We start from the raw sequence: 72,089 nt of genomic DNA, 5'->3' as shown, positions 1-72,089 counted from the left end.
ATACTGCTATACACTGCACATATACATAGCAGTAAGTACAGTCTGTATATACTGCTATACACTGCCCATATACATAGCAGTAAGTACAGTCTGTATATACTGCTATACACTGGTCATATACAAAGCACTAAGCACAGTCTGTATATACTGCTATACACTTCCCATATACATAGCGCTAAGTACAATCTGTATATACTGCTATACACTGCCCATATACATAGCGCTAAGTACAATCTGTATATACTGCTATACACTGCCCATATACGTAGCACTATGTACAGTCTGTATATACTGCTATACACTGCCCATATAAATGGCAGTAACCTCAGTCTGTATATACTGTTATACACTTCCCATATACATAGCGCTAAGTACAGTCTGTATATACTGCTATACACTGCCCATATACATAGCAGTAAGTACAGTCTGTATATACTGCTATACACTGCCCATATACATAGCAGTTAGTACAGTCTGTATATACTGCTACATACAGCAATGTGCACACAGTGAATATATCAGCAGCCATTGCCCACTCTCCTATAAGCGCCGCCATTTTCCAGTCCCTCACGTGACCACATGCAGATGCTCCGCCCACGCGTTCTACCTTGTGGCGTCAGACAGTGCAGCCGTTGGTAGAGGAGGAGCAACAGCCAGGAGGGAGCACACGGACCAGATCCTAAAGAGGAGGAGCTACAGCCAGAAGGGGAGCGGCCAATAGCCTAAAGAGGAGGAGTTACAGCCAGATGGAACCACCTCCGCCCATAGGTAGGGAGATGGTCTTTTAGGCAGAGGCGCCATCTAGTGGTCGCTGTGTAGTAAGCATGGGATGAGCTCCCGGGGTCTTGTATCAGGTACATTACATGCTGTGACATCCTGAGGGAGATTTATCTGCCTCCTCCCTGCTCTAATATCTGCCAGAATCACATTTAGTTCCTATTACAGTCATACTAGGAGTATCCTATAGGGGGCGATGTATATAATGTAGGTGTAGGTGGGAGGAGCTGGAATCTGTAGGCTGCTCAGTGTCTGGTTTTCCAATCTGCTCTGAAGCCCCTTATATAGCCCATTGCAACCAATCACAGAGCAGCTTTCATGTATGTGAATGAGGCATATGTAATGAAAGCTGTGCTGTGATTGGCTGCTATGTCCAGCAGTTATTGGATATCTGTATATTCCCCCGGCAGTGGCCGCCATTGCTGACAGATCTCTTGTGGAGCCGCGTTATACGCTGTTTCTTCATTACGTTCTGGATGACGTCCATCCCCCTTAGGTGCCATGTAATAAAATATAGTATTTTCCTCTTCTCCTTCACAGTTCATGTAAATGTAAGACAGGGAAAGACGGAAATCCCTGGAGGCAGCAGCGGTGTCGCTACATGGGGACCTAATATATCATATAACACAAGCCCCGGGGTGATTACACATAATCTGTAATGTGACTATTACATCTCCCATCACCCGCTCTTATCTCTTATCTACAGGCTGATTGTATCCAGTTATTATTTGTGTTTATGTATAAATATTCTGTATAATAAGTATCCACAAGGGGGCGCACCCTGCGTATACAATAGTAACCCAAGAGCCCCGCCATGGGTGTGTGTGTATATGATGGAAGCCCCCATTAGTAATGAGCCCCCCATGTACCAGTCAGGACCGCGCTCCTCTGAAATAAGACAAGATTTAATATAATTTGTCCCCCTGGACAGTCATAGCAATGGCTAGTTGTTAGAGGCATTCATTTACCAGACTGGCTGTTCAGCAGCTACATGAATTACAGGAACAAAGCTTACTATATAGATACAACACCGGAACCAAGCTTACTACATAGATCAGTGATGGGCAACCTTTTGAGCTTGGTGTGTCAAAATTCGCCAAAAAACCGAGCATAACTCAGGTGGTGTGTCACCTTGACAAAAAAAGCATTTTGGGATATTTACAGTTTACATAACCAATATGTATAATTATTTAACTTCTAGGGTATTATTTAACCCTAGGATTGTCTGATTGACCCTACCATGTACTGCCATACTACAGTATGGCAGTATATGGGGATTTTCCCAATCATCTATTACTATGTGCAAATCGCACAATGTAATAGATCGGTTACAATCAGACACGTGTGGAAATGCTTAGTAACCTGTGAACTTTCTGTCATGAAAGTTCACAGGTTATAGCGAGGGCGCAGGCGCCGCTGTCTGCATCTCCCTCATGAGGAGCAAAATAATCGCAATGTCTGGCTATTTGCAAGGCGTTGCGATTATTTCAGGGCTTGTGCATCACAAAACTGACACACAAGACCTGATGACTGTCTTCTATCATACAGTGCACTGACCTTACTTACTGTATGATGAGAGGTGTTGTCCTCCCTTGGCCCTGCTGTGGAGATGGTCAGTGTAGAGGTGGCAGCTGCTGGGACATCACACAAGGCAGCAGCGATGTGGCCTCTGACTGTGCTGCCATCCTCCCCCACCACAACTATCAGGAGCTGCAGAGGAGCCTCCTGGGTGTATGGCCAGGTCACCTCTCCTGCTGTGTCCCGTGCTGATACCTGTGCTGACTGGAGACACTAGGCACAGCTCACACATGGGGAGGGGCCGGCCCGGGGGAGGAGGAGAAGGGGGGGGGGGAGTGCTGGAAGCTCAGTGCAATCTCTCAGCCTCCCGGCTACTGCACCTGGTCATATAGGATGAAACTTAACTCTCAGGCAGCCGCGTGTCAGTGAAAATGGCTACGAGTGTCAGCACTGACACGCGTGTCATAGGTTAGCCATCACTGACATAGATAAAACACGAGAACCAAAATAGCTATATAGATATGTTAAACAAGAGAAGTCCAAGGCAGCACAACCAAATGGCCTGGGTGCAAAAATCTGGATGTCCGTGGCAAGGACCAAATGGTATATACAACGAAGGCAGCAGCACTCCAGTTGGTAGATTAAATCAGGGTGATCTTTATTTCAGATGCAACGTTTCGGTGTATGCTTGAAAAAGGTGGATACACCGAAACGTCGCATCTGAAATAAAGATCACCCTGATTTAATCTACCAACTGGAGTGCTGCTGCCTTCCTTGTTTATATAGATATGTTGCTAGAACAAAGGTTACTACATAGATACAACACCGGAACCAAGCAGCCTGAACAGACGGCTTTATATTGCAGCAGATCTATCACATTTCTCTGGTGTGTTGTTTATGTGTTATTGCAATATGGAGTTTTATATTTAGGTCCTTGCATAATAATTATTATTATGTTACTGTGTCTTTACTATACGCACTTCATATTAATGTTTTCATATTGCACTTTATTTGCATTTATTGTGCACACAATATTTATCTATTTTGTAACTACAGATTTCCTGTTATTTATGGTCTATATGGTCCCACGCATTTATCTTATGAATTGTCCCCTGTATGTTCCCCCTGTTTTTGTAATATGTTTTATTGACTCTTTGCTTTAATAGTTTTGAACTTGATGAAGTAATAAAATTTATGATTATACTATGGTGTGTGACATGGAATTTTATATGTTAATATGTTATATAAGAGTATATAATGGGGTATGAGAGTATATAAAGGTATGATATAAGAACATTCTTTAGTGATGTGTATTTTGTATGTCCCTCAGTTGCTTTATTGGTTACAGAAGTGTCTGATGCTGGATGATAAATGTGAAGTAGTAAACCCCTGTCTCCATATAACTGCCATATAAGATGTGATTTCGTAAAATTTCTGACACTGCCCCCTATTGCAACTTCCCCTAATTCACCGGTTGGGCAAGGAGGGGTTGGTGCCGTGGGCCAGCGCGGGTTGTTTCTGCCGGTCTTAGACTATGGTGCAATTTTATACCAGGTGTTCGCTGCGCTCCTGCCATCTGGGACTTATCAGGAGCCTCCAGCATGTGCCCGGGGGTGCGAGCAGCATCATACGCTGGTGCAATTAGAGCCAGAGTATGATAGATGTAGAGTGACAGCACATGGGAGATCTGTCAAACTGTGAGCACATGGGTAAAATCAGAATTTACTATAAATCTGGTGACCTCTTTAATTAGAGAATTTCTCCTTTTCTTCTTCTCCCTGTATGCCATGTCAGCTTCTTTCCGCCACGACTCATCTCTGCAGATTTAGCAGCACAGAAATTTTAGAAACCTAATAAAACAAACGTGATAATGTTCTGCTCACAGGGGAATATGACAGAAGCTAATAGGGTCCATTCTCCGCCTCACAGTATCCAAGTCAAAGTGCCCACAACAGTGGCCAGGACAAAGTGCCTCCACAATAGCCAAGTTCCAGGGACTTCCACAATGGCCATTAGTCCCAGTGCCCCACAGTACTACTAGTCTCTGGGCTCCCACAGTAGCCAAGTTACGGTGTCCCCCACAGTAGCCAAGTAACATTATCCCCCATGGTGGCTACGTCACAGTGCCCCCAACTGTGGCCAAGAAGAAATGTCCCCAACAGTGGGCAAGATAAAATGCCCCGTAGTAGCCCAAGTCCTAGGGCCCTCTGCAATAGCTATTACTCCCTTTGACCCCAAAGTACTACTTGTCCCACGGTTCTCCAAAGTAGCCAATTCACAGTGCCCCCAAAAGTAGCCAAGATACAGTGCATCCCCCCCCCCATGGTAATCAAGCTGCAGTGTCCCTCACAGTAGACAAGTCCCCATTTTTACCAACAGTGGCCAAAACAGAGCAACCCCACTGTAGAAGTCGCTGCACCTCTAAAGGTAGACAAGTCCCAGGACCTCCCCACAATAGTCTCATTGCCCCCACAGTACCATTAGTCCCACAACCTCCACAGTAGTCATCAGTCCCAACCCCCAATAGTATCGGCGCCCCCATAGGAAACAAGACATTTTTAACTCTTTCCCTTCTATTTCTTGCTTCTTCTCTCCGGACATTAATTTTGGCCTTAAAATTAAATATTCACAATGAATTAATTGACCAAAAGCTCCACAAGAGTTGATACCAAATTTCTCCTAAATATGCCGTACCTCATATGTGGTGGTAAGCTGTTGTATGGGCACACGACCGACATAGAATGGAGGGAAAGCCATTCAGAGAAGATCTGCATTGTCACATTTTACAGACTATAGAAAGTTTCTTTTGCATTATGGACATATGGGGGCTTATTTTTTCCGGATTGAGATCTACTTTTTAGGTACATTAGTTAGGGGGAGTCAATAGCTTAATGATTTTATCAACTCTTTCTATCTTGGGGATAAGAAAAGCATTAATTCTGGTTTTGGGTTTTTAGCTTCTTTTTTGTTGGCCTTTCACTCCTCCATTACGGTGATACCATTTATATAGGTTTAAATGTTTGACTTGTACAGTACAGGCGGTCCCCTACTTAAGAACACCTGACTTACATACGACCCCTAGTTACGAACGGACCTCTGAATTTTAGTAATTTGCTGTACTTTAGTCCCGGGCTCCACTAAACCGCTATAACAGTTATAAAAGGTGCCTGTAATTAAGATTTATTGTTAATCCTGGTTCTTATGACAACCCAACATTTTTAAAATCCAATTGTCACATAGACCAAAAAATGTTTGACTGGGGTTACAATGATAAACTATGCAGTTCCGACTTACATACAAACTCAACGTATATAGAATTTATTTGGTGAGAAATTTACTGTTTTTTTCCCCATGTTCTAAGAGGCAAAACATTTTTATTTTGTTTTATAGGGATGTTTTAGTTAAGCAAAAAAAAAAACAAAAACATTAGATCTGCTTTGAGGACCCGAAAGGACTCAGGCCCAACAGATAACAAGGACCTTGGGGCTTTCTAAACCCGTAGGATCGCGGGAAGACTGTAAGGACACATCTGAAGTTCATTACATGTCAGATTGATGGGTCTCCTGGACCATCAAATGGTTTTAAGGTAGGCACATTCATTCTTTACTTTTTGTTATTTTTGCGCCTCTGCCATTTCCCTTGCATGTTCCCTGCAGTCCAAAAATGGAAGACACATCCAATGTCTCCATTACTTGGTCACAGTGAGTACTCTGATGCAAGGGGAACAGGGCATTGTTTTAGTTTTGTCTTCCGATTTTCCAGTTTTTGGACCATCATGCCGACTCTGGAGGTAAAGGGGCCAGCTGTAAGGGGATGGAGGAGGCTGGAGGTTTTTAACATCATGTGTGCAAGGCATGAAGCCTACACACATAATGTTAATTTTATAGTCTGTGCAGATTGATGGTCCCAAAACTCGACAACTTTGGGGCGTCTTATGCCATGTTAGGGTATTTGCTTTGTATTGCGGTTGTTCCCATATCTCTTGCTCGCTCTGCGGACAGAGAATGGGGTTTTTTTTTAGGCAAAAAGAAAAAACATTAGGATCTGCACTGAGGACGCAAAAAGACTTACCTTTCATGGATAGGAAGGACCTTGGCACTTTGCGAATCTCTTGGATCGCGGGAAGACTGTAAGGACACATCTGAAGTTCATTACATGTCAGATTGATGGGTCTCCTGGACCATCAAATGGTTTTAAGGTAAGCACATGATTTCTTTACTTTTCGTTATTTTTGCGCCTCTGCTATTTCCCTTTCATGTTCCCTGCAGTCCAACAATGGAAGACACATCCAATGTCTCCATTACTTGGTCACAGAGAGTACTCTGATGCAAGGGGAACAGGGCATTGTTTTAGGTTTTTCTTCCGATTTTCCAGCTTTTGGACCATCATGCCGACTCTGGAGGTAAAGGGGCCAGCTGTAAGGGGATGGAGGAGGCTGGAGGTTTTTAACATCATGTGTGCAAGGCATGAAGCCTACACACATAATGTTAAATTCAGAGTCTGTGCAGATTGATGGTCCCAAAACTGGACAACTTTGGGGCGTCTTATGTCATGTTAGGGTATTTGCTTTGTATTGCGGTTGTTCCCCAGTCTCTGGCTCGCACTGCCGACAGAGAATGGGGGGTTTTTTTTAGGCAAAAAGAAAAAACATTAGGATCTGCACTGAGGACGCAAAAGGACTTCCCTTTAATGGATAGGAAGGACCTTGGCACTTTGCGAATCTTTTGGATCGCGGGAAGACTGTAAGGACACATCAGAAGTTCAGTGCATGTCAGATCAATGGGTCTCCTGGTTCATCAAATGGTTTTAAGGTAGGCACATTAATTCTTTACTTTTCGTTATTTTTGCGCCTCTGCCATTTCACTTGCATGTTCCCTGGAGTCCAAAAATGGAAGACACATCCTATGTCTCCATTACTTGGTCACAGAGAGTACTCTGATGCAAGGGGAACAGGGCATTGTTTTAGTTTTGTCTTCCGATTTTCCAGTTTTTGGACCATCAAGCCGACTCTGGAGGTAAAGGGGCCAGCTGTAAGGGGATGGAGGAGGCTGGAGGTTTTTAACATCATGTGTGCAAGGCATGAAGTCTACACACATAATGTTAATTTTATAGTCTGTGCAGATTGATGGTTCCAAAACTGGACAACTTTGGGGCGTCTTATGTCATGTTAGGGTATTTGCTTTGTATTGCGGTTGTTCCCCAGTCTCTTGCTCGCTCTGCTGACAGAGAATGGGGGGTTTTTTTTAGGCAAAAAGAAAAAAACATTAGGATCTGCACTGAGGACCCAAAAGGACTTCCCTTTAATGGATAGGAAGGACCTTGGCACTTTGCGAATCTTTTGGATCGCGGGAAGACTGTAAGGACACATCAGAAGTTCATTGCATGTCAGATTGATGGGTCTCCTGGACCATCAAATGGTTTTAAGGTAGGCACATTCATTCTTTACTTTTCGTTATTTTTGCGCCTCTGCCATTTCCCTTGCATGTTCCCTGCAGTCCAAAAATGGAAGGCACATCCTATGTCTCCATTACTTGGTCACAGAGAGTACTCTGATGCAAGGGGAACAGGGCATTGTTTTAGTTTTTTCTTCCAATTTTCCAGTTTTTGGACCATCATGCCGACTCTGGAGGTAAAGGGGCCAGCTGTAAGGGGATGGAGGAGGCTGGAGGTTTTTAACATCATGTGTGCAAGGCATGAAGCCTACACACATAATGTTAAATTTAGAGTCTGTGCAAATTGATGGTCCCAAAACTGGACAACTTTGGGGCGTCTTATGTCATGTTAGGGTATTTGCTTTGTATTGCGGTTGTTCCCCAGTCTCTGGCTCGCACTGCCGACAGAGAATGGGGGGTTTTTTTTAGGCAAAAAGAAAAAACAATAGGATCTGCACTGAGGACGCAAAAGGACTTCCCTTTAATGGATAGGAAGGACCTTGGCACTTTGCGAATCTTTTGGATCGCGGGAAGACTGTAAGGACACATCAGAAGTTCAGTGCATGTCAGATCGATGGGTCTCCTGGTTCATCAAATGGTTTTAAGGTAGGCACATTATTTCTTTACTTTTCGATATTTTTGCGCCTCTGCCATTTCCCTTGCATGTTCCCTGCAGTCCAAAAATGGAAGACACATCCAATGTCTCCATTACTTGGTCACAGAGAGTACTCTGATGCAAGGGGAACAGGGCATTGTTTTAGTTTTTTCTTCCGATTTCCAGTTTTTGGACCATCAAGCCGACTCTGGAGGTAAAGGGGCCAGCTGTAAGGGGATGGAGGAGGCTGGAGGTTTTTAACATCATGTGTGCAAGGCATGAAGCCTACACACATAATGTTAAATTCAGAGTCTGTGCAAATTGATGGTCCCAAAACTGGACAACTTTGGGGCGTCTTATGTCATGTTAGGGTATTTGGTTTGTATTGCGGTTGTTCCCCAGTCTCTTGCTCGCTCTGCCGACAGAGAATAGGGGTTTTTTTTTTAAGGCAAAAAGAAAAAACATTAGGATCTGCACTGAGGACGCAAAAGGACTTACCTTTAATGGATAGGATGGACCTTGGCACTTTGCGAATCTTTTGGATCGCGGGAAGACTGTAAGGACACATCAGAAGTTCAGTGCATGTCAGATCAATGGGTCTCCTGGTTCATCAAATGGTTTTAAGGTAGGCACATTAATTCTTTACTTTTCGTTATTTTTGCGCCTCTGCCATTTCACTTGCATGTTCCCTGGAGTCCAAAAATGGAAGACACATCCTATGTCTCCATTACTTGGTCCCAGAGAGCACTCTGATGCAAGGGGAACAGGGCATTGTTTTAGTTTTGTCTTCCGATTTTCCAGTTTTTGGACCATCAAGCCGACTCTGGAGGTAAAGGGGCCAGCTGTAAGGGGATGGAGGAGGCTGGAGGTTTTTAACATCATGTGTGCAAGGCATGAAGTCTACACACATAATGTTAATTTTATAGTCTGTGCAGATTGATGGTTCCAAAACTGGACAACTTTGGGGCGTCTTATGTCATGTTAGGGTATTTGCTTTGTATTGCGGTTGTTCCCCAGTCTCCTGCTCGCTCTGCCGACAGAGAATGGGGGTTTTTTTTTAGGCAAAAAGAAAAAACATTAGGATCTGCACTGAGGACCCAAAAGGACTTCCCTTTAATGGATAGGAAGGACCTTGGCACTTTGCGAATCTTTTGGATCGCGGGAAGACTGTAAGGACACATCAGAAGTTCAGTGCATGTCAGATCGATGGGTCTCCTGGTTCATCAAATGGTTTTAAGGTAGGCACATTATTTCTTTACTTTTCGATATTTTTGCGCCTCTGCCATTTCCCTTGCATGTTCCCTGCAGTCCAAAAATGGAAGACACATCCAATGTCTCCATTACTTGGTCACAGAGAGTACTCTGATGCAAGGGGAACAGGGCATTGTTTTAGTTTTTTCTTCCGATTTCCAGTTTTTGGACCATCAAGCCGACTCTGGAGGTAAAGGGGCCAGCTGTAAGGGGATGGAGGAGGCTGGAGGTTTTTAACATCATGTGTGCAAGGCATGAAGCCTACACACATAATGTTAAATTCAGAGTCTGTGCAGATTGATGGTCCCAAAACTGGACAACTTTGGGGCGTCTTATGTCATGTTAGGGTATTTGGTTTGTATTGCGGTTGTTCCCCAGTCTCTTGCTCGCTCTGCCGACAGAGAATAGGGTTTTTTTTTTTAGGCAAAAAGAAAAAACATAAGGATCTGCACTGAGGACGCAAAAGGACTTACCTTTAATGGATAGGAAGGACCTTGGAACTTTGCGAATCTCTTTGATCGCGGGAAGACTGTAAGGACACATCTGAAGTTCATTGCATGTCAGATTGATGGGTCTCCTGGACCATCAAATGGTTTTAAGGTAGGCACATTCATTCTTTACTTTTCGTTATTTTTGCGCCTCTGCCATTTCCCTTGCATGTTCCCTGCAGTCCAAAAATGGAAGGCAAATCCTATGTCTCCATTACTTGGTCACAGAGAGTACTCTGATGCAAGGGGAACAGGGCATTGTTTTAGTTTTGTCTTTCGATTTTCCAGTTTTTGGACCATCATGCCGACTCTGGAGGTAAAGGGGCCAGCTGTAAGGGGATGGAGGAGGCTGGAGGTTTTTAACATCATGTGTGCAAGGCATGAAGCCTACACACATAATGTTAAATTCAGAGTCTGTGCAAATTGATGGTCCCAAAACTGGACAACTTTGGGGCGTCTTATGTCATGTTAGGGTATTTGCTTTGTATTGCGGTTGTTCCCCAGTCTCTGGCTCGCACTGCCGACAGAGAATGGGGTTTTTTTTTAGGCAAAAAGAAAAAACAATAGGATCTGCACTGAGGACGCAAAAGGACTTCCCTTTAATGGATAGGAAGGACCTTGGCACTTTGCGAATCTTTTGGATCGCGGGAAGACTGTAAGGACACATCAGAAGTTCAGTGCATGTCAGATCGATGGGTCTCCTGGTTCATCAAATGGTTTTAAGGTAGGCACATTATTTCTTTACTTTTCGATATTTTTGCGCCTCTGCCATTTCCCTTGCATGTTCCCTGCAGTCCAAAAATGGAAGACACATCCAATGTCTCCATTACTTGGTCACAGAGAGTACTCTGATGCAAGGGGAACAGGGCAATGTTTTAGTTTTTTCTTCCGATTTCCAGTTTTTGGACCATCAAGCCGACTCTGGAGGTAAAGGGGCCAGCTGTAAGGGGATGGAGGAGGCTGGAGGTTTTTAACATCATGTGTGCAAGGCATGAAGCCTACACACATAATGTTAAATTCAGAGTCTGTGCAAATTGATGGTCCCAAAACTGGACAACTTTGGGGCGTCTTATGTCATGTTAGGGTATTTGGTTTGTATTGCGGTTGTTCCCCAGTCTCTTGCTCGCTCTGCAGACAGAGAATAGGGGTTTTTTTTTAGGCAAAAAGAAAAAACATTAGGATCTGCACTGAGGACGCAAAAGGACTTCCCTTTAATGGATAGGATGGACCTTGGCACTTTGCGAATCTTTTGGATCGCGGGAAGACTGTAAGGACACATCAGAAGTTCAGTGCATGTCAGATCAATGGGTCTCCTGGTTCATCAAATGGTTTTAAGGTAGGCACATTATTTCTTTACTTTTCGATATTTTTGCGCCTCTGCCGTTTCCCTTGCATGTTCCCTGCAGTCCAAAAATGGAAGGCACATCCTATGTCTCCATTACTTGGTCACAGAGAGTACTCTGATGCAAGGGGAACAGGGCATTGTTTTAGTTTTGTCTTCCGATTTTCCAGTTTTTGGACCATCAAGCCGACTCTGGAGGTAAAGGGGCCAGCTGTAAGGGGATGGAGGAGGCTGGAGGTTTTTAACATCATGTGTGCAAGGCATGAAGCCTACACACATAATGTTAATTTTATAGTCTGTGCAGATTGATGGTCCCAAAACTGGACAACTTTGGGGCGTCTTATGCCATGTTAGGGTATTTGCTTGGTATTGCGGTTGTTCCCCAGTCTCTTGCTCGCTCTGCGGACAGAGAATGGGGTTTTTTTTAGGCAAAAAGAAAAAACATTAGGATCTGCACTGAGGACACAAAACGACTTCCCTTTAATGGATAGGAAGGACCTTGGCACTTTCTGAATCTCTTGGATCAGGGGAAGACTGTAAGGACACATCAGAAGTTCAGTGCATGTCAGATCGATGGGTCTCCTGGACCATCAAATGGTTTTAAGGTAGGCACATTATTTCTTTACTTTTCGATATTTTTGCGCCTCTGCCATTTCACTTGCATGTTCCCTGCAGTCCAAAAATGGAAGGCACATCCTATGTCTCCATTACTTGGTCACAGAGAGTACTCTGATGCAAGGGGAACAGGGCATTGTTTTAGTTTTGTCTTCCGATTTTCCAGTTTTTGGACCATCATGCTGACTCTGGAGGTAAAGGGGCCAGCTGTAAGGGGATGGAGGAGGCTGGAGGTTTTTAACATCATGTGTGCAAGGCATGAAGCCTACACACATAATGTTAATTTTATAGTCTGTGCAGATTGATGGTCCCAAAACTGGACAACTTTGGGGCGTCTTATGCCATGTTAGGGTATTTGCTTTGTATTGCGGTTGTTCCCCAGTCTCTTGCTCGCTCTGCGGACAGAGAATGGGGTTGTTTTTAGGCAAAAAGAAAAAACATTAGGATCTGCACTGAGGACACAAAACGACTTCCCTTTAATGGATAGGAAGGACCTTGGCACTTTCTGAATCTCTTGGATCAGGGGAAGACTGTAAGGACACATCTGAAGTTCATTGCATGTCAGATTGATGGGTCTCCTGGTTCATCAAATGGTTTTAAGGTAGGCACATTAATTCTTTACTTTTCGTTATTTTTGCGCCTCTGCCATTTCACTTGCATGTTCCCTGCAGTCCAAAAATGGAAGACACATCCAATGTCTCCATTACTTGGTCACAGAGAGTACTCTGATGCAAGGGGAACAGGGCATTGTTTTAGTTTTTGTTTCAGATTTTCCAGTTTTTGGACCATCATGCCAACTCTGGAGGTAAAGGGGCCAGCTGTAAGGGGATGGAGGAGGGTGGAGGTTTTTAACATCATGTGTGCAAGGCATGAAGTCTACACACATAATGTTAAATTCAGAGTGTGTGCAAATTGATGGTCCCAAAACTGGACATCTTTGGGGCGTCTTATGTCATGTTAGGGTATTTGCTTTGTATTGCGGTTGTTCCCCAGTCTCTTGCTCGCTCTGCGGACAGAGAATGGGGGGTTTTTTTAGGCAAAAAGAAAAAACATTAGGATCTGCACTGAGGACGCAAAAGGACTTACCTATAATGGATAGGAAGGACCTTGGCACTTTCTGAATCTCTTGGATCAGGGGAAGACTGTAAGTACACATCTGAAGTTCATTGCATGTCAGATTGATGGGTCTCCTGGTTCATCAAATGGTTTTAAGGTAGGCACATTAATTCTTTACTTTTCGATATTTTTGCGCCTCTGCCATTTCCCTTGCATGTTCCCTGCAGTCCAAAAATGGAAGACACATCCAATGTCTCCATTACTTGGTCACAGAGAGTACTCTGATGCAAGGGGAACAGGGCATTGTTTTAGTTTTTTCTTCCGATTTCCAGTTTTTGGACCATCAAGCCGACTCTGGAGGTAAAGGGGCCAGCTGTAAGGGGATGGAGGAGGCTGGAGGTTTTTAACATCATGTGTGCAAGGCATGAAGCCTACACACATAATGTTAATTTTATAGTCTGTGCAGATTGATGGTCCCAAAACTGGACAACTTTGGGGCATCTTATGCCATGTTAGGGTATTTGCTTTGTATTGTGGTTGTTCCCCAGTCTCTTGCTCGCACTGCCGACAGAGAATGGGGTTTTTTTTTAGGCAAAAAGAAAAAACATTAGTATCTGCACTGAGGACACAAAAGAACTTACCTTTAATGGATAGGAAGGACCTTGGCACTTTCTGAATCTCTTGGATCAGGGGAAGACTGTAAGGACACATCTGAAGTTCATTGCATGTCAGATTGATGGGTCTCCTGGACCATCAAATGGTTTTAAGGTAGGCACATTCATTCTTTACTTTTCGTTATTTTTGCGCCTCTGCCATTTCCCTTGCATGTTCCCTGGAGTCCAAAAATGGAAGAGACATCCTATGTCTCCATTACTTGGTCCCAGAGAGTACTCTGATGCAAGGGGAACAGGGCATTGTTTTAGTTTTGTCTTTCGATTTTCCAGTTTTTGGACCATCATGCCGACTTTGGAGGTAAAGGGGCCAGCTGTAAGGGGATGGAGGAGGCTGGAGGTTTTTAATATCATGTGTGCAAGGCATGAAGCCTACACACATAATGTTAAATTCAGAGTCTGTGCATATTGATGGTCCCAAAACTGGACAACTTTGGGGCGTCTTATGTCATGTTAGGGTATTTGGTTTGTATTGCGGTTGTTCCCCAGTCTCTTGCTCGCTCTGCCGACAGAGAATAGGGGTTTTTTTTAGGCAAAAAGAAAAAACATTAGGATCTGCACTGAGGACGCAAAAGGACTTCCCTTTAATGGATAGGAAGGACCTTGGCACTTTGCGAATCTTTTGGATCGCGAGAAGACTGTAAGGACACATCAGAAGTTCAGTGCATGTCAGATCGATGGGTCTCCTGGACCATCAAATGGTTTTAAGGTAGGCACATTATTTCTTTACTTTTCGATATTTTTGCGCCTCTGCCATTTCCCTTGCATGTTCCCTGCAGTCCAAAAATGGAAGACACATCCAATGTCTCCATTACTTGGTCACAGAGAGTACTCTGATGCAAGGGGAACAGGGCATTGTTTTAGTTTTTTCTTCCGATTTCCAGTTTTTGGACCATCAAGCCGACTCTGGAGGTAAAGGGGCCAGCTGTAAGGGGATGGAGGAGGCTGGAGGTTTTTAACATCATGTGTGCAAGGCATGAAGCCTACACACATAATGTTAAATTCAGAGTCTGTGCAAATTGATGGTCCCAAAACTGGACAACTTTGGGGCGTCTTATGCCATGTTAGGGTATTTGGTTTGTATTGCGGTTGTTCCCCAGTCTCTGGCTCGCTCTGCCGACAGAGAATAGGGGTTTTTTTTTTAGAGAAAAAGAAAAAACATTAGGATCTGCACTGAGGACGCAAAAGGACTTACCTTTAATGGATAGGAAGGACCTTGGAACTTTGTGAATCTCTTTGATCGCGGGAAGACTGTAAGGACACATCAGAAGTTCAGTGCATGTCAGATCGATGGGTCTCCTGGACCATCAAATGGTTTTAAGGTAGGCACATTCATTCTTTACTTTTCGTTATTTTTGCGCCTCTGCCATTTCCCTTGCATGTTCCCTGCAGTCCAAAAATGGAAGGCACATCCTATGTCTCCATTACTTGGTCACAGAGAGTACTCTGATGCAAGGGGAACAGGGCATTGTTTTAGTTTTGTCTTCCGATTTTCCAGTTTTTGGACCATCATGCCGACTCTGGAGGTAAATGGGCCAGCTGTAAGGGGATGGAGGAGGCTGGAGGCTTTTAACATCATGTGTGCAAGGCATGAAGCCTACACACATAATGTTAATTTTATAGTCTGTGCAGATTGATGGTCCCAAAACTGGACAACTTTGGGGCGTCTTATGTCATGTTAGGGTATTTGCTTTGTATTGCGGTTGTTCCCCAGTCTCTTGCTCGCTCTGCGGACAGAGAATGGGGTTTTTTTTAGGCAAAAAGAAAAAACATTAGGATCTGAACTGAGGACACAAAACGACTTCCCTTTAATGGATAGGAAGGACCTTGGCACTTTGCGAATCTTTTGGATCGCGGGAAGACTGTAAGGACACATCTGAAGTTCATTGCATGTCAGATTGATGGGTCTCCTGGTTCATCAAATGGTTTTAAGGTAGGCACATTAATTCTTTACTTTTCGTTATTTTTGCGCCTCTGCCATTTCCCTTGCATGTTCCCTGCAGTCCAAAAATGGAAGACACATCCAATGTCTCCATTACTTGGTCACAGAGAGTACTCTGATGCAAGGGGAACAGGGCATTGTTTTAGTTTTTAATTTAGATTTTCCAGTTTTTGGACCATCATGCCGACTCTGGAGGTAAAGGGGCCAGCTGTAAGGGGATGGAGGAGGCTGGAGGTTTTTAACATCATGTGTGCAAGGCATGAAGCCTACACACATAATGTTAAATTCAGAGTGTGTGCAAATTGATGGTCCCAAAACTGGACCTCTTTGGGGCGTCTTATGTCATGTTAGGGTATTTGCTTTGTATTGCGGTTGTTCCCCAGTCTCTTGCTCGCTCTGCGGACAGAGAATGGGGGGTTTTTTTAGGCAAAAAGAAAAAACAATAGGATCTGCACTGAGGACGCAAAAGGACTTACCTATAATGGATAGGAAGGACCTTGGCACTTTCTGAATCTCTTGGATCAGGGGAAGACTGTAAGGACACATCTGAAGTTCATTGCATGTCAGATTGATGGGTCTCCTGGTTCATCAAATGGTTTTAAGGTAGGTACATTAATTCTTTACTTTTCGATATTTTTGCGCCTCTGCCATTTCCCTTGCATGTTCCCTGCAGTCCAAAAATGGAAGAGACATCCAATGTCTCCATTACTTGGTCACAGAGAGTACTCTGATGCAAGGGGAACAGGGCATTGTTTTAGTTTTTTCTTCCGATTTCCAGTTTTTGGACCATCAAGCCGACTCTGGAGGTAAAGGGGCCAGCTGTAAGGGGATGGAGGAGGCTGGAGGTTTTTAACATCATGTGTGCAAGGCATGAAGCCTACACACATAGGGGCAGATTTATCAAGTGTCTGAAAGTCAGAATATTTCCAATTGCCCATGGCAACCAATCACAGCTCCCCTTTAAAATATTCATGAGCACTGGTGAAATGAAAGCTAAGCTGTGATTGGTTGCCATGGGCAACTGGAAATATTCTGACTTTCAGACAGCTTGATAAATCTGCCCCATAATGTTAATTTTATAGTCTGTGCAGATTGATGGTCCCAAAACTGGACAACTTTGGGGCATCTTATGCCATGTTAGGGTATTTGCTTTGTATTGCGGTTGTTCCCCAGTCTCTTGCTCGCACTGCCGACAGAGATTGGGGTTTTTTTTTAGGCAAAAAGAAAAAACATTAGTATCTGCACTGAGGACACAAAAGAACGTACCTTTAATGGATAGGAAGGACCTTGGCACTTTCTGAATCTCTTGGATCAGGGGAAGACTGTAAGGACACATCTGAAGTTCATTGCATGTCAGATTGATGGGTCTCTGGGACCATCAAATGGTTTTAAGGTAGGCACATTATTTCTTTACTTTTCGATATTTTTGCGCCTCTGCCATTTCCCTTGCATGTTCCCTGCAGTCCAAAAATGGAAGACACATCCAATGTCTCCATTACTTGGTCACAGAGAGTACTCTGATGCCAGGGAAACAGGGCATTGTTTTAGTTTTTTCTTCCGATTTCCAGTTTTTGGACCATCAAGCCGACTCTGGAGGTAAAGGGGCCAGCTGTAAGGGGATGGAGGAGGCTGGAGGTTTTTAACATCATGTGTGCAAGGCATGAAGCCTACACACATAATGTTAATTGTATAGTCTGTGCAGATTGATGGTCCCAAAACTGGACAACTTTGGGGCGTCTTATGCCATGTTAGGGTATTTGCTTTGTATTGCGGTTGTTCCCCAGTCTCTTGCTCGCTCTGCCGACAGAGAATGGGGTTTTTTTTTAAGGCAAAAAGAAAAAACATTAGGATCTGCACTGAGGACCCAAAAGGACTTCCCTTTAATGGATAGGAAGGACCTTGGCACTTTGCGAATCTTTTGGATCGCGGGAAGACTGTAAGGACACATCAGAAGTTCAGTGCATGTCAGATCGATGGGTCTCCTGGTTCATCAAATGGTTTTAAGGTAGGCACATTATTTCTTTACTTTTCGATATTTTTGCGCCTCTGCCATTTCCCTTGCATGTTCCCTGCAGTCCAAAAATGGAAGACACATCCAATGTCTCCATTACTTGGTCACAGAGAGTACTCTGATGCAAGGGGAACAGGGCATTGTTTTAGTTTTTTCTTCCGATTTCCAGTTTTTGGACCATCAAGCCGACTCTGGAGGTAAAGGGGCCAGCTGTAAGGGGATGGAGGAGGCTGGAGGTTTTTAACATCATGTGTGCAAGGCATGAAGCCTACACACATAATGTTAAATTCAGAGTCTGTGCAAATTGATGGTCCCAAAACTGGACAACTTTGGGGCGTCTTATGTCATGTTAGGGTATTTGGTTTGTATTGCGGTTGTTCCCCAGTCTCTTGCTCGCTCTGCCGACAGAGAATAGGGGTTTTTTTTTAGGCAAAAAGAAAAAACATTAGGATCTGCACTGAGGACGCAAAAGGACTTACCTTTAATGGATAGGAAGGACCTTGGCACTTTCCGAATCTCTTGGATCGCTGGAAGACTGTAAGGACACATCTGAAGTTCATTGCATGTCAGATTGATGGGTCTCCTGGACCATCAAATGGTTTTAAGGTAGGCACATTCATTCTTTACTTTTCGTTATTTTTGCGCCTCTGCCATTTCCCTTGCATGTTCCCTGCAGTCCAAAAATGGAAGACACATCCTATGTCTCCATTACTTTGTCACAGAGAGTACTCTGATGCAAGGGGAACAGGGCATTGTTTTAGTTTTGTCTTCCGATTTTCCAGTTTTTGGACCATCATGCCGACTCTGGAGGTAAAGGGGCCAGCTGTAAGGGGATGGAGGAGGCTGGAGGTTTTTAACATCATGTCTGCAAGGCATGAAGCCTACACACTGTCACGGGTGCTCCCGCGATCCCTGTCACGGATCGCGGGTAAATGCGTGCTCCTTCATGCGCCCCTGCTGCTGCCCGGTGTCTCTTACCTCTCCCAGCTCCTGCACTTCCTCGGACTGCCGTGCGCGCGCGTCCCCGCCTCCGGCTGAAAATTTAAAGGGCCAGCGCACCGCTAATTGGTGCACTGGCTGAACACCTCACCTTTAAGAATCTGCCTCTTCCTGTGTTCCTTGCCGGATCTTTGTGCCTCATAGCCTTAGAGAAAGCTTCCAAGCGACTATTCCTGCGTTCCCGTGTATTCCTGCGTTCCTGTGTATTCCTGTGTATTCCTGTGTGTTCCCGCTCCTGAGTCCTGTGTTACCTGAGTTCCTCCGTGTTGCTGTGTTCCGTGTGCCTGTGTTCCCGTTCCCACCTGCCTGGACCTCCCATTGCTAACCCTGGACTTGGACCTGACGTTGCATCTCTGCCGCCTGCCCTGACCCTGTGCCTGGACCTGTCTACCAGATTGTCATCCGCTAAGGTACCTCGACCTCGGCTGCCACCGTGGGCTAGTCACACCTGGGAACGACCTAGTGGTATCCTGCCGCAACAAGTCCAACCCGCTTTGCGGCGTGCTCTGGTGAATACCAGGTGCCACTGGGCTCCGGTTCCGGGTGTTGGCTAGTTACATCTCCCGCGGTGGTCCAGAGGATCCACTGATCCCAACAGTAAGATCCGGCCATGGATCCCGCCGAGGCTCCTTCTCCCAGTCAGCCTGATCTCGCCACCATCGTGATCCACCAGTCCCGGCAGATTGCAGCACAGCGGAATCAGCTAGAGAAAGTCACCGCCATGCTACAACAACTACTTGCTACCCAACTTCAGCAACAGTCTCCTGAAGCGGCCGCTGCGACCCCTGCTACCCCGGCTTATCTTCCTGCTGCTGAACCCAGGCTACGCCTCTCTTTGCCCGGCAAGTATGATGGAGATCCCAAGATGTGCAGGGGCTTCATAACCCAGTGCTCCTTGCACATAGAACTTATGCCGTCGCAATTTGCCACAGAGCGGTCCAAGGTGGCGTTTGTCCTCAGCCTTCTTTCCGGGAAAGCCCTGGCCTGGGCTACTCCGCTTTGGGACAGAGCTGACCCGGTTGTGTCTAGCCTCACTGCGTTTCTGTCAGAGTTCCGGTCAGTCTTCGAGGAACCAGCACGAGCCTCCTCTGCGGAGTCTGCATTGTTGAACTTGCGTCAGGGCAACTCATCGGTGGGAGAGTACGCAGTTCAGTTCCGCACCCTGGCTTCTGAACTTGCTTGGAACGATGAAGCCCTCATCGCTACATTTAAGAAAGGGCTCTCTGCGCAGGTAAAGGATGCACTGGCAGCTCGGGATCTTCCATCTACGCTGAGTGACCTCATCACCTTGGCCACTCGAATTGATGTTCGGTTTAAGGAGCGAGCTGAGGAACTATGCTCCGAGTATCCCCAAGGCCGTGTTAGACGCATTCCTCACCTGGCCGCTCCAGGTCCCGCCTGAATCTTCTGTTGAGGAACCCATGCAGGTTGACCGAACCCGGCTCACTCTACAAGAGCGTTCCAGACGACGTCAGGAGAACTTGTGCATGTATTGTGCCAGCCCACAGCACTTCGTCGGGACTTGCCCTGTACGTCCCCAACGCCCGGGAAACGCCAGCACCTAGGCTTCTCAGGAGAAGCGTCCCTAGGTGTGAATAAAGCTTCTCCACGCTTGATTCTCCCTGTACTCCTCAGCATTGGCACCGGTACTCCGGTCCAGATTTCCGCTTTCCTGGATTCGGGCTCCACAGCGAACTTTGTAGATGCTGCACTGGTCGCCCTGCATCACTTCCCGGTGGTTCGTCTTGAGAAGCCCTTGTCCATTGCCTCAGTCAGTGGCCAGATTCTCTCCGTGCCTATCTGGTTTCGCACTGAACCCCTGCTCCTTCAAGTTGGTGCATTGCATAAAGAGAGACTCTCCTTTTTTGTGCTGCCACAGTGCACTTCCACTCTCCTGCTGGGTCTCCCCTGGTTGCAGCATCATGCCCCTGTTCTGGACTGGTCTTCTGGGGAGATTCTCCGTTGGGGTCCGGATTGCCCCTCACGCTGCATGACGGTTCCACATCCGCTTCCTGTCAGGACTGCTACCTTGTCTCCCAAGCCTCTGGAGGGACTTCCAGCTCCGTACCGGGACTTTGCAGACGTGTTTTCCAAAAAACAAGCCGAGATCCTTCCTCCACATCGTCCCTATGATTGCCCCATTGACCTGCTGCCTGGATCTTCTCCACCACGGGGTCGGGTGTATCCGCTCTCGGTTCCTGAGACTGCCGCTATGTCGGAATATGTTAAGGAAAATCTGCAAAGAGGTTTCATACGCAAATCCTCCTCGCCAGCTGGCGCTGGTTTCTTTTTTGTCACAAAAAAGGATGGCTCTCTCCGCCCCTTTATAGACTATCGCGGTCTTAACAAGGTCACCGTTAAGAACCGCTATCCTCTGTCGCTTATCACGGAGCTATTTGATCGTCTGCGGGGTGCAAGAATTTTTTCCAAATTGGATCTTCGTGGGGCCTACAACCTCATCCGCATCAGGAAGGGTGACGAGTGGAAGACCGCCTTTAACACCCGTGATGGGCATTTTGAATATCTAGTTATGCCCTTCGGACTTTGTAATGCGCCAGCCGTTTTCCAGGAGTTTGTAAATGATATTTTCCGGGACCTATTGTACAGTTGTGTCGTGGTGTACCTGGACGACATCCTTGTGTATTCTGCCAATCTGGAGTCCCACCAGTCTCATGTACGGGAGGTTCTCAGCCGCCTCAGGACAAACCACCTCTATGCCAAGCTGGAGAAGTGCCACTTTCATCAGAGGAGCCTTCCATTCCTCGGCTACATAATTTCTGCTAGGGGTTTGCAGATGGATCCTGCCAAGTTATCTGCGGTTCTTCAGTGGCCACGCCCAGTGGGACTGCGAGCTATACAAAGATTTCTGGGCATCGCTAATTATTATAGGCAATTTATCCCACACTTCTCATCTTTGGTCGCGCCGATGGTGGAGCTTACGAAAAAGGGTGCTAATGCCCGTGTCTGGCCACCAGCAGCAGAAGAAGCCTTCACGAAATTAAAAACTGCTTTTTCCTCCGCTTCAGTCCTTACCCGACCGGATACTGAAAAGCCGTTCCTGGTGGAGGTTGATGCCTCCTCCGTGGGTGCTGGGGCAGTCCTTACCCAGAAGGGTCCCAGGGGACGAACACTCACTTGTGGTTTCTTCTCCAAAACTTTCTCCTCCGCGGAGAGAAATTATTCCATTGGAGATCGGGAGCTTCTAGCCATCAAGCTGGCTTTGGAAGAGTGGCGTCATCTGCTGGAGGGAGCCCGATTTCCAGTCAGCATTTTCACGGACCACAAAAACCTTCAGTACCTTCAGACGGCTCAGCGTTTGAATCCACGTCAAGCCCGGTGGTCCCTCTTCTTTTCTCGCTTTGACTTCCGAATCCATTTTCGCCCTGCAGAGAAAAACATCAAGGCTGACGCCTTGTCCCGTGCTTCTGATGTTATGGGGGAGGACTCCGAGGCATATTGTTCCTCCAGAGAGACTTGTGCTTGCCGCGCCGGTGGACCTCCGGCAGCTGCCTCTCGGCAAGACTTATGTGCGACCTGGTCTCCGAAAGAGGATTCTGACCTGGGGACATTCTTCTCGTGTGGCTGGGCACCCTGGGGTGCAGCGCTCTGTGGCCTTAATTTCCCGATTCTACTGGTGGCCTGATTTGGTCAAGGACGTTCGGGATTTTGTGGGTTCCTGTGCCTCTTGTGCCCGCAACAAGCCTTCACGACTTAAACCTGCTGGTCTTCTGTTGCCGTTACCCATGCCTACCAGCCCATGGTCTCATGTGGCTATGGACTTTGTTACGGATCTACCGCCATCTTCTGGCAACACCGTTATCTGGGTGGTGACTGACCGCTTTTCGAAGATGTCTCACTTTGTCCCTCTACCAGGTTTGCCTTCTGCTCCACGTCTCGCCAGCCTCTTCTTCCAGCATATTTTCCGGCTTCATGGTCTCCCTCAGCACATCGTCTCGGATCGAGGAGTTCAGTTTGTGTCCAAATTCTGGAGATCTTTGTGCAACCAGTTGCAGGTGAACTTGGACTTCTCTTCTGCCTATCACCCACAGACTAACGGCCAAGTGGAGAGGGTGACTTTAGGTTGCTATCTCCGCCACTTCGTCTCTGCCCGTCAGGACGACTGGGCATCTCTTCTACCATTGGCGGAGTTCTCTTACAATTCCCTGGACTCCACTTCTGCCGGTTCTGCTCCCTTTTTTATTAACTATGGACTGCATCCTCGGCCTCCTCTTCCATTACCTACGTCTGCAGATGTTCCTGCTGTGGAGGACCTGGTACGTGATCTGAAAGCCATCTGGGAGCAAGTCCACACCTCATTGCTCCGAGCTACAGCCCAGACCAAGCGTCAAGCAGACAAAAGACGCCGACCATTCCCTGTTTTAGCTCCTGGTGACAAGGTTTGGCTGTTTGCCAAGTATGTTCGGATGAAGATCCCGAGCTATAAATTGGGACCTCGGTTCTTGGGTCCATTTGAAATTCTCGGCCGCATCAACCCGGTGGCTTACAAGTTGCGTCTGCCTCCCAGCATGCGCATTCCTAATTCTTTCCACGTTTCTCTCCTTAAGCCAGTCATCTTCAACCGCTTCAACCGACAAATTACTCCTCCTCCGGTACCACAAGCTGATTCCACCGATGTCTTCGAGGTGAAAGAGATCCTGGATACTAAGACTGTGAGAGGTAGACGGTTGTTTCTGGTAGACTGGAAAGGATTTGGTGCTGAGGAGAGATCCTGGGAGCCAGAGGATAACATCCTGGACAAGAGCCTGCTCCAACATTTTCTCAGGCCCAAGAAGAGAGGGAGGCCGAAGGGGGGGGGGGGGGGTACTGTCACGGGTGCTCCCGCAATCCCTGTCACGGATCGCGGGCGCATCCGTGCTCCTTCATGTGCCCCCGCTGCTGCCCGGTGTCTCTTACCTCTCCCAGCTCCTGCACTTCCTCGGACTGCCGTGCGCGCAGTCCCCGCCTCCTAGGGCGCGCACGCGGCTCCGGCCGAAAATTTCAAGGGCCAGCGCACCGCTAATTGGTGCACTGGCTGAACACCTCACCTTTAAGAATCTGCCTCTTCCTGTGTTCCTTGCCGGATCTTTGTGCCTCATAGCCTTAGAGAAAGCTTCCAAGCGAGTATTCCTGCGTTCCCGTGTATTCCTGCGTTCCTGTGTATTCCTGTGTGTACCCGCTCCTGAGTCCTGTGTTACCTGAGTTCCTCCGTGTTGCTGTGTTCCGTGTGCCTGTGTTCCCGTTCCCACCTGCCTGGACCTCCCGTTGCTGACCCCGGACTTGGACCTGACGTTGCATCTCTGCCGCCTGCCCTGACCCTGTGCCTGGACCTGTCTACGAGATTGTCATCCGCTAAGGTACCTCGACCTCGGCTGCCACCGTGGGCTAGTCACACCTGGGAACGACCTAGTGGTATCCTGCCGCAACAAGTCCAACCCGCTTTGCGGCAGGCTCTGGTGAATACCAGGTGCCGCTGGGCTCCGGTTCCGGGTGTTGGCTAGTTACATTTCCCGCGGTGGTCCAGAGGATCCACTGATCCTAACACACACATAATGTTAATTTTATAGTCTGTGCAGATTGATGGTCCCAAAACTGGACAACTTTGGGGCGTCTTATGTCATGTTAGGGTATTTGCTTTGTATTGCGGTTGTTCCCCAGTCTCTTGCTCGCTCTGTCGACAGAGAATGGGGGTTTTTTTTTAGGCAAAAAGAAAAAACATTAGGATCTGCACTGAGGACGCAAAAGGACTTACCTTTAATGGATAGGAAGGACCTTGGCACTTTGCGAATCTCTTGGATCGCGGGAAGACTGTAAGGACACATCTGAAGTTCATTGCATGTCAGATTGATGGGTCTCCTGGACCATCAAATGGTGTTAAGGTAGGCACATTAATTCTTTATTTTTCGTTATTTTTGCGCCTCTGCCATTTCCCTTGCATGTTCCCTGCAGTTCAAAAATGGAAGACACATCCTATGTCTCCATTACTTGGTCACAGAGAGTACTCTGATGCAAGGGGAACAGGGCATTGTTTTAGTTTTTAATTTAGATTTTCCAGTTTTTGGACCATCATGCCGACTCTGGAGGTAAAGGGGCCAGCTGTAAGGGGATGGAGGAGGCTGGAGGTTTTTAACATCATGTGTGCAAGGCATGAAGCCTACACACATAATGTTAATTTTATAGTCTGTGCAGATTGATGGTCCCAAAACTGGACAACTTTGGGGCGTCTTATGCCATGTTAGGGTATTTGCTTTGTCTTGCGGTTGTTCCCCAGTCTCTTGCTCGCACTGCCGACAGAGAATAGGTTGTTTTTTTAGGCAAAAAGAAAAAACATTAGGATCTGCACTGAGGACGCAAAAGGACTTACCTTTAATGGATAGGAAGGACCTTGGCACTTTGCGAATCTCTTGGATCGCGGGAAGACTGTAAGGACACATCTGAAGTTCATTGCATGTCAGATTGATGGGTCTCCTGGACCATCAAATGGTTTTAAGGTAGGCACATCCAGGAATGTTGCATGTCCTCACACTGCTGTGTTCTGTGCTCTCTGCAGACAGTGTAAGTTATCGCCCTTCGTGTAATCAAACATTTGTGTATGTTCTAAGTAGCAGCAGGGCTATGAAAAAATAATTTACATGCCAGGATTGTAGCTAGATTTAGATAACTGGGGATGTGTCCTCACACCACTGTGCTGTGAGATCTCTAATAATAATAATTCCTTTATTTATATAGTGCATACAGATTACCCAGCGTTGCACTGAGCTTTCCAAATCAATCCCTGTCCCCAATGGGGCTCACAATCTAATCAACCTACCAGTATGTTTTGGAGTGTGGGAGGAAACCAGGGGACCCAGAAGAAACCGACGCAAACATAGAGAGAACATACAAACTCTTTACAGATGTTGACCCTGGGACTTGAACCCAGGTCCCCAAGGCTGTAGTGCTAACCACTAAGCCACCATGCTGCATTTAACTGCTCCTCAGCCCCTCCTCCTCCAATCTTAGTGGCTGCTTTAGTATTCAACCATCAGCCGCTAACAGCTTTTACTCAGAGTAGAACACAAGGAGGATTTGTGGAGCTGTGTAATGTAATCTCACAGCACAGCAGTTTTGGGACCTCCTCTACTTGGAGAATTAACATTCATGGAATATAAATATAAATTTCACAGTCCTGCTGCTACTAACAACATAAAAGCATTATTAAATGGATTTTCCAAAAATTTTTGAAAACCTTATAGACTCAGGGCAGGGGTGGCATACTGACTTTACTTCTATTTTTTGGCCCTTCACCTGGTCATAAGTTCCAAAGGGTATCTAGTCCTGCCAATAAGTGGCCTCTTTGGACCTTGTAACATGGTAAGAGGAGGTATTGTGGTCTTCAGATGCCCTTCATTGGCTGAAGAAGGTCTCATGACCGCCTCCCCCCCCCCGGCTGAAAACTATTAACTTTCAAATACATGAGGTCTACTTGTCCTACTAGTATTGGATTTCTTATTATCCTACCCCCTTTGTGGTTCCACAGATGTGCTTTGCCTCTGCACTTGTCAAGGTTGCTTATCTAAATGTGGCTTTTTTTTTAACCATTTGTGGTGGGAAGTCTTACTAAATCTTACCTTCGCTGGTAACCACTGCAAGGAGTTATGGTCTTTGTTGCAGATTAAAGTCCTTAGAATTGAATTGAAAGTTTAACCAAGAGTCATGATCTGTTGAGAGCCGAGAGTTACCAACAGAAGATCGATCAGTATGACAAAGGCCATCAGAAATCCCTGGAGATACCCAGGAACAGAACCAAGAGGTTAGATCTAGCAAGTGGAACAACAGGGTCTATCGGTCAGAGTCGATCTGATTCGGTTATAGCGAAAATCTGCAACACAACTATCTCAGATCCATCAAATTCGCCATTCACTTGCTTCTAGAAGTTTCTTTTGTCCTCTAAAGTTTCTTTGTAAGTTTTAAAAACCAAAGCCATTAGGGATGAAGAGAAAAAGATTGGGACAATATTTCAATCTGCGGTGTGTAGCAATATTGACAACCTGAGATTAATTGGAAGAAAATTAACTCCGGTATCGTTTATTCGCCCTGGATACAGCTGTACATTAGATGGATGTAGACATTTTGCAAAATTTATGATGGTGCCATTATATGTACATTAAGAGGAATTATACGCTTGTAAAAGCCGGCTTTCGTTAAATTAAGGACCTGTGTGAAATTGTGCTAAGGTGGAAGATGTGATGGGTTATATTTTATAATAACAAAACCTTAAGCCCAGAGACACAGGGTATCGATTACGGCTCAGGAGTAATCACTTTCCTCTGAATGGAAAACAGATCTTGAAAAAACAGACATCTGTAGGGGCCATTGTGATTGCTGGAGAATCGGGGGTGATATGATGATCGGTTGACTCAATAAGCCAATCAACTGACTGTCAAGTCCACCTACTGATATGTACCATCAGCTAGTCATCAATGGTGACCCTAATGGGCTTGATCACATATACTGCTTCAATCACGCATGTTTTGGGAGAACTGGGGACTGTCCATGCGTGATTGACACTCTCTTAGCTTCTTTCATTTTTTTGAGAGATCAAAGTCCAACAGTCCCATGGAAAGGAGTGTAGTGATAGCCATATATTCACAGAGTAACTTTCAGTCCTCCATTCTCCAAATCACTAGGTTCCCAATGGTCAACCTCCTAGCGATCTGAAGCTTGTCTTCTATGATAGGTTCTTTCCATGGACATTCCATTTAAGGTCTAGACTATTTTAGGAAGTTCTGGGGTCTCACATGACCTGTTTCATGCAAAGACTCTTCTCTGTGTCGGAGGAGGCCGATCATTGGATGAAGCTCATCCTCCCCTCCTGCGAGAAATATGGTCAATTCTGGTTGGGCACAAAGCCTGAAACAAGAAGTAATGGAGCCACACAGGAACCAGAGGGGGGTAAGTACATATTCTTTTTTTGCTTACCTGAACCCTAACCTTCTGGGGTTATATAGATTAATGCAGAACCCCTTTAACCCCTGTAGAACCCAGTACAGTGTACGGCAAATGGGAAGGAAGAGAGTCAACATCTTGGGAAAAAATGAATAAGGTTATGAATAAAGACCTCGTCCGAAACGCGTAACGATTTTTCTTCTATCAGTGATCACTTTTTAACCATGATTTTGAAATAAAGGTTGCTTTTTTACTTTTTCGCCTGTTGCCGATGATACTTTTTCCATTTTTTCCCATTTCCCCATTGGTCCCCGGGACCGGACCAGGTTCATCATCGTTGCACCGCCTTTCACACTTCTGAGCTGCAGACCAGGTGAGCTGACACCCTTCCTTTTTTGTTTTTTGTTATCAGAGTCAACATCTTGCATGTCTTCTTCTCCAACAGAATCAAGGGCTTTCGACCACTATGGGGAGACTATAGTAATTATATAGAAAACTATAGTTCTATAGTTGTATAGAAAACTATAGTTTTCCTACACAAACTATAGTTTGTGTAGGAAAATCTCCCCTGATATTGTTTCTCTTGCCTTCATCTTTGCAGGTAGTTGCCACCATATCTAAGAATGACCATGCTCTTGCCAGAGTCCTTCAACTTCCTTGTCAATATCCAATGATATTGAGGAGCACAAATACTAACCAAAAAAATTCTAACAAAAAGCTTTACTTTCATCCCAGATTTTCGCAGTTGAGCAAACAATGGCAGTTGTTATTTTTAATAAAGATGAATGGGAATTACAGGACACCTCAGTCGCCGATAAATCCTTTAATCCCATCAACTCTTGAGGGCCGATCTGAATGACAGACGACCGGTGTTTCCAGTATTGAATTACTTGCTGTGTTTCCCGTGACACTCGACAAACTACCAACTAAAATCCCGGAGGTAGAATCCTGGCCGTGTAAAATGTTTTCTATATCTGGTGACACCTAAAATTGAGAACAAATATGTTTAGAAGACAGCTTGTTATAAACCTTTCGGAAAGATGGAAAGAACCTATGAACAGTCTGTGACGTGAGCACGGAGCTTACTGATATCCTGGATCCTTTCAGAATTCGGAAATATTTCATGCAGAAGGTTTTTTAAATAATATTTGTATCAATTATACAAATATGATATGTAGGGGCAAGCAATCGGGGCAAGCAAACCCCACCTCTGTATGATAAGGACTCACCCTTAGTAGATCTGCACCATACATGTACAGTCCAAGTACTGCGGAGGCATGAGGAGCACTAGAGATGGGCCAAACTTTGAAGGTTTTTTTTATAGTGTCCATGGAGGGACTTGCTAAGTGGAGATTTGGGACACTTAACCACTGGTCCATACAGACCTTTAGGTGGTTAAGTGCCCTAAATATACATATCATAAGTCATAGAATGATTCCAAAAAATTGCATCACAATATAAGGCAGCACCAGCATACAAAATGGGTGAAGGACAAAGAATCAGTTCAGCGAGGGTGCTCCCGGGTGGGGGTTGCTTGTAGTTATTGCTTAGACACTAGATAGTTATCTAGACAAGGCTGCCAGGTCTTAGAGAACAATCCCTCCTTATCATTCACTGTACAATAACGGGTGATCATTCATCATGATCCACATGGGTTTGGAATGTACAAGTTCAAGTGGAATCGTGGCTTTCTTCCAAGAGGTGGCGATGGCAATCTTGGGTGACAGAAAGAAATAGGACACAAACCTGTGAGAGAGGGTGTCAACCCGGGAATCTTTTTGATTGGCTCGTAGAAAGGGAGGTTAACCACAGTTATGGATTACAACACATGATATATGCTCCTCCAGAAGTGGCATACTTCAGAAGGTTCTGATGAAGACCTGAAGCTGTCATCGCAGCCGATCGCCGCTCCCCAATGATGTCACAGGGGTTGGCGATCTCAACAAAGATGGCAGTGCCCATGCACTGCTGTCTTTTAAATGCAGCCGGCAGCGATCGAAGGGGTTAGTACTAGCAATCAGTGCTAGCAAACCCCACCTCTGTATGACGAGGGCTCGCCCTTAGTAGCTCAGAGCGTAAAGAGGTTAAACCACCCACAAGTCCTTATGTACCAGTCGTTTAGAGTACTAAATCTCTTTTTAGCAATTCCCTCTATTCCTGCTAGTAAATTAAAAAATGTACCTTGTTCTGATGTACCCTGCGCCTGTGCAGTCCCGCATTGTAGCCAGTGTACTACACCCCAGCTTCACTGCGCATGCAGTGGTGTATTGCTCCGGCTTCATTAAAGTACTGAGGAGGCATGGTGGGGAGCACTAGAGATGGGTCCAATTCGCTTCATCAGACTAATATCTAGGTAACTATAAAGGTTTTTTTTTTATAGTGTCCATGGAGGGACTTGCTAAAGGGCGATTTAGGAAACAAAACCATTGGTCTATAGTTTTTTTTAAAATATTTTAAAGGTGTGCAAAAAATGAAGCATATACATATCAAAAGTCATAGAATGATTCCAAAGAATGGCATCACAATATAAGGCAGCATAAATATACAAAATGGGTGAAGGACAAAGAATAGGTGCAGCGAGGGTGCTCCAGGTGGGGGGGGGGGGGTAGAAGGGGCCTTATTGCTTTAGAGGTTTTGAACGGAACGAAAAAAGATTTTGAAGTCCGCTACGGAAAGTTACAAGTGAGAAAAGAGCGACCTCTCTTCAATCCCGTTGCCCCGTTGCATGTAGATGAATGAAGAAAATACTGTAGAAGGGATGATGGGCTGGGTTTGAAAATGGATTGGCTACCTCATTTTATGTAAAAAATATTTTTACCGATTGCAGTAAATTGGAATATTACCTCAGATATCCTTGTCTATTGCTGTGGTTGAGTAGGCACAATTTGGACTTCCCGTGTGTTGGTATTACTGTTTATAGAGAACGATCTTTGAAGAGGATTTTTCTAGGACCACCCATACTACTATCCTATGGATTGGTTGTTGGCACCCAATAGCTTTTATACACTACAGTACAACATTGCCCCCTCTGGCCATACTTCAGACCCAGCTCTCGTTTCTTTCTACTGAGTTGTACAGCTGCTGGAACCCCAGCGAATCTTTGTTCTTCTGGGCCTGACCATAGTGTAGCCGCTGATAAGTTTCAGTGATAGCGAACCTTTTAGAGATCGAGTGCCCAAAATGAGACCCAAAAGCACTAGCTTTACCAAAGTGCCAACACAGCAATTTAGGCAGTAACAAACTTATTGCTACCAGAATTTTTGAGCTCCAATCCGATCCTGTCTACACCTTTTCACTCTTTGGACAGGACCAAGCAGCACAGGATGGGTCACTTTAAAATAGGAGGGCCCTTCTTGGACTGCCTGAGACTGCAGGCTCTGGCAAACTCTGTGGGAGACAGCCCGTGTGCCCACAGAGGAGCCTCTGAGTGCCAACTTTGGCACCAGTGCCATAGGTTCGCCACTACTGAGTTAAGTCATTAGGTCATACAGTTAGGTCATTAGTAGTATAGCGGACCAAAAAAACCCCTTTAATCCAGACATTTTAACCTATTTACAATTTACTGCTCCAATTAAAAGAGCTGTGACTGATCAGTGATTAACATGTTAATGATCTATCCATGGGATAGAGGATTAGATGTTTGCACTAATGCATCAGAAGCCTAAGCTGCAGTACACCTAGACTACCACTACGCCGTGGAAAGAGCCGTCTGCTTATGACTTTGCCTTCTGTGTAATGTGCATTGCCAGTAGTAGTTGATAATATGGGTAGTGTGGTCGGCCGCCCCAGGGCCCAATCCATCCACCAAATTTGACACTGACATTGACAGATTATAAAAAGAGGAACCTCAAGACTAAAAATTGTCATACACGCAAACAAGAGCCTTTTAAGGTCCTTCATGCAAGGTTCTTAAAGTACAGAACTGAAAGCAAAGCACCACACCTTTGAGAAGAAGCTTAGTTCTAGTGCCATATGTACCGTAGATAGTAAATATCGAACAAGCAGAAAAAAATGACTTGTGGGAGGCCTACAATATTTATACAGCCCAGGTTCTGGGCACTACTTTTAGATGATCTTTAAAGTTTCTACTAATCTTATAGTATTGACCTATTCTATAGATTAATTAGGAAATCTACCATCAAAATCCAGCATGATAAACCAGGCACACTTACTCATAGATCCAGGTATCGTGCCTGTGGTAATCCTCAATTATTTGTTATCCATGGCCTCCTTCCTTCTAAAAATTAACTCTTGAGATTATTCTAAAGAGCCAGAAGGGCTCTAGGGGTGTTACCATAGCCCCTCCATACTCTGGCTTCACTGTCTCACCCTCCTCCCTCAGCACTTTCCCCTCCCTCTGCCTGATGTAATATCACTGCAGCAGAGGATGTTTCAGTGGGAGGGGGAAGTGCTCCTGCAACATGGAGGGGCTCCAATAAATTTGAAATCCCTACTGCTATGTATGTAGCGATCTTATGTTGTTTACCTAGTGCAATCATTGGGAACTATCATTCCTAGGAACAGAAATTCTAGATAAATGTCCTGAGTTTGCATGTTGGTCTGGTGATAGATATATTGTTGCAGCACATTGCTCTGCACAAAGAGAGGGACTTGCTGACAACACATGCAAAGTGTATGGAAATGAGTGATTGGTCTACTAGTGCATCTAACACGGCAGCTTAGATACAGCAGCTAATTTGTATGTATATGGTAGATACCAGTTGTACATTGAGTGAGAAGTGATAGCAGTACAGTATTGCAACTGTATTTTTCTCCACATTCTCCCTTACAAGACTTTTATACAGAGATACATCTGCTTTTGACATTAAAAGGTTAATGATATTGTGATTTGGGAGTGGACATATACGGCAACATGTGCACCATAATTCTCAGTGTAGAGAATGGAGGAGGATTTAGCAGACTACAAGAATCACCAAGTCCAAAGTTTTGCCCCGGTTTATGGGCCGGGTAAGATTATAAAGAGAGGGACCCCAAGCCTTGATGTACATGTGTGATGACTCTTTAAATTCATGTAAACAAGCCATTTCAGGTCCTTTGAAGGTCACCAAAAAGGGCACCATCTATTTCCCAAGAAGCTTGGTTCTGGTACCATATGTAAATAGTAAATATCAAACTGCTCAGACCTTTGGGCCACGTCACAACTGTGACCCCTATAGTTTTGTCACTGACTTTCTGAAAGAATCTGATGCCATACAAATTGTCCAAGGATCTATAAGATGGATCTGTTGCACATCTGACTGTCCGTGTTCGGGATCAGTGGATCCTCTGGACCACTGCAAGAGATGGTACTAGCCAACACCAGAGCCCGCCACAAAGCGAGATGGTCTTGCTGCGTCAGGATACCACCAGAACGTTCCACAGGTGCGACTAGCCCACGGTGGCAGCCAAGGTCGAGGTACCTAAATGGAAGACAGTCTCGTGGTCGGGTCCAGGCACAGGGTCAGGGCAGGCGGCCGAGGTGGAGGGTCAAGTCCAAACCCGGGGTCAGCAACGGGAGGTCCAGGCAGATGGGAACGGGAACACAGGCACATGGGACACTGGAACACAGGAACACGGGGGAACTCTGGTAACACAGGAACACGGCGGGACTCTGGTAACACTGAAACACACTGGAACACCCAGGAATGCAGGTATACACAGGAACGCAGGAATACAAAGGATCGCAGGAATATCGCTTTTGTAAAATTCCAGGAAATGGCCAGCACCAATTAGCGGTGTGCTGGCCCTTTAAATCTTCCAGTGGCGCGCAGATGAATCCTGAGCGGGAGTGTGGAGAGGTAAGACAGCACGGGGGGACAATGGAAGCCGCGGAGGTGTCCTGGGGACGGAGAGAGACACAGGTGTACCTGCGACCCGAGACGTGGGTCACGGGGACACCTGTGACAATGACAATGTAAGCTGACCATTCCATGACCAAACCTACAAAACCACCTGTAGTCAAATAATCCATCTCTTTGCTTGTACATACGGATCCATCCAGTTCTCAATATGAAAACAGCTATAAATAATCCAGACTTCTCTTTGATCAGCACAATGTTGTCATTTTAAACGTACAAAAAACCTGACTAAGTCAACAGAGGAAGCAAATTGCCTGTAACTTATTACTGCCGGCCGTGCAGAGTCGGCAATTCTGATTAGAGGCTCAACTAAATTACCTAAATTTACAGAAGAGCCGTGGCAGACATATCCTTCTACTACCTGACCCAACTCAGAATATCACACGTAAGTTCACATCAATATGTCACTTTGCTGGGTTTCGGCTATGATATGAAGATCTGAAAGGGGGGGCGGCAACGCTCATTACTCGCGCCGGCTTTCTCACTACCTGGATCCATGATGACAGCTATCTCTAACCTCTAGTGTCCAACTGCGCTTGCAAAGCACATTATTATTTTTAAGACTTGCGCGAGATAGCGAAAAGAATAGAAAACAACAAAATTTTAATGATGTTGAAATCATTTTGTCTAATCCACTGATCAAAGGAAAAGGGAGATTCTGTAGAAGACAAATGTCCAAAGGAACAGAACTGTGCAATAGACGTAATGTCAGAAATATTATACTTGGACTCATCTCTATTACATTGTATAATTTGAAATCAAATGCAGTCTATACCTTAAATCATTCTTATGACTATATTACAGCTCTGCAGGGGTGTAGGCATAAAGGGTGAGGAGGTAGAAGTTTCTATAAAGCCCTTAGCCTTGGGAGTCTCCAAGACTCCCCTTCTCCATTGTTGTATGGTCTCCAAGATTCCTCTAGCGCTTATATATTGTTGTACGGACCCAAAGATTCCTCTACCCCTTCTATGTTGTTTTAGGTTCTCCAAGATTCTTCTAGCCCTTATCTATTGCTATAGGGTCTCCATGATTTCTCTACTCCTTCTTTGTTGTTTTATGGTATCCAAAATTCTTCTAGCCCTTATTTATTGCTGTACGAACGCCAAGATTCCTCTACCCCATCTCTGTTATTTTAGGTTCTCCAAGATTCCTCTACACCTTCTCTATTGTTGCAGGGTCTCCAAGATTCCTCTAGGCCTTCACTATTGTTGCAGGGTCTCCAAGATTCCTCTAGGCCTTCGCTATTGTTGTAAGGTCTCCAAGATTCTTCTAGCCCTTCACTATTGTTGTAAGGTCTCCAAGATTCTTCTAGACCTTCTCTATTGTTGTAGGGTCTCCGAGATTCTTCTAGACCTTCTCTTTTGTTGTAGGGTCTCCAAGATTCTTCTACCCCTTCTCTATTGTTGCAGGGTCTCCAACATTCCTCTAGGCCTGCGCTATTGTTCTAAGGTCTCCAATATTCCTCTAGCCCTTTGCTATTGTTGTAGGGTCTCCTAGATTCCTCTAGGCCTTTGCTATTGTTGTAAGGTCTCCAATATTCCTCTAGCCTTTTGCTATTGTTGTAAGGTCTCCAAGATTCTTCTAGACTTTCTATATTGTTGTAAGGTCTCCAAGATTCTTCTAGACTTTCTCTATTGTTGTAAGGTCTACAAGATTCTTCTAGACCTTCTCTATTGTTGTAGGGTCTCCAAGATTCTTCTACCCCTTCTCTATTGTTGCAGGGTCTCCAACATTCCTCTAGGCCTGCGCTATTGTTCTAAGGTCTCTAATATTCCTCTAGCCCTTCGCTATTGTTGTAAGGTCTCCAAGATTCTTGTAGACCTTCTCTATTGTTGTAGGGTCTCCAAGATTCTTGTAGACCTTCTCTATTGTTGTAGGGTCTCCAGGATTCCTCTAGCCCTTCGCTATTGTTGTAAGGTCTCCAATATTCCTCTAGCCCTTCGCTATTGTTGTAAGGTCTCCAATATTCCTCTAGCCCTTCGATATTGTTGTAAGGTCTCCAAGATTCTTCTAGACGTTCTCTATTGTTGTAGGGTCTCCAAGATTCCTCTTGCCCTTCTCTTTTGTTGTAGAGTTTTCTAGATTCCTCTTGCCCTTCTCTTTTGTTGTCTATTTTCCCGGCTATTTTGGCTCACTTGTAGACTTGAATGGACACTGTTTGCACATGTATAGAAAATCAATTTCACTTTAACTTTAAACCCTTTAACTCTTTACCGTTGCACTGTAAGGTGAACTCCGGCGGACCTGAGCGGGGAAGTGACATATCACACAATCTTAGTGAATTGCGGAACAGTGCATTCCGGTCAGACAATGCACTTTCGTGGAACACGACAGGACGGGCCCCAATATCTGTGAGGATACGCTCAACGTTTACATCCGGCACTTTCCTGGCATATAAACTGAGCATAAAAATGTGAAGAGAACCCAGCCTTGTATTATATTTTATGAACAATCATCCCCCTTATGCCTAAAATATAGTAAAGCTAACAAAACAATATTAAAATAAACAAAATGTTTAATTACTACCCCTTTCCAGGAACGTATAAAAACAGAAAACAAAGATGTCAAGCAGACCCCCACCCCAAAAATTATTATCCCATGGCAACAAGGCAACAAAAAAAAATTCAAATGCCCAAATTTGCACATCTTTGCCATTTTCCACCCATAAAAATTTGATTAAAAAGTGATGAAAATGTTGTACAGTTCGGCCCACAAAAATGACACCTTACACAGCACCACATCCTAAATTCTGAAAAATGTATGGATGTTAATTGTGGCAAAGCGAAACTTTCCATTTTTTATGAAAAATTTTTAAAGGAACATATTGGGGGTCATTTTCCCGACGTGTTACCCGAATATTTCCGATTTGCGCCAATTTCCCCTGAATTGCCCCGGGTTTTTGGCACACGAGATCGGATTGTGGCGCATCGTCGCTGGCATGCACGCGATGGAAATCGGGGGACGTGGCCGAACGAAAACCCGATGGATTTGTAAAAACCGCCGCATTTAAAAAAAAAATGTGTTGCGAAACTTGCACTTACTTTCTCCAGGTATAGGCCGGTGAATTTCAGGGCATTCCAGCGGGCCACGGGGAACTTCAGCGCAGCAGCGACATCTGGTGGACGACGGAGGAACTACCTTAGTGAATCCCGGCCGGACCCGAATCCACCGCAGAGAACGCGCCGCTGGATCGCAAATGGACCGGGTAAGTAAATCTGCCCCATTGTTACTATAAAAATTTGATATCGCTTTGGTCGCAGTGGCCAAATAGAGGGTCAGGTTTCATTTGGACCCCACAATTAAAACTATAAAAACAAAACTGTGCTTTTTTCCATTTACACCACATTTGGAGTTTTTTTTATCAGCTTCTCAATACATAGACTATTGGCTATGACATTGGCTATGGCTCTGCTAGGAAGTACAATTCCTCCCCTCTATGCTGTATTTTGAAAGGCTGTTACACTGTGCAGGAGAACTCCCCTTTTCCTCTGCCTGCTGTAATTTCAGACAGTGTAAGAGGAAAAGTGTTGAGGGAGCAGGGAGGAGACTGTGTAACACCTTGTGAAGCAACAGAACACAGTGGATCTGAGAACGCCATCCATAGACCCTTCTCGTTCATTAGCATAATTTTAAAAGTTGATTTTAGAAGAAAGGAAGTCATGGAAAACAAATATAAAAAGGTTACCACAGTCATGGTGCCTGGATCTATGCGTAAGTGTTCCTGGTTTATCCAAGCTTGATTTGAATGGTAAATTTCATGTAAGGTACATGGTTCTCCAAAAAAAAAACCCCATACTGGTAGGGTGATTAGATTGTGAGCCCCGTGGGGACAGGGACTGATTTGGCAAAGCTCTGTGCAGAGCTGCATAATCTGTGTGCGCTATATAAATACAGGCAGTCCCCAGGTTACATACAAGATAGGTTCCATAGGTTAAGTCGAATTTGTATGTAAGTCGAAACTATATATTTTATCATTGTAGATCCAGATATAAAATTTCTTTCATTACAGACGCCTTACATCTTCACCAGAGTTCACAGTGGGAAGAGGGGTCTGTCTGTAACTAGGGGTCGTCGGTAAGTCGGGTGTCCTTAAGTAGGGGACTGCTTGTAAAGAAATGATTTAATTATTATTTATTTTCGATGTGGAACTCCTGGTATGTTAGTAATTTTACTGTACGATTTTTTTATATCAATAATGTATCCTCGTGTGGCGTCTTTTCCTAAAACACGCAGCAGGATCCTTGTGAAGATGAAAGCTTCAGTGGAGTGTCCTTAGCTTTTATTTTTTATTATTATTATTATTATTATTATTATTATTTTTGTATTTTATGAGTCGCTCTTTGTGGTTCTTCCATGTAAAGCAACACTTATATCAATGACACTTTCTTAGATGGCAGCTGTCCTTAAATAAATCAATAGGACCTGGTGCGCTGAATTGTTTACTACTTGTAGGGATCAGGGATTTGTGAAAACATTTAACAACAATACAAGGACGAGTCAATATAAGGATACAGAATAAGTTGTATATTTTTTTGACATTTCACTTGCCTTTAAAGGGGGCAAGTAAATGAAAGCCACTATTGACTCCATTTCTCTAGAAAAGTGAACGGAAAGGCAGTGCACATGCTTGAATCGCTGCTTCATTCAGATGACCCCCATTCTACAGATCACCAGTGGTCCCAAAATTAAACGTGAAAATAAACTGACCACTGTGATCTTCCAAGGAACCCAGTATCAAGTGTGGCATTTTTCTGCAGCACCACCACAAGAGAGTTGAGGTATTACATGTTGTCCCTGCCACAGGTGCCGCTGCTACCCATATCCTGGGTCACAGGCGCACCCGTGTGCCTTACGTGCCCCCGTAGCCTCCCTGCATGTAGACTCACCTCTCCCGTCTCCAGTGGCGGTCTCCTCACTCCCCACGATCCGGTGCCCGTTCCCGTTCTGTAAGTTTGAAAGGGCCAGTGTGCAGATAATTGGCGCTGGCTGGCCGCCTGCCAAGATAAAAAGATAAATTCCCAGCCCCTTCCTGTTTCCCCTCCCGGATCTTTGTGCCTCATAGCCTTAGAGAAAGCTTTATTGATGCTCTGTGTGATTATCCTGATTTCCTGTGGTGACCCCAATTCCAATCCTGACCTCGCTCCTGTGCTGCCCATCCTGACCTTCCACTACGTCCCCAACTCCGATTCTGTGCTGTATGTCCTGACCTACTGCTCCATCCCTGACTCTGATCCTGTGCTGCCTGTCTCGACTTCCTGCCCGTCCCCGACCCTGAGTTTGCCTGACGATTCTGTACTGCGCCTTGGCTGCCACCGTGGACAAAGTCAAAGAACGACCTGGTGGTACCACGTCGCAGCAAGTCCAACCCACTTTGGGACAGGCTCTGGTGAAAACTGGGTACCACTTAGACTCCAGTCCCAGGTGTCGGCTTACGTCATCGTCCGCTGTGGTCCAGAGGATCCACTACCTTCGATCCCGACACTCCCGTTCTCTATTGAATGTTGCTTATTGAGACCTCCAGAAAGAGCACCTCTTGGAAACTGGTCTCCGTCCCTTCTGATTGAGGAAGCCTACAAATAAGGCACCACCCCTTCTGCTTTTTAGGCATTGATTGTTTAATTATTTACCTGTTTACCCAAAAATTAGATGTTAAAAAGGCAATGCTAGTTCATTATCTTAAGCCAAATGCAAGCCCCCTCAGATCCTGCAATTGAAAGACTCAGGTAGGTTGTCCAGTATATTTACAACTTTATTAATTTTTTTAATGATTTGTGGTGTAAATAGTCATCTACATGACAGAATTATTGTGCAGATGCAATTTCGGCACCGTTGTTGTCTGGCTCCCTATGGAAGTAATAAAATGATTTGTAAAGCGCTACGTAATTTGATGGCGCTATATAAATAAAGATTATTATTATTATTAATGAATAAATTAGTCAGTGACTATCAGTGCTCTTCGTTAATCTTTATGACACTATGGGGTCACCGGAGCCATGATCATTTGTAATTGATTATTGTGTAAAATAAGATAATGATGTTTTCCTGAAAAAAAAAAAATGACACTCTTCTCAATTAATTCCAGATGATGCTGGTGAATTACATCAACCATCTGCTAAAGTAAAGCAAAATCAGTCCTCCACAAATACAAGATACCATAGAATATCACTAGATAAGGACAAAAGAGCAGAATGCCAATAATCTGCAGTCGTGAGGGTCTTTTACAGGGATTTTCCATGACAAACACACTAATATACAGTCATCAATTTCAGGTCGATGATAATTAACACCACCAGAACCACCACCGGAACCAGGAGCCACCACAGGGCAAGTACTCACCTTAGCGCCAAGGTTCTGTTGTGATCACAAGGGCTTCACAACAATAGAAGGAATGAGGTCCAAAAAATTATAGGCGGTCCAGTGATTTTGGGCTCACTGGGATCAAGTGACAATGGGGTCACTGTTTCCAACTCCATATTCAGTAGTTGCTAAGCCATAGGATGGTCCTCTTTGCTTCTGGTGGCAACAATCCATACTTGATAATGGAAAGAAGGAGCAACTGTAGTATGTTTTATTAGCCAATTCATTGAATTAATTTGATACACAGTTCATTTAAAATCAGAAATGCTAAATTGTTGTTGCCCCAGGAGCAAATTAAGTAAGCTGAAATAAGAGTTGGGAGCTGAACTATGCTCCAGAGATATGGGAACACCAGTTGTAGCTCCGCCCCTGAGGACAGAGATAATAAACAGAATGGAGGCAGAGCTGACATTGGAGCTGGCAGCACATCCCTCAGCTTATTTTCCTCCAAAGATATAGGATTATGAGTATTAGTCCCACCCCTGAGGGCACAGCTAACATTAGAGCCGGGAGCTCATCCCTGAGCTTATTACTACAGCACTATGGGGATATTGGTGATAGCCCTGCCCCTGAGGAAACAGCCAGCATGCAGAATGGAGACAGAGTTAAAAATGGAGCTGACAGCTCATCCCTGAGCTTATTGCTCGAGTGATTTTGGGATACTGGTGTTAGCGCCACCCCCAAGGATACAGCTAAGAGGTAGACCGGAGGCAAAGCTACCAATGGAGCTGTAAGCTAACAATTCCAGTTTCTGGAAGCTGCTCATTTCTTCTTTCTTTAAAGAAATCAGTAGAGGACATTAAAGTAAAATGGTAGCATAGAGGACAATGGGGTGGGAAGAGAGAGAAAGGATGGGCTGAGAGATGGGGTTGAAATGAGAAGGGGGCATAAAAAGATAGTTGGGGCAACATAGATGGATGAGAGTATAGAGAGACAACTGGGATACAGTTAAGAAGATGCTAAAGAGAATTGGAAAAACCTCTAGACATAGGGGTAAATACAGAAAAATTTTGATTAAAATTCAGAATTAACTTTTAATATCTTGGTTTTCATTTCAGACGAAATCGATCATCCCTTTTACAGTTATACAGAGAAATTTACATTCTCTAAAACGTTTGCTTCCTTTCTAAGCACCACAAATGTTTCATGCATCAGAATACTTTCTCCGAATTCTGTCCAAAACCTATTCTAAACCACTCGGAGTCTCCAGAGCCTCATTAGGGTCTACATTCTTCATGCAAAGTGTTTCCTCTCTCTTTCGGGTGTCATCAGGATGTTCTACATAAGGCGTTATGGTTTTTGGTGCCCAATCTCAAGTTCGGTTCCCAAGTGTCCCCTTCTGGTGTAGTCCTGCTGCAGAAGTAGATCTGTCTTTCTCAGGCTGATAGATTGCATGGTCCGGAAGCTCTCTGAGGGACTAGTCAAACATCAGCTGTGCTATCTCCATATCTCACGTTTTCCCTCTTGAGCCGTTCTGTTCCAATAGAGATCTAAGGTTAAGACGTCACACAAAAAGGCTCAACTTCAGCAACATTTATGTACGGTTTTTAGAAAATTCACTATTCGACTCTGCGCCGAGGGCATTTCCGCTTCAACAAGCCGAATCGTTCAATGTTGCTGGTATTTTAGGTTTTCAGCTTGACTTCATTATCCTGACTATAGTAACGTTTTACATCCCTTTTATGTTTTATGGAAATGTTATGCTTTTATTTTAATCTAAAAGAATTTTTTTTTACGATTATTATTGATGCTTTAGTTTATGTATGGCTTTATATGGTGGTTATGCTAGGGGCATGCACACTCAGGCCTAAATTTTAAGCCAGGACTGGAAAGACGAGCCATGTAGCCAGAAGCCAGATTTTCGCTGTGGCCCCCGAGCAAAGATAAGTCTGTCTTAGTTTCAGTGTAAATGGTGGAGCAAGGAGTCTATTGCTTCCTGCTCTACCATTGCTTTAAACTGTATTGGTGCCCTAATCTCTGGGGCGCACAAGCAATTGCATAGGTTGGTTTATGGGTAAATCTGCCCTTGCTCCATTAGGACAGGGAAGATTCATTATTTCTAGGGATTTTGATACTCTACACATTTTTTCTCATTTGCCTTTGTTAGCCAGTGAAGACAGTACCAACATTAGAAAAATTATTGTCAATTTAGTGTAATCCAAGACTATAGTTTAAGTGACGTCATGTGGCCTCCTCTGACCACGAGATGTCACTTCCTCTGACATCAAAAGTAAAGTCCCGTGGTCTGCAGTGGCCAAAGGGAACCCCCGTCACTTCTAATTCAGTGAAGAAAAGAAAACTGAAACCCCCAATGTGATCCAGTAATCGGTAAGTAACTCCTCTATCCATAGACATTTTTTCATCCATATGTCTGCCTACAAACACTACTGGTTAGAGAACCATTTGGTTTTGTTTGTTGTGCCACTAGTTTCCAACTTATACTAGTGGGATTCAGCAGTGGGGGAGTTACACTTTCATCTAATAGCAAGTCCAATAAACAAAAGATACGGAGCAGCACCGTGTAGTAAGATAATCTAATAGATACTGACTTGTTAGAGATCCTTGTATAATTTTTTTGGTTATATCTGTATCGAATGAAATAAAGGTGTTTTTATTTTTTGAGATAATTCACGATTCAGTTTTTTTATATAATATGCAAATGAGCTGGAATGTGCTGATATCATTCCCTGTTTAGCTACTCCAACAGAGCTTCACACTTGCAGGTAATAAAAGAAGACAACGGGGCACATTTACCTGTCTGACTAAGTTCCCGAAAGTGCATTGTCCGACAAGACGAGAGGTCTCAGAGCTTGGTGGTTGCAGTTCTACATTAGGCACCCAGCTTAGGCTGGGTTCACACCACGTTTTATATATACACTAAACGCTAAGCACATACAATGACAAGTAGTGGCTGACATAGGCATTGTTGTTGCCTCTGTCTGGCCACTATACCTCCCGTACGCCAAAAAAAGCAAGATGGAAAGACGTGGCAAGCTACGTGTTTTCATCCTACAGTTCAGTCTCAAATACAGTCAATCAAATGGATGACCGTATTTTCCATTGAAAACAATAGGTTCTTGTGCTAGCCATGAAAAAAATGTTGCGGTACGGCTAGCACACGGCCAGAAAATACAGTCATGTGCATGTAGTCTTCGGGAAGAGCAAATAAGGTTGATAAGGAAAAACCCTTCTGCTTCTCCACTTTTTTTGCCCCCCTTTTGGGGACACGGACCATTCTGTTTCCACCCATAGAGTTGAGATACAATTAGATACGCCTGACTCGTCTAACTTTCCTTATTTATGGTTTTTACTCTGCGCATATGTGGAAACTGTCTCCAGAGTTCATAGAAAAGTTGTAAAACAATGATGAGACCAGCAAACAATTATCTCTTCTCTTTGTTTCGCTGAAATCTGGAAAACGACTGCAACATTCCCTTAAGCAATTAAAGGAAAATAAAAGTTCTGTGCTCTGCCGGGAATCATTGTACTCATTGTCCAGAATTTACCGAGGGAGCAGAAAACGGCCTGAATCCCCTCTTCTTCTTGCATTAATTTAATCATATTGGCAAATACACGTCCAACCATTTTCTCGAGATGCTGCAGCGGTGTTGTGAGGCTGTATTCATGTTCTCGCCGATTTAATCTGCTTAGTGTTGGGGAAAAAAAAACCATATCGAGAATTGCAGACAGCATAAACAAATCATGTAGATACCTCGTGATTCCCATAAGTTGCTTGTTTGCGGACATGTTAATTGCCACACGAAAACCCTTCCAAATACAATCTCCCATTGATGATAGAAGTTGGTAGAAGGGAAAACAACTGATTTGGCAGGAGAAATCCGTATTATTCGAGACAAGGAAAAGCTCAGTGTTGGGTAACTTTTCAGGATAAGCTGGATGTGTAAGTGACGAGTAACACTTTTAATTTCCATTATAGGACACACATTTTGTATTGTTAGCAGTCTCTGAAAAGGCGGAGAACCCTGGATTTTTTTTCCTGCAAGCCAAATCTCTGTATGTCAGGCTCTGGTTAGGAAAAGAGGTTTTCCTTATCTAAATGCACTTTACTTCACTGTAACTAAAATTTATGCTACTAGGCCCAGGGTGGATGCAATGCGTCCGTCGGACGCATTTTCGCCGGGTTTCCCGTCGATTTCCGTTTTGTGCCGAATTGCCCCAGGATTTTGGTGCACACAATCGGATTTTGCCGCATCGGCACTGGCTTGCACGTGACAGAAATGGGGGGTGGGGCCTTTGGACAACCCGAAGGATTCGGACAATGCGCAGGATTTGACATTTTGAATTGTGTCGCAAGACACGCACTTACAAGCGCTGGGAAGAAGCAGGTGAACTCCGGCGGACCTCGGTGCAGAAGCAACTGATGCAGGAACTCGGGCACATGATCTTAGTGAATCGCGGCAGACCCAAATCCTCGTCGGAAAACGCACTGCGGGATCGGGACAGGGTAAGTAAATCTGCTCCATTGGGGCACATTTACTTACATTGCCGCTCGAGTTCACTGAACGTGCATTGTCCGCCTATAATGCTGCGTGCAGCGATTCACTAAGATTGTGTGCCAGAAATCATGAATCTGACGCTTCCCCACACTGGTCCGACAGCGTTCCCAATCTTTTTTGTGGTGCATCTTTACATAATTTGCGTTGCATGGAAGCAGCGCATCTGCAGCACAAAAGGGTCGCATGCGCCACAATCGCAGCGCACACACAATCGCAGCGCCTAGAAGAACATCAACACTCCGACTAAAGTGTATCGCAAAGCCCTTAGTTAATGAGCCCCATTGTTGGAGTTGATCTGCATTCTTTGGTTCTTAACCATTAACTATCCATGTGTTATATGTATTTTTTGTGTATTTTCTGTCTAGTTTTACAATAACAATTATATTTACGTGATGTAGAGCTTCTTGTATATATGGTTAATACAGTTGGTGGCACTAAACTGCACTATTGAAGATTTTGTGGGTTTATACTTGTTGGGATAGGAGTACAGTAGTAGTAGTAGTAGTAGTGTGATATCCACATACTATATATATTTATACTATATAAAGAAGTAGCAGTAGTACTATGACATCCTCATACTATATATACAGGATAGGTGTAGTAGCAGTGTGATATCTTCAAACTGTATAAACAGTATAAGAGGAGTAGTACTATTATATCCCCATACTATGTATACAGAATAGGAGTAGTTTTACTGTGCAGAATAGACATACAAAATCATCAACATATAGCGGTACACACCTCACTCTTGTGCTCCATCCCCTGTCATGCTCTAATATATTTACAGGATGGCAGTAGTAGTACAGTGATATCCTTATACTATATTTAGGATATGAGTAGTATTCAGGAAAGGTGTAGTAGTAATGTGAAATCCTCATACTGTATATACAGGATAGGAGTAGTAGTAGTGTGCTATTCCCATACTATATGTAAGAGATAGGAGTAGTAGCACTGTGCAGGATAGACGGACAATATCATCTGCTGTACATGCAACACCCCCCACCGGAGCCTAGCCTTTCTTCAGTGGCTGTAGACAGCCAGGGCCTAGGATACCGGAGCGGATGGCTTATGCGGCCTTGGGCATGTTATGGTCAAGGTGCTTTGTATTGGAACCAGAGGATGGGCCTACAGCCTGGCAGGTCTCCAGCAGGTGGTATGTACAAGGAAATATGGAGGGAGAGGCTGATGAAGGTGGTGTATATAGGGATCCCTGGGTAATCAGCCTGATCCAGGGATCACACGAAGGCACTTTGTGCAAATCAATTCACAGTTCTTTATTTGAACTGAAAGCTGGTAGTAGATTGCTGGTCTGCAGGAAGGGTTGCTCCCAGCCCTGTATGAACTTCAGACTGGGCTAGATAAGATGGAGCTGAGTCCGGCCGGTAGACCTCTCCTCTGGGGCTTAATCTCCTGACTGCACCAAGGTGTCAGGCAGCTGGTCTGAGACACCTCTGCTTCCTGGTAGTGTGACACTGGCTCGTACAGCACTCTCCTCTGCTTACTTTGCTGATTTACTGAGTCTGATATGACTGACTCAGGACTGAACTGACTGATTCACCATGTGCTCCTACAAGGGATTTTTATACCCTCTAGCAGTAACTTCTGAGTGAGTTGTGCAGGCTCATCAGACAGTTCCTGACAAGCATAGGGCGCTATGCATTGGCAGTATTGTTGCATACACAAAGCAGTACACACCTCAGTCTCCTGCTCCATCACGTCTGCCATGCTTTGCTGTGGGTGAATGACTCCTCTCAGGTCCTGGAAGGTTAATAGGAAACCTGTCAGCACATGTAATGGTGTCCTCCTCTCTATGTATATGAAAATAGAAAAATGCTGCCTCCATAGATAGGCAGGTAGATAAAGGACTGAGAAGAAACCCCCAACAGCCATAGGGGGCCCAACAAAGCTGCACCACATGCTCTATGGTCAGTGTAAATAATGACTATACAAACATTATTTGGTATTTATAGGGGCTTCCTTTTTCCTGGAAATAATTTGCAAAGAATAAATAATTTTCAGTAATAAGGCCACTAAAAACTTTAATAGACAACCATTAGTAAATAGCCACCTCACCAAGAACTACTAAAATGGCTCAGTTTTTGCATGTAGGCCCTGGTTGCCTTGGTAACTGCAGTCCAGTAAACATGGTCAAGCCACATCATGGGATAGAACACTGGCTATTATGAGGTCACAATGTGTATGATGTCATAGACACACCTGAAACTAACCAATCAGGCGTTAGATTCTACAGCTCCGCCCAACTGAACCGTCCAACCAGGAGCAATTTCTGTAGTCCCGCCCACCTTCCAGACTATAAATACCTGCGCCTGCAGGCACTAGAGTCATTCTGCAGGTGGCAGAGCTAGGAGAAGGACATGGAGACTGGAAGACCTGGACCCTGGAGACCGCAATACCTGGTCAGAAGGCAATGATGACTAAAGCACAGGAAAGAAGCTAAGTACTCATACAGTTTAGACCACTTCCTGGTATAAATTGTATGAAAAATGTCCAAATTTTGGTGTACTGCCAAAGCTTACAACTTTTATTAATTGCCACTTTTATATATATATATATATACATGATAGGAGTAGTAGCACTGTGATATCATTATGCTATGTATTTAGGATAAGAGTAAAAGTACTGTGATATCCCCCTACTATATTTACAGCCTAGGAATAGTAGTACTGTGATATCCCCTTGCTATATATGCAGGATACGATTAATATTACTGTATTATCATTATGTTAAAACTTTAATAGACAACATCTATTAAAAAATAACCCAACTTAGGCCCATAAAAACGCTCACTTTTTGCCTGTCGGCCACTTTTGCCTTGGTAACTGCCATCCAGTAAACATGGCCGAGCAACGTCATGGGATAGAACACTGACGATTCTGTAGTCACAATGTGTATAACCAATCAGGTGTAAGATTCTACAGCTCCGCCCAACTGAACATTTCAATCAGGAGCAATTTCTGTAGTCCCGCCCACCTTCCAGGCTATAAATACCTGCGCCTGCAGGCACTAGAGTCATTCTACAGGTGGCAGAGCAAGGAGAAGGACATGGAGACTGGAAGACCTGGACCCTGGAGAACGCAATACCTGGTCAGAAGGCAATGATGACTAAAGCACAGGAAAGAAGCTAAGTACTCATACAGTTTAGACCACTTCCTGGTATAAATTGTATGAAAAATGTCCAAATTTTGGTGTACTGCCAAAGCTTACAACTTTTATTAATTGCCACTTTTATCAGTTTTAGTATATTTTTGGCTTATTTACAGGATAAAGGTAGTAGTACTGTGATATCCTAATAATATATATATATACATGATAGGAGTAGTATTACTGTGATATCATTATGCTATGTATTTAGGATAAGAGTAAAAGTACTGTGATATCCCCCTACTATATTTACAGCCTAGGAATAGTAGTACTGTGATATCCCCTTACTATATATGCAGGATAGGAGTAATATTACTGTATTATCATTATGTTAAAACTTTAATAGACAACATCTATTAAAAAACAACCCAACTTAGGCCCATAAAAATGCTCAATTTTTGCCTGTCGGCCACTTTTGCCTTGGTTACTGCCATCCGGTAAACATGGGCGAGCAACGTCATGGGATAGAACACTGACGATTCTGTAGTCACAATGTGTATAACCAATCAGGTGTAAGATTCTACAGCTCCGCCAAACTGAACTGTCCAATCAGGAACATTTTCTGTAGTCCCGCCCACCTTCCAGGCTATAAATACCTGCGCCTGCAGGCACTAGAGTCATTCTGCAGGTGGCAGAGCTAGGAGAAGGACATGGAGACTGGAAGACCTGGACCCTAGAGACCCGGAGACCTGAACTCCAGTAGAGCGCAATACCTGTCCAGAAGGCAATGATGACTAAAGCACAGGAAAGAAGCTAAGTACTCAAGCGCTTATTATGGAGGGGTGAGGGATGTTGTCTTCCATTTTAGACCATTCCCTGGTATAAATTGTATGAAAATGTCCAAAGTTTGGTGTACTGCCAAAGCTTACAACTTTTATTAATTTGGCACCTCTCCTGCCACTTTTATCAGTTGTGGTTTAATCTGTGCTTATATACACGATAGCGGTAGTAGTACTGTGATATCCATATAATATATATATACAGGATAGGAGTAGTAGTACTGTGATATTCATATAATATATATACAGGATAGGAGTAGTAGTACTGTGATATCCATATAATATTTATACAGGATAGGAGTAGTAGTACTGTGATATCCATATAATATATATACAGGATAGGAGTAGTAGTACTGTAATATCCATATAATAAATATACAGGATAGCGGTAGTAGTACTGTAATATCCATATAATATATATACAGGATAGCGTTAGTAGTACTGTGATATCCATATAATATATATACAGGATAGCGGTAGTAGTACTGTGATATCCATAATATATATACAGGATAGCGGTAGTAGTACTGTGATATCCATATAATATATATACAGGATAGGAGTAGTAGTACTGTGATATCCATAATATATATACAGGATAGCGGTAGTAGTACTGTGATATCCATATAATATATATATAGGATAGCGGTAGTAGTACTGTAATATCCATATAATATATATACAGGATAGCGGTAGTAGTACTGTGATATCCATAATATATATACAGGATAGCGGTAGTAGTACTGTGATATCCATATAATATATATACAGGATAGCAGTAGTAGTACTGTGATATCCATATAATATTTATACAGGATAGGAGTAGTAGTACTGTGATATCCATAATATATATACAGGATAGCGGTAGTAGTACTGTGATATCCATAATATATATATACAGGATAGGAGTAGTAGTACTGTGATATCCATAATATATATACAGGATAGCGGTAGTAGTACTGTAATATCCATATAATATATATACAGGATAGCGGTAGTAGTACTGTAATATCCATATAATATATATACAGGATAGCGGTAGTAGTACTGTAATATCCATATAATATATATACAGGATAGCAGTAGTAGTACTGTGATATCCATATAATATATATACAGGATAGGAGTAGTAGTACTGTGATATCCATAATATATATACAGGATAGCGGTAGTAGTACTGTGATATCCATAATATATATATATACAGGATAGCGGTAGTAGTACTGTGATATCCATAATATATATACAGGATAGCGGTAGTAGTACTGTGATATCCATATATATACAGGATAGCAGTAGTAGTACTGTTATATCCATAATATATATACAGGATAGGAGTAGTAGTACTGTGATATCCATAATATATATACAGGATAAGAGTAGTAGTACTGTAATATCATAATACTAAAACTTTAACAAACAATTTCTATTAAAAAAAACAATCTAACGTAGGCCCACTAAAACTGCTCAGATTTTGCATGTTGGCCTTGATTGCCATAGTAACTCCGGTCCAGTAAACATGGCCAAGCAACTTCATGGCCGACGCCGCTACTGCCGATTTCCAGTATAAATTGTATAAAAACAGATTAAAACTTTGGCACACAGCTAAAGCTTACGTCTTCTATTAATTTGGCAACTCTCATATGACTTGTTTTAATATTTTTAGTATAATTTGCGCCAGAAAGCGGCATATTTCTATCTTATGTATACACCACCTAGGGGCACCCATAGTTCCTGAATTAGTTTAGGCATAATTCTATCTTGTATAGGGAAAATCTTGTCTCCAATTCCCTGTAGCATGCCTGCAGCTGTCTACAATTTTAGCAAATTGGGATATATGTTGATCATAGGCAAAATTATAACTTTTTAACTTAATTGCAGGAACTTGTGCATTGATGTGTGTTGTACTATGTGTCGAGTGCCGCAAACTCAGTACTTTCACAATAACCAACATGGGCGGTCTATTGTGGATTTTAACCATCTATTAGGCTAACCAATTGTGTTCTGACAATATTAGACCCAAGGGCAAGAGTATTCAATAGAATAGTGTTTAGAGTGTAAAGTAGACAATCCATGATTGTTGAGTGAGGATAGTTGCATATGATATTGTTCTACCACTTTGTTTAATTTTTTAGTAAATTATTTCCACATAAAATAATCTTGGTCCACCACTAGAGTGGGCTCATACGCTACTTGGCCACATCCCAATGCAGGTGGGCCACCTTTAGAACTTGCTGTCAGACTTCTGGGTCAAACTCGCAGAGCATGGTGTCACGCTCCTGGTTCTTTCCCAGACGTTGGTATTACCCCAGAGCTGGCTGACCATCTCTTGGTCCATTGTCAGGGTGGACTGTGATACTTTTGGGCCCCACCTAGATTGGGCTGTGAGACTCCTTGGCCGCCCTCCAGCACAGGTTGTCTGACTCCAGCACCATTCTGAGAACATGCTGACTGACCTGACCCAGAATGTGCAGTCAAACTTTTTGTCCAGCCCAAGACCATACTTTCAGTTTCTTGGGCAACCACCAGAGTAGACTGTAAAACACTTGGGCCACCCCTAAAGGGCTCTTCCACTTGTTTTTAACAGTTTATTCAGCAGATTTATATGGTATATAATCTTTTCACTTTGTCCATATTTTTGGTAAATTGATTAAAGGTTTTTCTATCTATAATGGTGGAATATTAACCTATTCTGGTGATGGTTAGGACGGCTGTAGGGGTTTATGGAGGAGGCCGTTTTTTAATAGGTGAACTTTAATCAATTTAATTGGTTTTCATAAAAATTGTCAGGACTAAAATCAACCACCTTGTATTTGGTTTTGCCCTGAAATACGTGTTTAGCACTGGTAAAATACTTTGCCCTCCCCAGAGCCAGCTGTCAGACTTCTGGGCCATTTCCATAGTGGGCTGTCAGACTTCTGAGTCAAACCCAAGAGTTGGTTGACAGACTCCTGGATCCCCTCCAAGAGAGGGTTGTCTGACTCCTGGGCCACACCCTCAGAGTGTGCTGTCAGTCTTCTTGGTCTTCCCCAGAATGTGCAGTCATACTTTTGTGCCACTCCCGGAGCTGGCTGTCCATTTCTTGGTCCACCCCCAGGGTGGACTAAAAGAATTTTGTCAGACTGTTAGACTCCTTGTCCGCCCTCCAGAGCAGGCTGTCTGACTCCCGGGGCGATCCTGAGATCGAGCTGTCTGACCTCTGTTTCATCCCCAGAATGTGCTGCCAGACTTTATTGGCACCCCTAGAGCAGGCTGTCAGTTTCCTTGTCCACCCTCAGGGTAAACTGTGAGACTTTTGGGCCCAATGACTGTCAGACTCCTTGGCTGCCCTCCAGAGCAGGCTGTCTGACTCCTGGGTCACCCTGAGATTGTGCTGGCTGAGCACTGTTTCAACCCCAGAATGTGCATTCAGACTTTTGGCCCAATCCCAGAGCAGGCTGTCATTTTCTTGGTCCACCCCTAGAGTGGGCTCCTTGGCCAACTCTCAGTTCAAGCTATCCTTTGCCTGGGCCACCTTAAGATCATGCTGTCAGACCTCTGGTTCAACTCTCAGAGCATGGTGTCACACTCCTGGTTATTCCCTAGAATGTGCATTCAGACATTGGTATCACCCCTAGAGCTAGCTGACCATCTCTTGGTCCACCCCCAGGGTGGACTGTGAGACTTTTGGGCCCCACCTAGATGTGGCAGTAAGACTTCTTCGCCACCCTCCAGCACACACTGTCTGACCTCTGTGTCATTCCCAGAATGTGCAGTCAGACTTTTGGGCCAGCCCCAGAGCATGCTTTTAGTTTCTTGGGCCACCCCCAGAGTGGACTTTAAAACTCTTGGGCCACCCCTAAAGTTGGCTCTTAGACTCATTGGTCACTTCCCAGGGCAGGCTGTCCTCTGCCTGGGCCACCCTCTGATCATGCTTTCAGACTTCTGGGTCATACCCAGAATGTGCTGTCAGACTTTTGGTTCATCCCCTGAGTGGACTGTGAGACTCTTGGGTAAACCCAAGAGTGGGCTGTTAGATTCCTTAGCTTCCCCTAGAGCAGACTGTCAGACTGCTGAGCCACCCCTAGATAGGCCTGTCAAACTCCAAGCCACCCCTAGAGCAGGCTGTCAGACCCCTTGGTCACCAACAGTGCTTCATGTATGACTCAGTAGTCACCCCCAAAGGAGGCTGTAAGAGACCTGGTTCACTTACAGAAGAGTCTGGAAGACTTCTAGATCACCACCATTTACAAGTTGCAATACTCCAAAGTCACCCTCGGAGCAAGCTGCCAAACTTCTGGGGCATCCCTAGCTCATGGCAATGGAACTCCGTGGCCACCCATAATGAAGAAATAACAAGTAAAGCAAAGACTGAGTATGTTATCTGTAATAATTTTTACAATGTAAGTTAGATAGTTTTTAACAGTTTATTTAGCAGATTTCTATGGTATATAATCTTTTCACTTTGTCCATATTTTTAGTAAATTGATTAAAGGTTTTTCTATCTATAATGGTGGAATATTCACCTATTCTGGTGATGGTTAGGACGGCTGTAGGGGTTTATGGAGGAGGCCGTTTTTTAATAGGTGAACTTTAATCAATTTAATTGGTTTTCATAAAAATTGGCAGGATTAAATTCAACCACCTTGTATTTGGTTTTGCCCTGAAATACGTGTTTAGCACTGGTAAAATACTTTGCCCTCCCCAGAGCCAGCTGTCAGACTTCTGGGCCATTCCCATAGTGGGCTGTCAGACTTCTGAGTCAAACCCAAGAGTTGGTTGACAGACTCCTGGATCCCCTCCAAGAGAAGGTTGTCTGACTCCTGGGCCACACCCTCAGAGTGTGCTGTCAGTCTTCTTGGTCTTCCCCAGAATGTGCAGTCATACTTTTGTGCCACTCCCGGAGCTGGCTGTCCATTTCTTGGTCCACCCCCAGGGTGGACTAAAAGAATTTTGTCAGACTGTCAGACTCCTTGTCCGCCCCAGTCTGAATTTTGTCAGACTGTTAGACTCCTTGTCCGCCCTCCAGAGCAGGCTGTCTGACTCCCGGGGCGATCCTGAGATCGAGCTGTCTGACCTCTGTTTCATCCCCAGAATGTGCTGCCAGACTTTATTGGCACCCCTAGAGCAGGCTGTCAGTTTCCTTGTCTACCCTCAGGGTAAACTGTGAGACTTTTGGGCCCAATGGCTGTCAGACTCCTTGGCTGCCCTCCAGAGCAGGCTGTCTGACTCCCGGGTCACCCTGAGATTGTGCTGGCTGAGCACTGTTTCAACCCCAGAATGTGCATTCAGACTTTTGGCCCAATCCCAGAGCAGGCTGTCATTTTCTTGGTCCACCCCTAGAGTGGGCTCCTTGGCCAACTCTCAGTTCAAGCTATCCTTTGCCTGGGCCACCTTAAGATCATGCTGTCAGACCTCTGGTTCAACTCTCAGAGCATGGTGTCACACTCCTGGTTATTCCCTAGAATGTGCATTCAGACATTGGTATCACCCCTAGAGCTAGCTGACCATCTCTTGGTCCACCCCCAGGGTGGACTGTGAGACTTTTGGGCCCCACCTAGATGTGGCAGTAAGACTTCTTCGCCACCCTCCAGCACACACTGTCTGACCTCTGTGTCATTCCCAGAATGTGCAGTCAGACTTTTGGGCCAGCCCCAGAGCATGCTTTCAGTTTCTTGGGCCACCCCCAGAGTGGACTTTAAAACTCTTGGGCCACCCCTAAAGTTGGCTCTTAGACTCATTGGTCACTTCCCAGGGCAGGCTGTCCTCTGCCTGGGCCACCCTCTGATCATGCTTTCAGACTTCTGGGTCATACCCAGAATGTGCTGTCAGACTTTTGGTTCATCCCCTGAGTGGACTGTGAGACTCTTGGGTAAACCCAAGAGTGGGCTGTTAGATTCCTTAGCTTCCCCTAGAGCAGACTGTCAGACTGCTGAGCCACCCCTAGATAGGCCTGTCAAACTCCAAGCCACCCCTAGAGCAGGCTGTCAGACCCCTTGGTCACCAACAGTGCTTCATGTATGACTCAGTAGTCACCCCCAAAGGAGGCTGTAAGAGACCTGGTTCACTTACAGAAGAGTCTGGAAGACTTCTAGATCACCACCATTTACAAGTTGCAATACTCCAAAGTCACCCTCGGAGCAAGCTGCCAAACTTCTGGGGCATCCCTAGCTCATGGCAATGGAACTCCGTGGCCACCCATAATGAAGAAATAACAAGCAAAGCAAAGACTGAGTATGTTATCTGTAATAATTTTTACAATGTAAGTTAGATAGTTTTTAACAGTTTATTTAGCAGATTTCTATGGTATATAATCTTTTCACTTTGTCCATATTTTTAGTAAATTGATTAAAGGTTTTTCTATCTATAATGGTGGAATATTAACCTATTCTGGTGATGCTTAGGACGGCTGTAGGGGTTTATGGAGGAGGCCGTTTTTTAATAGGTGAACTTTAATCAATTTAATTGGTTTTCATAAAAATTGGCAGGATTAAAATCAACCACCTTGTATTCGGTTTTGCCCTGAAATACATGTTTAGCACTGGTAAAATACTTTGCCCCCCCCTAGAGCCATCTGTCAGACTTCTGGGCCATTCCCATAGTGGGCTGTCAGACTTCTGAGTCAAACCCAAGAGTTGGTTGACAGACTCCTGGATCCCCTCCAAGAGAAGGTTGTCTGACTCCTGGGCCACACCCTCAGAGTGTGCTGTCAGTCTTCTTGGTCTTCCCCAGAATGTGCAGTCATACTTTTGTGCCACTCCCGGAGCTGGCTGTCCATTTCTTGGTCCACCCCCAGGGTGGACTAAAAGAATTTTGTCAGACTGTCAGACTCCTTGTCCGCCCTCCAGAGCAGGCTGTCTGACTCCCGGGGCGATCCTGAGATCGAGCTGTCTGACCTCTGTTTCATCCCCAGAATGTGCTGCCAGACTTTATTGACACCCCTAGAGCAGGCTGTCAGTTTCCTTGTCCACCCTCAGGGTAAACTGTGAGACTTTTGGGCCCAATGGCTGTCAGACTCCTTGGCTGCCCTCCAGAGCAGGCTGTCTGACTCCTGGGTCACCCTGAGATTGTGCTGGCTGAGCACTGTTTCAACCCCAGAATGTGCATTCAGACTTTTGGCCCAATCCCAGAGCAGGCTGTCATTTTCTTGGTCCACCCCTAGAGTGGGCTCCTTGGCCAACTCTCAGTTCAAGCTATCCTTTGCCTGGGCCACCTTAAGATCATGCTGTCAGACCTCTGGTTCAACTCTCAGAGCATGGTGTCACACTCCTGGTTATTCCCTAGAATGTGCATTCAGACATTGGTATCACCCCTAGAGCTAGCTGACCATCTCTTGGTCCACCCCCAGGGTGGACTGTGAGACTTTTGGGCCCCACCTAGATGTGGCAGTAAGACTTCTTCGCCACCCTCCAGCACACACTGTCTGACCTCTATGTCATTCCCAGAATGTGCAGTCAGACTTTTGGCCCAGCCCCAGAGCATGCTTTCAGTTTCTTGGGCCACCCCCAGAGTGGACTTTAAAACTCTTGGGCCACCCGTAAAGTGGGCTCTTAGACTCATTGGTCACTTCCCAGGGCAGGCTGTCCTCTGCCTGGGCCACCCTCTGATCATGCTTTCAGACTTCTGGGTCATACCCAGAATGTGCTGTCAGACTTTTGGTTCATCCCCTGAGTGGACTGTGAGACTCTTGGGTAAACCCAATAGGGGGCTGTTAGATTCCTTAGCTTCCCCTAGAGCAGACTGTCAGACTGCTGAGCCACCCCTAGATAGGCCTGTCAAACTCCAAGCCACCCCTAGAGCAGGCTGTCAGACTCCTTGGTCACCAACAGTGCTTCATGTATGACTCAGTAGTCACCCCCAAAGGAGGCTGTAAGAGACCTGGTTCACTTACAGAAGAGTCTGGAAGACTTCTAGATCACCACCATTTACAAGTTGCAATACTCCAAAGTCACCCTCGGAGCAAGCTGCCAAACTTCTGGGGCATCCCTAGCTCATGGCAATGGATCTCCGTGGCCACCCATAATGAAGAAATAACAAGTAAAGCAAAGACTGAGTATGTTATCTGTAATAATAATTCCCCTAAATCCCTTTCTCATCCAATCCCTTCCCTTCCTTGGTTGAACTTGATGGACAAGTGTCTTTTTTCAACCGTAGAAACTATGAAACTATGAAATTTTTACAATGTAAGTTAGATAGTTTTTAACAGTTTATTTAGCAGATTTCTATGGTATATAATCTTTTCACTTTGTCCATATTTTTAGTAAATTGATTAAAGGTTTTTCTATCTATAATGGTGGAATATTCACCTATTCTGGTGATGGTTAGGACGGCTGTAGGGGTTTATGGAGGAGGCCGTTTTTTAATAGGTGAACTTTAATCAATTTAATTGGTTTTCATAAAAATTGGCAGGATTAAAATCAACCACCTTGTATTTGGTTTTGCCCTGAAATACGTGTTTAGCACTGGTAAAATACTTTGCCCTCCCCAGAGCCAGCTGTCAGACTTCTGGGCCATTCCCATAGTGGGCTGTCAGACTTCTGAGTCAAACCCAAGAGTTGGTTGACAGACTCCTGGATCCCCTCCAAGAGAAGGTTGTCTGACTCCTGGGCCACACCCTCAGAGTGTGCTGTCAGTCTTCTTGGTCTTCCCCAGAATGTGCAGTCATACTTTTGTGCCACTCCCGGAGCTGGCTGTCCATTTCTTGGTCCACCCCCAGGGTGGACTAAAAGAATTTTGTCAGACTGTCAGACTCCTTGTCTGCCCCAGTCTGAATTTTGTCAGACTGTTAGACTCCTTGTCCGCCCTCCAGAGCAGGCTGTCTGACTCCCGGGGCGATCCTGAGATCGAGCTGTCTGACCTCTGTTTCATCCCCAGAATGTGCTGCCAGACTTTATTGGCACCCCTAGAGCAGGCTGTCAGTTTCCTTGTCCACCCTCAGGGTAAACTGTGAGACTTTTGGGCCCAATGGCTGTCAGACTCCTTGGCTGCCCAGTCAGTCAGCAGGCTGTCTGACTCCTGGGTCACCCTGAGATTGTGCTGGCTGAGCACTGTTTCAACCCCAGAATGTGCATTCAGACTTTTGGCCCAATCCCAGAGCAGGCTGTCATTTTCTTGGTCCACCCCTAGAGTGGGCTCCTTGGCCAACTCTCAGTTCAAGCTATCCTTTGCCTGGGCCACCTTAAGATCATGCTGTCAGACCTCTGGTTCAACTCTCAGAGCATGGTGTCACACTCCTGGTTATTCCCTAGAATGTGCATTCAGACATTGGTATCACCCCTAGAGCTAGCTGACCATCTCTTGGTCCACCCCCAGGGTGGACTGTGAGACTTTTGGGCCCCACCTAGATGTGGCAGTAAGACTTCTTCGCCACCCTCCAGCACACACTGTCTGACCTCTGTGTCATTCCCAGAATGTGCAGTCAGACTTTTGGCCCAGCCCCAGAGCATGCTTTCAGTTTCTTGGGCTACCCCCAGAGTGGACTTTAAAACTCTTGGGCCACCCGTAAAGTGGGCTCTTAGACTCATTGGTCACTTCCCAGGGCAGGCTGTCCTCTGCCTGGGCCACCCTCTGATCATGCTTTCAGACTTCTGGGTCATACCCAGAATGTGCTATCAGACTTTTGGTTCATCCCCTGAGTGGACTGTGAGACTCTTGGGTAAACCCAAGAGTGGGCTGTTAGATTCCTTAGCTTCCCCTAGAGCAGACTGTCAGACTGCTGAGCCACCCCTAGATAGGCCTGTCAAACTCCAAGCCACCCCTAGAGCAGGCTGTCAGACTCCTTGGTCACCAACAGTGCTTCATGTATGACTCAGTAGTCACCCCCAAAGGAGGCTGTAAGAGACCTGGTTCACTTACAGAAGAGTCTGGAAGACTTCTAGATCACCACCATTTACAAGTTGCAATACTCCAAAGTCACCCTCGGAGCAAGCTGCCAAACTTCTGGGGCATCCCTAGCTCATGGCAATGGATCTCCGTGGCCACCCATAATGAAGAAATAACAAGTAAAGCAAAGACTGAGTATGTTATCTGTAATAATTTTTACAATGTAAGTTAGATAGTTTTTAACAGTTTATTTAGCAGATTTCTATGGTATATAATCTTTTCACTTTGTCCATATTTTTAGTAAATTGATTAAAGGTTTTTCTATCTATAATGGTGGAATATTCACCTATTCTGGTGATGGTTAGGACGGCTGTAGGGGTTTATGGAGGAGGCCGTTTTTTAATAGGTGAACTTTAATCAATTTAATTGCTTTTCATAAAAATTGGCAGGATTAAAATCAACCACCTTGTATTTGGTTTTGCCCTGAAATACGTGTTTAGCACTGGTAAAATACTTTGCCCTCCCCAGAGCCAGCTGTCAGACTTCTGGGCCATTCCCATAGTGGGCTGTCAGACTTCTGAGTCAAACCCAAGAGTTGGTTGACAGACTCCTGGATCCCCTCCAAGAGAAGGTTGTCTGACTCCTGGGCCACACCCTCAGAGTGTGCTGTCAGTCTTCTTGGTCTTCCCCAGAATGTGCAGTCATACTTTTGTGCCACTCCCGGAGCTGGCTGTCCATTTCTTGGTCCACCCCCAGGGTGGACTAAAAGAATTTTGTCAGACTGTCAGACTCCTTGTCCGCCCCAGTCTGAATTTTGTCAGACTGTTAGACTCCTTGTCCGCCCTCCAGAGCAGGCTGTCTGACTCCCGGGGCGATCCTGAGATCGAGCTGTCTGACCTCTGTTTCATCCCCAGAATGTGCTGCCAGACTTTATTGGCACCCCTAGAGCAGGCTGTCAGTTTCCTTGTCCACCCTCAGGGTAAACTGTGAGACTTTTGGGCCCAATGGCTGTCAGACTCCTTGGCTGCTCTCCAGAGCAGGCTGTCTGACTCCCGGGTCACCCTGAGATTGTGCTGACTGAGCACTGTTTCAACCCCAGAATGTGCATTCAGACTTTTGGCCCAATCCCAGAGCAGGCTGTCATTTTCTTGGTCCACCCCTAGAGTGGGCTCCTTGGCCAACTCTCAGTTCAAGCTATCCTTTGCCTGGGCCACCTTAAGATCATGCTGTCAGACCTCTGGTTCAACTCTCAGAGCATGGTGTCACACTCCTGGTTATTCCCTAGAATGTGCATTCAGACATTGGTATCACCCCTAGAGCTAGCTGACCATCTCTTGGTCCACCCCCAGGGTGGACTGTGAGACTTTTGGGCCCCACCTAGATGTGGCAGTAAGACTTCTTCGCCACCCACCAGCACACACTGTCTGACCTCTGTGTCATTCCCAGAATGTGCAGTCAGACTTTTGGCCCAGCCCCAGAGCATGCTTTCAGTTTCTTGGGCCACCCCCAGAGTGGACTTTAAAACTCTTGGGCCACCCCTAAAGTGGGCTCTTAGACTCACTGGTCACTTCCCAGGGCAGGCTGTCCTCTGCCTGGGCCACCCTCTGATCATGCTTTCAGACTTCTGGGTCATACCCAGAATGTGCTGTCAGACTTTTGGTTCATCCCCTGAGTGGACTGTGAGACTCTTGGGTAAACCCAAGAGTGGGCTGTTAGATTCCTTAGCTTCCCCTAGAGCAGACTGTCAGACTGCTGAGCCACCCCTAGATAGGCCTGTCAAACTCCAAGCCACCCCTAGAGCAGGCTGTCAGACTCCTTGGTCACCAACAGTGCTTCATGTATGACTCAGTAGTCACCCCCAAAGGAGGCTGTAAGAGACCTGGTTCACTTACAGAAGAGTCTGGAAGACTTCTAGATCACCACCATTTACAAGTTGCAATACTCCAAAGTCACCCTCGGAGCAAGCTGCCAAACTTCTGGGGCATCCCTAGCTCATGGCAATGGAACTCCGTGGCCACCCATAATGAAGAAATAACAAGTAAAGCAAAGACTGAGTATGTTATCTGTAATAATTTTTACAATGTAAGTTAGATAGTTTTTAACAGTTTATTTAGCAGATTTCTATGGTATATAATCTTTTCACTTTGTCCATATTTTTAGTAAATTGATTAAAGGTTTTTCTATCTATAATGGTGGAATATTCACCTATTCTGGTGATGGTTAGGACGGCTGTAGGGGTTTATGGAGGAGGCCGTTTTTTAATAGGTGAACTTTAATCAATTTAATTGGTTTTCATAAAAATTGGCAGGATTAAAATCAACCACCTTGTATTTGGTTTTGCCCTGAAATACGTGTTTAGCACTGGTAAAATACTTTGCCCTCCCCAGAGCCAGCTGTCAGACTTCTGGGCCATTCCCATAGTGGGCTGTCAGACTTCTGAGTCAAACCCAAGAGTTGGTTGACAGACTCCTGGATCCCCTCCAAGAGAAGGTTGTCTGACTCCTGGGCCACACCCTCAGAGTGTGCTGTCAGTCTTCTTGGTCTTCCCCAGAATGTGCAGTCATACTTTTGTGCCACTCCCGGAGCTGGCTGTCCATTTCTTGGTCCACCCCCAGAGTGGACTAAAAGAATTTTGTCAGACTGTCAGACTCCTTGTCCGCCCCAGTCTGAATTTTGTCAGACTGTTAGACTCCTTGTCCGCCCTCCAGAGCAGGCTGTCTGACTCCCGGGGCGATCCTGAGATCGAGCTGTCTGACCTCTGTTTCATCCCCAGAATGTGCTGCCAGACCTTATTGGCACCCCTAGAGCAGGCTGTCAGTTTCCTTGTCCACCCTCAGGGTAAACTGTGAGACTTTTGGGCCCAATGGCTGTCAGACTCCTTGGCTGCCCAGTCAGTCAGCAGGCTGTCTGACTCCTGGGTCACCCTGAGATTGTGCTGGCTGAGCACTGTTTCAACCCCAGAATGTGCATTCAGACTTTTGGCCCAATCCCAGAGCAGGCTGTCATTTTCTTGGTCCACCCCTAGAGTGGGCTCCTTGGCCAACTCTCAGTTCAAGCTATCCTTTGCCTGGGCCACCTTAAGATCATGCTGTCAGACCTCTGGTTCAACTCTCAGAGCATGGTGTCACACTCCTGGTTATTCCCTAGAATGTGCATTCAGACATTGGTATCACCCCTAGAGCTAGCTGACCATCTCTTGGTCCACCCCCAGGGTGGACTGTGAGACTTTTGGGCCCCACCTAGATGTGGCAGTAAGACTTCTTCGCCACCCTCCAGCACACACTGTCTGACCTCTGTGTCATTCCCAGAATGTGCAGTCAGACTTTTGGCCCAGCCCCAGAGCATGCTTTCAGTTTCTTGGGCCACCCCCAGAGTGGACTTTAAAACTCTTGGGCCACCCCTAAAGTGGGCTCTTAGACTCATTGGTCACTTCCCAGGGCAGGCTGTCCTCTGCCTGGGCCACCCTCTGATCATGCTTTCAGACTTCTGGGTCATACCCAGAATGTGCTGTCAGACTTTTGGTTCATCCCCTGAGTGGACTGTGAGACTCTTGGGTAAACCCAAGAGTGGGCTGTTAGATTCCTTAGCTTCCCCTAGAGCAGACTGTCAGACTGCTGAGCCACCCCTAGATAGGCCTGTCAAACTCCAAGCCATCCCTAGAGCAGGCTGTCAGACTCCTTGGTCACCAACAGTGCTTCATGTATGACTCAGTAGTCACCCCCAAAGGAGGCTGTAAGAGACCTGGTTCACTTACAGAAGAGTCTGGAAGACTTCTAGATCACCACCATTTACAAGTTGCAATACTCCAAAGTCACCCTTGGAGCAAGCTGCCAAACTTCTGGGGCATCCCTAGCTCATGGCAATGGATCTCCGTGGCCACCCATAATGAAGAAATAACAAGTAAAGCAAAGACTGAGTATGTTATCTGTAATAATTTTTATAATGTAAGTTAGATAGTTTTTAACAGTTTATTTAGCAGATTTCTATGGTATATAATCTTTTCACTTTGTCCATATTTTTAGTAAATTGATTAAAGGTTTTTCTATCTATAATGGTGGAATATTCACCTATTCTGGTGATGGTTAGGACGGCTGTAGGGGTTTATGGAGGAGGCCGTTTTTTAATAGGTGAACTTTAATCAATTTAATTGCTTTTCATAAAAATTGGCAGGATTAAAATCAACCACCTTGTATTTGGTTTTGCCCTGAAATACGTGTTTAGCACTGGTAAAATACTTTGCCCTCCCCAGAGCCAGCTGTCAGACTTCTGGGCCATTCCCATAGTGGGCTGTCAGACTTCTGAGTCAAACCCAAGAGTTGGTTGACAGACTCCTGGATCCCCTCCAAGAGAAGGTTGTCTGACTCCTGGGCCACACCCTCAGAGTGTGCTGTCAGTCTTCTTGGTCTTCCCCAGAATGTGCAGTCATACTTTTGTGCCACTCCCGGAGCTGGCTGTCCATTTCTTGGTCCACCCCCAGGGTGGACTAAAAGAATTTTGTCAGACTGTCAGACTCCTTGTCCGCCCTCCAGAGCAGGCTGTCTGACTCCCGGGGCGATCCTGAGATCGAGCTGTCTGACCTCTGTTTCATCCCCAGAATGTGCTGCCAGACTTTATTGGCACCCCTAGAGCAGGCTGTCAGTTTCCTTGTCCACCCTCAGGGTAAACTGTGAGACTTTTGGGCCCAATGGCTGTCAGACTCCTTGGCTGCCCTCCAGAGCAGGCTGTCTGACTCCTGGGTCACCCTGAGATTGTGCTGGCTGAGCACTGTTTCAACCCCAGAATGTGCATTCAGACTTTTGGCCCAATCCCAGAGCAGGCTGTCATTTTCTTGGTCCACCCCTAGAGTGGGCTCCTTGGCCAACTCTCAGTTCAAGCTATCCTTTGCCTGGGCCACCTTAAGATCATGCTGTCAGACCTCTGGTTCAACTCTCAGAGCATGGTGTCACACTGCTGGTTATTCCCTAGAATGTGCATTCAGACATTGGTATCACCCCTAGAGCTAGCTGACCATCTCTTGGTCCACCCCCAGGGTGGACTGTGAGACTTTTGGGCCCCACCTAGATGTGGCAGTAAGACTTCTTCGCCACCCTCCAGCACACACTGTCTGACCTCTGTGTCATTCCCAGAATGTGCAGTCAGACTTTTGGCCCAGCCCCAGAGCATGCTTTCAGTTTCTTGGGCCACCCCCAGAGTGGACTTTAAAACTCTTGGGCCACCCCTAAAGTGGGCTCTTAGACTCATTGGTCACTTCCCAGGGCAGGCTGTCCTCTGCCTGGGCCACCCTCTGATCATGCTTTCAGACTTCTGGGTCATACCCAGAATGTGCTGTCAGACTTTTGGTTCATCCCCTGAGTGGACTGTGAGACTCTTGGGTAAACCCAATAGGGGGCTGTTAGATTCCTTAGCTTCCCCTAGAGCAGACTGTCAGACTGCTGAGCCACCCCTAGATAGGCCTGTCAAACTCCAAGCCACCCCTAGAGCAGGCTGTCAGACTCCTTGGTCACCAACAGTGCTTCATGTATGACTCAGTAGTCACCCCCAAAGGAGGCTGTAAGAGACCTGGTTCACTTACAGAAGAGTCTGGCAGACTTTTAGATCACCACCATTTACAAGTTGCAATACTCCAAAGTCACCCTCAGAGCAAGCTGCCAAACTTCTGGGGCATCCCTAGCTCATGGCAATGGAACTCCGTGGCCACCCATAATGAAGAAATAACAAGTAAAGCAAAGACTGAGTATGTTATCTGTAATAATTTTTACAATGTAAGTTAGATAGTTTTTAACAGTTTATTTAGCAGATTTCTATGGTATATAATCTTTTCACTTTGTCCATATTTTTAGTAAATTGATTAAAGGTTTTTCTATCTATAATGGTGGAATATTCACCTATTCTGGTGATGGTTAGGACGGCTGTAGGGGTTTATGGAGGAGGCCGTTTTTTAATAGGTGAACTTTAATCAATTTAATTGGTTTTCATAAAAATTGGCAGGATTAAAATCAACCACCTTGTATTTGGTTTTGCCCTGAAATACGTGTTTAGCACTGGTAAAATACTTTGCCCTCCCCAGAGCCAGCTGTCAGACTTCTGGGCCATTCCCATAGTGGGCTGTCAGACTTCTGAGTCAAACCCAAGAGTTGGTTGACAGACTCCTGGATCCCCTCCAAGAGAAGGTTGTCTGACTCCTGGGCCACACCCTCAGAGTGTGCTGTCAGTCTTCTTGGTCTTCCCCAGAATGTGCAGTCATACTTTTGTGCCACTCCCGGAGCTGGCTGTCCATTTCTTGGTCCACCCCCAGGGTGGACTAAAAGAATTTTGTCAGACTGTCAGACTCCTTGTCCGCCCTCCAGAGCAGGCTGTCTGACTCCCGGGGCGATCCTGAGATCGAGCTGTCTGACCTCTGTTTCATCCCCAGAATGTGCTGCCAGACTTTATTGGCACCCCTAGAGCAGGCTGTCAGTTTCCTTGTCCACCCTCAGGGTAAACTGTGAGACTTTTGGGCCCAATGGCTGTCAGACTCCTTGGCTGCCCTCCAGAGCAGGCTGTCTGACTCCTGGGTCACCCTGAGATTGTGCTGGCTGAGCACTGTTTCAACCCCAGAATGTGCATTCAGACTTTTGGCCCAATCCCAGAGCAGGCTGTCATTTTCTTGGTCCACCCCTAGAGTGGGCTCCTTGGCCAACTCTCAGTTCAAGCTATCCTTTGCCTGGGCCACCTTAAGATCATGCTGTCAGACCTCTGGTTCAACTCTCAGAGCATGGTGTCACACTCCTGTTTATTCCCTAGAATGTGCATTCAGACATTGGTATCACCCCTAGAGCTAGCTGACCATCTCTTGGTCCACCCCCAGGGTGGACTGTGAGACTTTTGGGCCCCACCTAGATGTGGCAGTAAGACTTCTTCGCCACCCTCCAGCACACACTGTCTGACCTCTGTGTCATTCCCAGAATGTGCAGTCAGACTTTTGGCCCAGCCCCAGAGCATGCTTTCAGTTTCTTGGGCCACCCCCAGAGTGGACTTTAAAACTCTTGGGCCACCCCTAAAGTGGGCTCTTAGACTCATTGGTCACTTCCCAGGGCAGGCTGTCCTCTGCCTGGGCCACCCTCTGATCATGCTTTCAGACTTCTGGGTCATACCCAGAATGTGCTGTCAGACTTTTGGTTCATCCCGTGAGTGGACTGTGAGACTCTTGGGTAAACCCAATAGGGGGCTGTTAGATTCCTTAGCTTCCCCTAGAGCAGACTGTCAGACTGCTGAGCCACCCCTAGATAGGCCTGTCAAACTCCAAGCCACCCCTAGAGCAGGCTGTCAGACTCCTTGGTCACCAACAGTGCTTCATGTATGACTCAGTAGTCACCCCCAAAGGAGGCTGTAAGAGACCTGGTTCACTTACAGAAGAGTCTGGCAGACTTTTAGATCACCACCATTTACAAGTTGCAATACTCCAAAGTCACCCTCGGAGCAAGCTGCCAAACTTCTGGGGCATCCCTAGCTCATGGCAATGGAACTCCGTGGCCACCCATAATGAAGAAATAACAAGTAAAGCAAAGACTGAGTATGTTATCTGTAATAATTTTTACAATGTAAGTTAGATAGTTTTTAACAGTTTATTTAGCAGATTTCTATGGTATATAATCTTTTCACTTTGTCCATATTTTTAGTAAATTGATTAAAGGTTTTTCTATCTATAATGGTGGAATATTCACCTATTCTGGTGATGGTTAGGACGGCTGTAGGGGTTTATGGAGGAGGCCGTTTTTTAATAGGTGAACTTTAATCAATTTAATTGGTTTTCATAAAAATTGGCAGGATTAAAATCAACCACCTTGTATTTGGTTTTGCCCTGAAATACGTGTTTAGCACTGGTAAAATACTTTGCCCTCCCCAGAGCCAGCTGTCAGACTTCTGGGCCATTCCCATAGTGGGCTGTCAGACTTCTGAGTCAAGCCCAAGAGTTGGTTGACAGACTCCTGGATCCCCTCCAAGAGAAGGTTGTCTGACTCCTGGGCCACACCCTCAGAGTGTGCTGTCAGTCTTCTTGGTCTTCCCCAGAATGTGCAGTCATACTTTTGTGCCACTCCCGGAGCTGGCTGTCCATTTCTTGGTCCACCCCCAGGGTGGACTAAAAGAATTTTGTCAGACTGTCAGACTCCTTGTCCGCCCCAGTCTGAATTTTGTCAGACTGTTAGACTCCTTGTCCGCCCTCCAGAGCAGGCTGTCTGACTCCCGGGGCGATCCTGAGATCGAGCTGTCTGACCTCTGTTTCATCCCCAGAATGTGCTGCCAGACTTTATTGGCACCCCTAGAGCAGGCTTTCAGTTTCCTTGTCCACCCTCAGGGTAAACTGTGAGACTTTTGGGCCCAATGGCTGTCAGACTCCTTGGCTGCCCTCCAGAGCAGGCTGTCTGACTCCTGGGTCACCCTGAGATTGTGCTGGCTGAGCACTGTTTCAACCCCAGAATGTGCATTTAGACTTTTGACCCAATCCCAGAGCAGGCTGTCATTTTCTTGGTCCACCCCTAGAGTGGGCTCCTTGGCCAACTCTCAGTTCAAGCTATCCTTTGCCTGGGCCACCTTAAGATCATGCTGTCAGACCTCTGGTTCAACTCTCAGAGCATGGTGTCACACTCCTGGTTATTCCCTAGAATGTGCATTCAGACATTGGTATCACCCCTAGAGCTAGCTGACCATCTCTTGGTCCACCCCCAGGGTGGACTGTGAGACTTTTGGGCCCCACCTAGATGTGGCAGTAAGACTTCTTTGCCACCCTCCAGCACACACTGTCTGACCTCTGTGTCATTCCCAGAATGTGCAGTCAGACTTTTGGCCCAGCCCCAGAGCATGCTTTCAGTTTCTTGGGCCACCCCCAGAGTGGACTTTAAAACTCTTGGGCCACCCCTAAAGTGGGCTCTTAGACTCATTGGTTACTTCCCAGGGCAGGCTGTCCTCTGCCTGGGCCACCCTCTGATCATGCTTTCAGACTTCTGGGTCATACCCAGAATGTGCTGTCAAACCTTTGGTTCATCCCGTGAGTGGACTGTGACACTCTTGGGTAAACCCAAGAGTGGGCTGTTAGATTCCTTAGCTTCCCCTAGAGCAGACTGTCAGACTGCTGAGCCACCCCTAGATAGGCCTGTCAAACTCCAAGCCACCCCTAGAGCAGGCTGTCAGACTCCTTGGTCACCAACAGTGCTTCATGTATGACTCAGTAGTCACCCCCAAAGGAGGCTGTAAGAGACCTGGTTCACTTACAGAAGAGTCTGGAAGACTTCTAGATCACCACCATTTACAAGTTGCAATACTCCAAAGTCACCCTCGGAGCAAGCTGCCAAACTTCTGGGGCATCCCTAGCTCATGGCAATGGATCTCCGTGGCCACCCATAATGAAGAAATAACAAGTAAAGCAAAGACTGAGTATGTTATCTGTAATAATTTTTACAATGTAAGTTAGATAGTTTTTAACAGTTTATTTAGCAGATTTCTATGGTATATAATCTTTTCACTTTGTCCATATTTTTAGTAAATTGATTAAAGGTTTTTCTATCTATAATGGTGGAATATTCACCTATTCTGGTGATGGTTAGGACGGCTGTAGGGGTTTATGGAGGAGGCCGTTTTTTAATAGGTGAACTTTAATCAATTTAATTGGTTTTCATAAAAATTGGCAGGATTAAAATCAACCACCTTGTATTTGGTTTTGCCCTGAAATACGTGTTTAGCACTGGTAAAATACTTTGCCCTCCCCAGAGCCAGCTGTCAGACTTCTGGGCCATTCCCATAGTGGGCTGTCAGACTTCTGAGTCAAACCCAAGAGTTGGTTGACAGACTCCTGGATCCCCTCCAAGAGAAGGTTGTCTGACTCCTGGGCCACACCCTCAGAGTGTGCTGTCAGTCTTCTTGGTCTTCCCCAGAATGTGCAGTCATACTTTTGTGCCACTCCCGGAGCTGGCTGGCCATTTCTTGGTCCACCCCCAGGGTGGACTAAAAGAATTTTGTCAGACTGTCAGACTCCTTGTCCGCCCCAGTCTGAATTTTGTCAGACTGTTAGACTCCTTGTCCGCCCTCCAGAGCAGGCTGTCTGACTCCCGGGGCGATCCTGAGATCGAGCTGTCTGACCTCTGTTTCATCCCCAGAATGTGCTGCCAGACTTTATTGGCACCCCTAGAGCAGGCTGTCAGTTTCCTTGTCCACCCTCAGGGTAAACTGTGAGACTTTTGGGCCCAATGGCTGTCAGACTCCTTGGCTGCCCTCCAGAGCAGGCTGTCTGACTCCTGGGTCACCCTGAGATTGTGCTGGCTGAGCACTGTTTCAACCCCAGAATGTGCATTCAGACTTTTGGCCCAATCCCAGAGCAGGCTGTCATTTTCTTGGTCCACCCCTAGAGTGGGCTCCTTGGCCAACTCTCAGTTCAAGCTATCCTTTGCCTGGGCCACCTTAAGATCATGCTGTCAGACCTCTGGTTCAACTCTCAGAGCATGGTGTCACACTCCTGGTTATTCCCTAGAATGTGCATTCAGACATTGGTATCACCCCTAGAGCTAGCTGACCATCTCTTGGTCCACCCCCAGGGTGGACTGTGAGACTTTTGGGCCCCACCTAGATGTGGCAGTAAGACTTCTTCGCCACCCTCCAGCACACACTGTCTGACCTCTGTGTCATTCCCAGAATGTGCAGTCAGACTTTTGGCCCAGCCCCAGAGCATGCTTTCAGTTTCTTGGGCCACCCCCAGAGTGGACTTTAAAACTCTTGGGCCACCCCTAAAGTGGGCTCTTGGACTCATTGGTCACTTCCCAGGGCAGGCTGTCCTCTGCCTGGGCCACCCTCTGATCATGCTTTCAGACTTCTGGGTCATACCCAGAATGTGCTGTCAGACTTTTGGTTCATCCCCTGAGTGGACTGTGAGACTCTTGGGTAAACCCAATAGGGGGCTGTTAGATTCCTTAGCTTCCCCTAGAGCAGACTGTCAGACTGCTGAGCCACCCCTAGATAGGCCTGTCAAACTCCAAGCCACCCCTAGAGCAGGCTGTCAGACTCCTTGGTCACCAACAGTGCTTCATGTATGACTCAGTAGTCACCCCCAAAGGAGGCTGTAAGAGACCTGGTTCACTTACAGAAGAGTCTGGAAGACTTCTAGATCACCACCATTTACAAGTTGCAATACTCCAAAGTCACCCTCGGAGCAAGCTGCCAAACTTCTGGGGTATCCCTAGCTCATGGCAATGGAACTCCGTGGCCACCCATAATGAAGAAATAACAAGTAAAGCAAAGACTGAGTATGTTATCTGTAATAATTTTTACAATGTAAGTTAGATAGTTTTTAACAGTTTATTTAGCAGATTTCTATGGTATATAATCTTTTCACTTTGTCCATATTTTTAGTAAATTGATTAAAGGTTTTTCTATCTATAATGGTGGAATATTCACCTATTCTGGTGATGGTTAGGACGGCTGTAGGGGTTTATGGAGGAGGCCGTTTTTTAATAGGTGAACTTTAATCAATTTAATTGGTTTTCATAAAAATTGGCAGGATTAAAATCAACCACCTTGTATTTGGTTTTGCCCTGAAATACGTGTTTAGCACTGGTAAAATACTTTGCCCTCCCCAGAGCCAGCTGTCAGACTTCTGGGCCATTCCCATAGTGGGCTGTCAGACTTCTGAGTCAAACCCAAGAGTTGGTTGACAGACTCCTGGATCCCCTCCAAGAGAAGGTTGTCTGACTCCTGGGCCACACCCTCAGAGTGTGCTGTCAGTCTTCTTGGTCTTCCCCAGAATGTGCAGTCATACTTTTGTGCCACTCCCGGAGCTGGCTGGCCATTTCTTGGTCCACCCCCAGGGTGGACTAAAAGAATTTTGTCAGACTGTCAGACTCCTTGTCCGCCCCAGTCTGAATTTTGTCAGACTGTTAGACTCCTTGTCCGCCCTCCAGAGCAGGCTGTCTGACTCCCGGGGCGATCCTGAGATCGAGCTGTCTGACCTCTGTTTCATCCCCAGAATGTGCTGCCAGACTTTATTGGCACCCCTAGAGCAGGCTGTCAGTTTCCTTGTCCACCCTCAGGGTAAACTGTGAGACTTTTGGGCCCAATGGCTGTCAGACTCCTTGGCTGCCCTCCAGAGCAGGCTGTCTGACTCCTGGGTCACCCTGAGATTGTGCTGGCTGAGCACTGTTTCAACCCCAGAATGTGCATTCAGACTTTTGGCCCAATCCCAGAGCAGGCTGTCATTTTCTTGGTCCACCCCTAGAGTGGGCTCCTTGGCCAACTCTCAGTTCAAGCTATCCTTTGCCTGGGCCACCTTAAGATCATGCTGTCAGACCTCTGGTTCAACTCTCAGAGCATGGTGTCACACTCCTGGTTATTCCCTAGAATGTGCATTCAGACATTGGTATCACCCCTAGAGCTAGCTGACCATCTCTTGGTCCACCCCCAGGGTGGACTGTGAGACTTTTGGGCCCCACCTAGATGTGGCAGTAAGACTTCTTCGCCACCCTCCAGCACACACTGTCTGACCTCTGTGTCATTCCCAGAATGTGCAGTCAGACTTTTGGCCCAGCCCCAGAGCATGCTTTCAGTTTCTTGGGCCACCCCCAGAGTGGACTTTAAAACTCTTGGGCCACCCCTAAAGTGGGCTCTTGGACTCATTGGTCACTTCCCAGGGCAGGCTGTCCTCTGCCTGGGCCACCCTCTGATCATGCTTTCAGACTTCTGGGTCATACCCAGAATGTGCTGTCAGACTTTTGGTTCATCCCCTGAGTGGACTGTGAGACTCTTGGGTAAACCCAATAGGGGGCTGTTAGATTCCTTAGCTTCCCCTAGAGCAGACTGTCAGACTGCTGAGCCACCCCTAGATAGGCCTGTCAAACTCCAAGCCACCCCTAGAGCAGGCTGTCAGACTCCTTGGTCACCAACAGTGCTTCATGTATGACTCAGTAGTCACCCCCAAAGGAGGCTGTAAGAGACCTGGTTCACTTACAGAAGAGTCTGGAAGACTTCTAGATCACCACCATTTACAAGTTGCAATACTCCAAAGTCACCCTCGGAGCAAGCTGCCAAACTTCTGGGGTATCCCTAGCTCATGGCAATGGAACTCCGTGGCCACCCATAATGAAGAAATAACAAGTAAAGCAAAGACTGAGTATGTTATCTGTAATAATTTTTACAATGTAAGTTAGATAGTTTTTAACAGTTTATTTAGCAGATTTCTATGGTATATAATCTTTTCACTTTGTCCATATTTTTAGTAAATTGATTAAAGGTTTTTCTATCTATAATGGTGGAATATTCACCTATTCTGGTGATGGTTAGGACGGCTGTAGGGGTTTATGGAGGAGGCCGTTTTTTAATAGGTGAACTTTAATCGATTTAATTGGTCTTCATAAAAATTGGCAGGATTAAAATCAACCACCTTGTATTTGGTTTTGCCCTGAAATACGTGTTTAGCACTGGTAAAATACTTTGCCCTCCCCAGAGCCAGCTGTCAGACTTCTGGGCCATTCCCATAGTGGGCTGTCAGACTTCTGAGTCAAACCCAAGAGTTGGTTGACAGACTCCTGGATCCCCTCCAAGAGAAGGTTGTCTGACTCCTGGGCCACACCCTCAGAGTGTGCTGTCAGTCTTCTTGGTCTTCCCCAGAATGTGCAGTCATACTTTTGTGCCACTCCCGGAGCTGGCTGTCCATTTCTTGGTCCACCCCCAGGGTGGACTAAAAGAATTTTGTCAGACTGTCAGACTCCTTGTCCGCCCCAGTCTGAATTTTGTCAGACTGTTAGACTCCTTGTCCGCCCTCCAGAGCAGGCTGTCTGACTCCCGGGGCGATCCTGAGATCGAGCTGTCTGACCTCTGTTTCATCCCCAGAATGTGCTGCCAGACTTTATTGGCACCCCTAGAGCAGGCTGTCAGTTTCCTTGTCCACCCTCAGGGTAAACTGTGAGACTTTTGGGCCCAATGGCTGTCAGACTCCTTGGCTGCCCTCCAGAGCAGGCTGTCTGACTCCTGGGTC

This window comes from Engystomops pustulosus, chromosome 4, assembly GCF_040894005.1.
Source record: "Engystomops pustulosus chromosome 4, aEngPut4.maternal, whole genome shotgun sequence".
NCBI classification, from domain to species: Eukaryota; Metazoa; Chordata; class Amphibia; order Anura; family Leptodactylidae; genus Engystomops; species Engystomops pustulosus.
Note: the sequence above shows the minus strand (reverse complement) of the source record.